This window comes from Benincasa hispida, chromosome 12, assembly GCF_009727055.1.
Source record: "Benincasa hispida cultivar B227 chromosome 12, ASM972705v1, whole genome shotgun sequence".
NCBI lineage: Eukaryota > Viridiplantae > Streptophyta > Magnoliopsida > Cucurbitales > Cucurbitaceae > Benincasa > Benincasa hispida.
The window spans coordinates 76,865,651-76,937,739 of record NC_052360.1 but is presented as its reverse complement, the minus strand read 5'-3'; the positions used below and the strand labels follow the sequence as shown (position 1 = coordinate 76,937,739).

Sequence of the window (72,089 nt, the reverse complement as noted above, 5' to 3'; positions counted from 1 at the left end):
CACTTATGACTCCGAGGCTAATGGGAATTCGCCATAACACCACTATTATCACATTAAGTGTGATGGGCTTAGACATGTCTGGAACAACTTCCAATCAGTCAGAAATTTCCTGAGCCAAACGGCCTCCTTAGCAGCTTCACAAGCTGCTACATACTTGACCTCCATGGTGGAGTCCATGATGCACCCCTGTTTGGTGCTTTGCCATACTATAGCCCTCCATTTAGAGTGAACATTGATCCTGAAGTGGATTTTCGAGAATCTCTATCAGTCTGAAAATCAGAGTCAGTGTATCATTTAAAAATCAAATCCTTAGAACCATATACAAGCATGTAGTCCCTCGTTCTCCGAAGATACTTGAGGATGTTCTTGACAACTATCCAGTGATCATATCCTGGATTAGACTAATATCTACTGACTATCCTCACTACATAGTAGATGTTAAGTTTAGTACATAACATCACATACATTAAACTGCCTACGGCAGATGCATAGGGGATTCGTCTCATTTCCTCAATCTCTTGAGTTGTCTTAGGAAACTATTCATTAGATAAGGTAACTCCGTGCCAAAATGGCAATATGTCCCTCTAGGAGTTCTGCCTCGAGTACTTAATCAACATCTTGTCAATGTACGATGTCTGAGATAGTGCTAGCATTTTGTTCTTACGATCCCAAAAGATCTGAATCCCAATAACAAATTAAGCCTCTCCCAAATCTTTCATTTGGAATTGGGTTTCTAGCCAGTTTTTAACTGTAGTCAGTAAGCCTATATCATTCCCAATAAGTAGGATATCATTTACATATAACACTAGGAAAACTACTAAACTATTGATGATTTTCTTGTAGACACGAGGCTTATCAACATTCTGATCAAAGCCATAAGATTTCATCGCAGTATCAAACCTTATGTTCCAAGATCGAGATGGTTGTTTCATGATAAATGAACCGGTTCAGCTTGCAAACCTTTTGCTCTTGACCTTCGACTATGAATGTTGGGAATGGTGTCCTAAATCTCCTGGTAGTCTCGTAGTTTGTAAACTTTGTAAACATATTGTTGTTAATAAAATAAGTGTTATTTTATAAGCATTTACTCAATCCAATAAATTAAGATCTGAGGTTATTTTATGTAACTTAAGCATGTATGTGGATACATACAAGTGGATCGTGCCTTAACTAATAACATAAATAGTCTGTAGTATATGGATAAAAGAGGGATACCTTATCCTGGTATCACTACGGATACGATCCACTTTGTAGATGTTACAAGTGTTGTAAAGTGCTACAAATGGTCTGATTCTGATCATTCATGTGCAGACATGCGAGTGGGGTAAACTATACAAAGAGTTTGTATAAGACCGGACCACGAAATGATTAGCTTCTTTATATAACGTCGTTGATAATGGAGACTTACATTTCACTAGGATGACCATAGGTGACATGATCTTAATCATGAGTGAGTTGAGAACTCATGCCTATGAGGGCAGTCCTTTGATTTGTATAAGTGAGAGTGGCCAGATTGCCTACTCATTAGGAATGATATAGGTTTTCTGGCTGATATTATGAAGTGGCTAGCCACCCAATTCCAAATGAAAGATTTAGGAGAGGCACAGTTTGTTCAAGGGATCCAGATCTTTTGGGATTGTAAGAACAAAAGGTTGGCCTTGTCTCAGGCATCGTACATTGACAAGATGTTGATCAGGTACTCGTGCAAAATTCCAAGAGGGATTTATTACCCTTCAGGCATGGAATTATTTTGTCTAAGGAACAATGTCCTAAGACACCTAAAGAGGTTGAGGAAATGAGACGGATTCCCTATACATCGGTTGTTGGTAGCTTCATGTATGCAATGTTATATACTAGACCTAACATTGCTATACAATAGGGATTGTCAATTGATATCATCCCAGTCCAGGATTAGATCACTAGACGGCGGTCAAAATGATTCTCAAGTATCTTCGGAGAACGAGAGACTATATGCTCGTGTATGGAGATAAAGATTTGATCCTTATAGGATACACATACTCTAAATTTCAGACTGATAGAGATTCTCAAAAATCGACATCAGGGTCAGTGTTCACTTTGAATGGAGAGGCTGCATTTTGGCGAAGCATCAAGCAAGGATGCATCGCAGACTCAACTATGGAAGCCAAATACGTAGCTGCTTGTGAAGCTGCTAAAGACAAAAAGGTTATTTGTCTTAGGAAGTTTCTTACCGATTTGGAAGTTGTTCCAAATATGTCTTTGCTGATCACACTCTATTGTAATAACAGAGGAGCTGTGGAAAATTCTAAGGAACCTCAAAGTCACCGAAGAGGCAAGCATATTGAACAGAAGTACCATTTGATCTGGGAGATTATGCATTGCGGTGATGTGATAGTCATGAAGATCTTGTCGGAGCACAACGTTGCTGATCCGTTTACAAAGGCTCTCACGACTAAAGTGTTTGAGGGTCATCTAGAGAGTCTGGGTCTACAGAACATGCAGCACCCTGTCTAGGGAAAGTGGGAGATGATACTGGGGTATAGAGTATGCCCTAATTTATAGTATATTGTATTGTTTTATGTATTGTACATTAGTCTCCCGAGGCATTAGGACAAGTAGAAGATTTTTGGAATTGGTGTCCTAATTCTCTTGGTGGTCTCGTAGTTTGTAAACATTTGTACACATATTGTTATTAATAAAATAAATTTTATTTTATAAGCATTTACTCAAATCCAATAAACTAAGATTCGTGGTTATTTCATGTAACTTAAACATGTATGTGAGACATACAAGTGGATCATGCCTTAAGTAATAACCTAAATGGTCTGGAGTAGATGGATAAAGGAGGGATACCTTATCCTGGTGAGACACTATGGATATGACCCGCTTTATAGATGTTACAAATGTTGTAAAGTGCTACAAATGGTTTGATCCTGACCATTCATGTGGAAACATGTGAGTGAGGGTATCCTATACAAAGAGTTTATATAAGACCGGACCACGAGATGATTAGTCTCTTTATATAACGCTGTTGATAATTGAGACTTACATCTCACTAGGATGACCATAGGTAACATAACCTTAATCCTGAGTGAGTTGGGAACTCTTGCTTCTGAAGGTGGTCCTTTAATTAGTATGGGTGAGAGTGGCCAGATTGCCAACTCAAAAGCCTACCTATTTGGGGATTCGTCTGATTGGGGAGCTGGAAAATCAGCTACACAAGACGGAATTCACTTCTTCCTCAAAGCAGGGGTAAGTAGATAAATTTCTCCCTTAAGGGCTGGTTCCGGGTCTTGAACATAGTGGCCACACCCTCTCTTTGGAAGAGAGGACTCAGTCATAGTAGAACTATGACTTATTGTTCATTAGAGAAATCAGTGGTACTTAAGGAGTTAGATGTAACTACAGGGGCAAAACGGTAAATTGGCCCAGTTGTACTTACAAGCGATTTGTGAAGGGTCATCGCACTGTTGACTAGTTATATTCCATGGACACAGAAATATATTTGTAGTGCGAAGAGTGCAGCTGTGTTTCTTTAGTGGAGTGACTAACAGTTAACAGATGGTGGATCTCGTGATTAAAGAGTTTAATCAGTTATTCACGTATTGGTTGAGCTTCAAGCTACAAGTCCATGGGATGCCCTTGGTAGCTCAATGGGTTCAAGTTCAGAATCAGATTTTGGGTTAATTTGAAGTGTTCAACTTAACAAGAGAAAATTCAATTATATGTGATATAATTGATATGATGTATTAGATACATATATTGGAGAAATTAATATAAATATGATTTATATTAAATACCATAAAATAGAAAAAGAACTATGGTTTATATGTTTCATATGATGAAATATTAAAACTATAGGTTATAAATATAATATGATAAGTTAGTTATTATATTTATTTATAACATCTTTATTTTGTGATAATTAATTATTCTTATTCTCTAATAATTGAATTGAGTGGGAGGTTATTGGAAGTTTAGTAACAATGAGATAAAAATATTTTGGTTTTCCAAAATTGGGAAGTGGTTGATTCACTCGGATTGATCTCACGAAAAAGGCTATCAAGTAAAAAGAGTTTTTACTAAGTGATAACATAGAGAGCTTACACGATCGAGCTACGACTTTACTATACGATAGTTGCTCGCTTAATCGTTGCTACACAATCCAGTAGCAAAGTCTATACGATAGGCTTCCGTTTACTCACGATCGAGTATTTCATCTATACGATAGACAACCTCATCGCCCACTTACTCAATCGTCTACCTCCTATCTTCCTCAATCTGAGATCATACCAAGCCCACAACTTTTGGATTCTCACACGAAGAATACCAAAGTAACACTTATGGTGTTCTTCTAATTCTATTCGAGAATCGAGTTGGACTCGATTGAGATCGAGGTGCATTCAAACGTTTGTTGAGATCGTGTTCTATTCGTTACGTTCGAATGCTTATTTGGACTCATGAGAAATTGATTGAGGGATACGTGAAGAAGAGTTCTTCAAAGGTTTGCATACTCTATCCCTTGTATCTTCATATCTTGTAGCATGTTGTAATTTATAATTATGCATTATCTGTTTGTTTCCATTTAGACTGCAATTGTTTGTGCTCATTCTCAATGGGATTTGGAACGTTCTGAAGGATCTCTTCATGAAGAGTTCCATGAGCGCGTTCGGATCACTCCAATTTCACAGTGATCGAAATACGTCAGATACATTCAAATGCACAGTTATGTAAACAAATAGTAATTAATGGGATGCTTTGAACAAGAAAAAATAAGGGAGAGAGTTCTCATACCAGTTGAAGACGGTCTTCAAACTTTGGAACTCAACATAGCGGATGACCTCTACCCAATCAACCAACGCCCAGCAGATGCGTCGACTATAGCAGCACGAACAACCGCAAAAACACGAACGTAGCGGGGACGACACCATCAGAAAAGATCCCCAGGTATTCTCGGAGTGAGAGCCCAAAGCAGTGGTCTTTGGTGAGTTTGGTAGAGGTAGGAGGAAGAATTGATCGTGTAGGCGATAAGCAAGTGGGAGGGAATATGAAGCTATCGTATAGCAAGATGGTTATCGCTTAGAAGAAAATATGCGATCGTGTAGATTTTACTGAACGATCATTTAGAAAATAGAAAGCAATCATTTAGCAAACACAACACACTATACGATCGTTTACGAAAGCTAACCGGTCCTTTAGAACTTAGTGTGCGATCGTTTAGGCACTAGGTAGGCGATCGTTTAGACGCTGAGCGACTATCGTATAGGCTCTCGATTTTAAACGATCGATTACGTTTTCACACCAACGCGCTCCTTCAATCTTTTTCCGAACTTCAAACTCTTCAAAATGAAATAAATTTCATTTTTATTCATCGGTTACAATAACGACGTTGTTTCCACTAACACACGTCCGAGCGAGATTTTGGGTTAATTATCATAACCAATTAAATTATTAATAAATATAATCATTTTATATTTTTACCCTATAGTTTGATATCACATATTTACTATAGTAATTTCTCCTCTACTTGATATAAATTATATTTATATCTAATTTCCTCCAAAATAATGTATCTCATACATTTAGCCAAATATATCACATATAATTAACCAGTCCAATTATATCATATATAATCGAACTTCCTCTTGTCAATTTGAACATTTCAAATTAATCCAAATACTGGTTCTCAACTTTATCCAAGCTACCCAGGGGACCTAATGGACCTGTGACTCGAAGCTCCAAAGGTTCGTGAATAGCTGACTAAACTCTTTAGCCACGAGATCCACCATCCGTTAACTGTCAGGCATTCCACTAAAGACCAACAGCTAAACTCTTCTTACCATAGATATATTTTTGTGTCCATTAGATATAACCAATCATGAGTACGGTAACCCTTCACAGATGCTCGTAAGTACAGCTAGGTCAAATTATCGTTTTGCCCCTGTAGTTACATCTCACTCCTTAAGTACCACTGATTCCTCTTGATGAGTGGAAAATGGAGAGTAAATATGTGTGCATCTTATGATATGTGTTGATCTCCATGCGTCGATGATCATGCGTTGAATTGAAGTATATGCGTTAATCGTGTATGCGATGATCATTCATTCCTATCACAAGTTTTCTTGCTCTCTCGTTAAGTATAACAAGATTGCAAGTTTCTCGGGGTGATCCAAGGTCGAACTCAAGGACTTGTAACTAAATGTTGTGAAGCAATGTGTTTGCGGTGATGAATAAAAGAATAAGGGAGTTATAAGACTATGCACTACTCCTACTCCCAACTAAACAGATTGAGCAATGGAAGTATGTCTATGAGAATTGGTAGAGATGCGGCAACTGTTAACGTGTAATAAGATGCATGGAAAAATAGATAAAATGGTGAAGGGGATAAATTCACCGCATCATTAACTTGATCGCAAGGGTAATCCCAGCTCGCCACACTAACGCGTCGCACACCTCTCGATGGTCAGCCACATGCTTATATTTCTATAACGCATGGTTGCGTTGAGCATAAGAATATTCTTATTTCTAGGAATACTGCTTACTTTGCTTAGTGAATTCCACTACTTACCTTCTCGGGTAGTTAGTCGCGGCTAATCAGCTCAAAGACAAGCATTGCAATAGCCTCGCACTAAGTAAAGAGGATTGACTTGCTATACTCGCACAACGTACACCTCTTGGTGGGTTGCTACATGGGTTCTATCTCTAGGCTACACGATTGACTATGTGACCGCCTTTGATAACTAAACGATGAAGATAAACGATGACAAAGAAGAAGATAATGAAGATGGTATCGAAAGAAATAAAGAGATGTATTGATTACAAAATGTAATAATGTTTTAAGCCAAAATGTAATACAATACAAAGATAAGAAAAGATATGGGAGGCTAGATGTACGCAATCTTTTGTTTCCATCATATGTATGTCAAGGCTGCCAGTGATGCCATAGATAGGTGGTGGAGTAGTCTCTCCCGAGATCTCTCCGGCAAAGCTCCGGTTATCACTCATAATGGGTTGAAGGAATGAAGAACTCTCAAAGAATGTCTTCTCACGCTTTCATCTATGATCACAAGGATATGCCTTAAGGCAAAAGCTTGGATACTTTGAATTTGGGCTCCAAGGCTCTATTTATAGAGCTCAATCGCCGAGAGCATTAATGGTCCTGCTCTGAATCTCTGCCACTAACGGCATGATGGTCCAGCTCTGAACCTCTACCACTAATGATGCGGTAGGTGAAATGTCAACATCATCTTTTCGGTACTCCTAGGGTATACATTCATGCATGCTTTTGCCGAAGTACCGGTGGATTCCACCAACCTTGCGATCACCCTTCTATCATGGTTATTACTTTGTGGCCGCAACATCCATACGATGAACATACACGATCACCCTTGCAATGGACTGGGATTTACTGCATGCGATCGATTCCTGCGATAACTACAAAAATAGACATTTTGACGTAGAATAACGCATAATATTGAGTTAGCAGAGATTTCCCATGCTGATCAACGCAAGCTCACTTTTCACATGAATTCTTGGTATAATCCCCGCATATTCTACTTGTTAGCCATCATAATTCTAAATAAAAGGCTACAATAACTTGTATTTCTACCAGTTATCACCTCTAATGAACAGTACAACATAGTCCAACTATGTGTGAACACCTCTTGGGCCAAGAGAAGGTGTGTGGTGCCACATCGTTCAAGCCCCGGAATCATACCTTAAGAGAGCTATCTATCTACTTACCCCTGCTTCGGGGAAGGAGTGAACTCCATCTTGTGTAGCTAAATTCCCAGCTCCCAAATCAGACGAATCCCTAAAATGGTAGGTTTGAATCGGCGACTTGGCCGCTCGCACCCATACAAATCAAAGGACTGCCCTCAATGGCAGGAGTTCCCAACTCACTCAGGATTGAGGTCATGTTACCTATGGTCATCCTAGTGAAGTCAAGTCTCTGTCATGAATGGTGTTATATAACGAGATGTTACCACTTCGTGATCAGGTCTTATATAAAATCTTTGTATTAGGACGCCCCCGCTCGCATGTCCCCAACACGAATGATCAGGATCAGACCATCTGTGACAAGTCACAACACTTGTGATCATTCCACAAAGCGAGCCGCATCCGTAGCGTTACCAGGATAAGGTTTCCCTCCTATATCCATATACTACAGACCATTTTGGTTATCACTCAAGATATGATCCACTTATATGTCACCACATACATGCTTGAGTAACATATATATATCCAAGGATTTTCTGTTTATTGGTTTATGGTAAATTAAATAAAACATGCATCTGAGCAAAATACAAGATGTGAAGTAAAATATCATATATTATACAATACAAGCATTCGTAAAACTGTTTATAAACTACAGGATACGAGACTTTAGGGCATCAACCCCAACAATCTCTCATTTGTCCTAAAGCGAAATGGGGTGTACAATAAACTAGGGCATAAAATCCCAGTACAAGAAAATCTCCCACTTATCCTAGTCCAGCCGCGGTCGATCCTGTAGACCCATGCTACGTAGATGACCCTCAAACACTGTAGTCGTGAGAGCCTTCGTAAACGGGTCAGCAACATTAAAATGGCCTGGGTTAGGCTGATACCTACTGACTATGCCCACAGTGTAACAGATGTCTGGACGAGTACAGAGCATCGCGTACATCAAACTACCAATGGTAGACACATATGGGACCTGTCTCATCTCCTCAACCTCTTAAGGCGTCTTAGGACACATGTCTTTAGACAAAGTGACTCCATGTTTGAATGGCAGTAGGCCCCTTTTGAAGTCCTGCATTGAGTACTTGAGCAACATCTTGTCAATGTAAGATGCCTGAGACAGTAGTAGCACTTTGTTCTTACAATCCCGAAAGATCTGTATACCTAGAACAAACTGAGCCTCTCCCAAATATTTCATTTGAAATTGGGTCACTAGCCAATTCTTAACTGCAGTCAGTAGACCTACATCATTTCAAATGAGTAGGATATCATCAACGTATAACACTAAGAAGACTACTGAAGCGTTGATGATCTTCTTATAGACACAAGGTTCATCAACATTTTGGTCAAAGCCATACGACTTAATCGCAGTATCAAATCGTATGTTCCAAGATCGAGACGGTTGTTTCAGTCTATAAATGGACCGATTCATTTTGCAAATCTTTTGCTCTTGACCTTGGGCTATGAATCCCTCGGGTTGCACCATATAAATGGTCTCCTCAAGATTTCCATTCAGAAAGGTCGTCTTGACGTCCATTTTCCAGATCTCATAATATAATAAGCTGTAATGGACAGAAGGATGTGGATCGACTTTAACATGGCAACAGGCGAGAAAGTCTTCTCATTGTCAACTCCCTCTACCTGAATATAACCCTTTGCCACAAGTCAAGCATTGAAGGTCTGTACCTTCCCATCAGCACCTCGTTTGCGCTTGTAGAACCATTTACAACCTATAGGTCGTACCCCATCATAATAATCTACAAGATCCTATACTAAGTTGAAGTACATCGACTCCATCTCGAGATCCATGGCCTTGACCTATTCATCCCAGTCAACATCCTCCATTTCCTTTCGATAAGACAACGGATCCTCAACGTCGCCATCTTCTACAATAGCAAGAATTTCAGTGAAACCCAGATAGTGAATGGGTGGGTTCGCAACCCTCCCACTATGTTGAGGTTCCCTCAACTCTTGAGGTGGAACCGACCTACTAGATGAAATCCCATGTCACACCCCACTCTAGACCACCATTCGAGCCTTAGGAAGGGCGTGACCGCATCAGTTATCAACCTTTTTGTTGACACTTACTGCCCAATAACTCTTGCGAAAATAACTCTGATACCAATGAACAAAATTCAACTTACAACTTATTAAGTAGGCCCATTTTATTACAACAACTTAACATTTATACAACTCCAAAACTTAATAACGAAGTTTACAAGAACAACTGTAAAACCCTCCGGAAGTGTAACTGTGGCACGTGGCAGACCTTCACCTTAGCAGCACCCTGAAACTCCTGACCTTTCTGATACCTGGGTAGAAAAAGAAAAACATTTGGAAAGCATGAGCTATAAAGTCCTAGTGAGTGACTAGAAAACTGATTTTTATCAAAAGAACTACCCCACACTTGGGTACTTTTGCTCAGATATCTTCTCAACTGTGTCCTTCAGTATCGAGCTACTCAAATACCTTCTCAATGTCCTTCGGTATCGAGTTTCAAGTAAAACTAGTCCTACAATGACTTTCTATAAAACTTAGAAAACATGTCTTTATCTGAAAGATCTTTCTTTAGCACATGGTTTCTTAAAACATTTTAAATATTTTAGTTTCTCACCTTGATCGTTTAGGAACCTCTCTCTCTAGAAGTTCCTTTGTCACCTCGCGCTCCCTTTTGAACCCTAAAATCCATATTCAATTTAAATCTCAGATTACTCATAGTTATAGGCTTTATCTAGAGACACTTCCTTCTACAAATATGCTCTAAAATGTCTCAGAAATCTTATCCTAAAATCTTAACTTAGAAATTCTCGTGGTTTGGCTGGAATCATCAAAAGATCAAGACTGGCCTAGCTTACCCGACAGCTCAACCCTTCTGTCTTTTCCTCGTTCTCCAGCCTGATTCCTTGGAGCTTCTTCTCCAGCAGCTCCACCATGAAAACTAGACTCTCATATCTTTCAGATGGCTTTGGAACACTCCAAACGCACGAGTAAATTGGGAGAAATCCTCGTCCCAATTTGATATTACTTTCTAGGCTTCACTGTCCAATGCGTCCTCTTTGAAATTCTATGATTAACGCATGGATTTTGGCCTCAACACAAGGTTTGCCCAACTCTCCCACTCTTTTTACTGTATTTTTGAATTGTGATCTGAAAAAGAAATCCTTGGCCCTATTTATAGGCGTCCAAACCTTCTCCAAATTCGACACCTCCTACTTGACTGCATGTCCAAGTGTTTCCTCCTCACACTAACAACACAATTCTTTGATCAACACAATCTAAGTGTCCTTGTCCTATGTAGCCAACGCATGAGCTTCCAATCTGATGCAACCTCAAATTCTTAAGGCTTAAGGCTTCCTCCCAAGAAGACACATGGTTTGATGACGTTTTCTAGGTGATCTCATCCTTTATATGCGTCCAACTCTTGGATGTTGAATGCATAGTCCATACTCAATGCATAGCCTATAATCAACGCATAGCAAGCCAGTTCACTACCATCGCAATCCAACTTAGCCATCGCAAGAGCCAGCCATCACCAATGCATAGGATGGTCGCTCATTCTCGATGCATGGCTTACTAGGTATCACCACAATGCTTCTCGGCATGGGCGCATGGCGCTTGGCATAGGCGTTGGCACCGACGCATGGGTGTCTGCATAGGCGCTGGCCATCGCTCGCTTGCTCGATCGCATGGGCGTGCTTGACGCATGGGCGTGCTCGATGCATTGATGCTCGCAGGACGCTTCGACGCATGGGCTATGCACTTGGCATGACCGCTCGAAGCATGGGCAGGGCGCTTGGCTGGCCGCTTCGACTTATTAGGCAAGGGCGCTTGGCTTCGACCGCTCGACGCATGGGCTGCCTTCCAACGCATCACTTCACTTCCTTCAGCCGCATTGGTCCCTTCCAATGTATCACTTCATTTCCTTCAGCTGCATGGATGCATACCATCCTTCCAACGCATCTTTCGCATCCAACGCATCCATTGAGTCTAATGTGTTGGTCTAACCTCCAAGGCATGTGTCACTCCTACTTCCAATTCTCCCTTTGCCCAAGTAATCTTTCCAAAATCTTATGGCCAATGCATAGCAATGCCTAGTTCAACACTTAGTCAATTTTCATCAACTAAAGCTTAATTCAAAGCTACTCAAAGAAAATCTATTCAACACTTAGAAATTTTCTTCACTTTAATATAGGATTTAACTTTCACCTAGTTAATCCCTTAATCACCTGCTTAAGTAGGAAAACTGGAAATCTAGGTTTCACATCCCATCAACAATTCTTGTTGATGTAGTAGGCTCTTCAACAACTCTTGTTGAAGTTTCAGTAGTTTCATTAGAAAGCTCACGCAACACGACTTGCTTCGGGGACTGTGCTCCCTTATATGATTCTTCTCCAGGAAAGTAGTGTTTGTTGAAACAAGCACCCTATTTTCTGTCGAATCATAAAAATAACCTCCTCGTGTACCTTTAGGTACCCTACAAAGAGGCATATCCTTAACCATGGTTCCAACTTCTTGGGATTAGCCTTAAGCATATGTGCAGGGTAACCCCAAATGCGGAAGTGACGTAAACTAGCTTTACACCCGTTCCACAACTCTAGAAGTGTTCTTGCCACACTCTTAGAGGGAACACACTTGAGTATGTATACCGCAGTCTCCACTGCAAAATCCTAAAATGAGTACGGTAAGAAAGTGTAACTGATCATCGAACGAACCATGCAACCATGTTACACTCATGCGACCGCAATTCATTTTCCAATGCAAATGCGATGACTCCTAATTTTAGGACTCATGCGATGAATGCGATAATTTCTATAGAGCTTATTCCTAAGTCTCTACTTCTTGCCTATGCGATGATGCAAGATGCACACAAGGACAAGGTGACCACATACAATCATAACCTATCTCTTGCGATGCGTTAATAGCAAACAGAACTTATTTCTAAGCTTCTATCTCTTGATTATGCATTTCTAATCTGATTCTCCCAAGCAGATTCTAATCTTACTTTTTCAAGCCTAGATTCTATCCTTAGACTACCCTCTCGAGTATCTCTAATGGACGAATGACGCATACATAATACAAGATAATTGCATAGAATGAAGATCTCAGGTTATGCTAGCTAAGTGCTTCTCAACCCATTCGACAGATTTAGTTACTCATGCGCAATGTACAGAGAGTGAACAGATATAAAGATGTGTTGGACAAAGAATTGAGCTATACAATGATGCACACACGAGATACAAGTCCATTGATATGCACTAACGACCTGACTTGACTCAATTCATGCAATACTACTTCTAGATATACGTTATTAATGGATGCTCTTGTAGTATGTTGTGCGTTTTCACAAGTTTCCTTACGTTGGAACCAAGTATAATTCCACCGCAAGTTTCTCGGTGTGATCCGAGATCGAACACATGGACTGTTTGAGTTTATTGTGTTATGTTTATGATACATGCGACCAGGTTTTTTAATTTAATAAAAGTATTTGTGTACAAGTATATAAAGTTGCGATAAAGTAAAGGAAAGCAGTAAAAATTGCGATAATAAAATAATATGTAGTAAACCTAAGCTAGGATGGTACAAGATACAGGTAGCATGATACAAAATACTAAGAGCAAGGCTGGCTGTGAAGATTATACACAGATCATATGATGTGATGGCAAGTCTTATGTACGAAGCAGAAAAAGAAAGATAACTAATATAAGCATCGCAAGTTCCTTAATTGCATTAAAGTTATAAGTACGGTTCCGTTTTTCCCTTAGCGTACACCTTTCAGTGATCAGCCGTGTTCCCACATGTCTGTGGTGAAACAGAGATGAACGTAATGAACGCAAGGTTGCTTCCATCTCTGGAAGTACTACTCGCTCTAGTTAACGCATTCTTTTGACCTTCTCTCGATAGATCAGATCTTCACTTCTACTCTCACAGGTGAAGATGTCGTCTAGCATGCCTTAGCTACACACAATCATCTCTTTAACACAGATCTAGTACTCATTTAATTCATATTGACTACCAGGGGATTAAGAATACTTCATGAAGAAAACAATAAACGGAGGAACTGAAATAGACAGAGAAGCGGTAATGAAAACGATCGAGACATTCAATATATCTATTTAACGTCTGATACATGGTATGTGAATGAAGAGATAAAGAAGATGAGATACAATGATGAAAAGAGATAGAAAAAAATACAAATAAGTGCCAACGTCTCGACACCGATTTGGATGGAGATTTGCTTGCCAGAATGGATGGATCATGTGGAAGGATGAGCTTCCCTCTCAGGCTTACTTAACCGGTAGCAAGGATCTGGGTATAGAGCTTCGCAGCAAGGATATGGCAGATTAACACTGAGACTCACCACTCGGCCTTGTCTCTTCTTCTTCTTGGATTTCTTCAGTTTAACACTTAGCTCAGCCTTTTTCTCAATATAATAGCAGCTATTAGCCCCGTATCAAGTAGCCTCTATTTCTGTGAATTCTATGGAGTTTTTATAGGTGAAGATCTTTGACTCCGGCCTTATGGTCCCCACTTGTTGTTAAGAAAATTCCGAAGATGGAGGGATATTATTTCTTCTGTTATGCAATCAGATCGTCAAATCTGCACAACCGTTAGGCATACACGTGGCACAATCCTCCGCATTTGGTTACTCATCTACATCTTTCGATCGAGGGTTTGCATGCGGTGTTGTTTTTATTACCGCATGCGGTTGAAAGTCAGCTCTGGATCGACTATCGCATTGCTCCGTCATTGCATTAATCATCTTTTCATTGTTGATTGATGGGCGCAATGTGACAGAGATGTGTTGGTTAGTTTGTCTTGAGCCTTAATCGCAAACGGTGACTTGGTTTCCTGCAAAACAAAGTAGAAATCTCATTTGCTTCCATCTTAATGATGTTAGTGGGTGTAATTGTGATAATTCAGAATTATTGTATTTCTAAGCTAATTTTCATACAATTGGCGCATATTTTTTCTCTTTCGGCCGCAATATCTAGATAAGGCAGTATAAATAACTTGTATTTCTACAAGTTATCAAGATGCAGTTTCCATTTCTATAAATAAGTTCAGAGTACAAAGTGACAATGGAAATAAGGGTAGAGAGCCTGGTAGCAATTCCTTGCTTCCCAAGGCTTTTACACTGTGTTATCTCTATTCTGCCCAAAAGATGTTCTTGCTTCCACAAGAGTCGGCCCTCTCTCTGGTTTCAACGCTCCTCGACACTCTTCCAAGTTCACCAGAATAATCTCTCGGTATAATCTCCCTTCACTCGCTTCTGCCTTCTATGTAAAAGAAAACTATGAACAAGGCTACTTCTATCTATCGAGAAAATTATCTAACTAAACGAACTCCTTCACTGAAGGTGGCCTTCGGTATTTATAGACTTCACGATGAGAAGCCTCTTCTCTCTTATGATTGCACTGATGGGATGGCATTAATTCTCTGTTTGATGCACCGAATATTTGTCACCGAAAAGTTGAGTGTACTTGCTACACTGGTCGTTAAGGGCTTGTCAACTTAATTCGAAATTGACCGTCATCAGCGTTCTGTCCCATCGTGATTTATTACGCTTTCACTCAGATGCGCCCACCATGATGCACCGGCTCTATGCGGCCACCTTCTTGAGCAGATATTCGCGAGCGCAAATGATCGTATAGCCTTGCATCAATGCAATCTCTTAATGCGCTTGGACGTTAATTTCTTGGGATCGCATTTTCACCTTGCGTCAACACATTTTCTGCACAAAATATATAAGTTAGTTGTTTTAATGCGATGGACGCATGCGATCGCAATGTTGTGAACTTAATGCTTTTGGACGCAATATTGTATATTTTTATTATCGCAATCCTGCATTGTTTTATAACTTTGCGTTGTAATAACATGCATTTCTGCCCATTATAAATGCCCCAAGTACCTCCCACTAAATGTTCTACCTAGGGTTCATTAACCTAGACAATCTGGCTATTGATTTTAGTCTAAGTCGTCTTTTTAAACTCTGCTCATAACAACGTTTGTCTATGAAATATGAACAAGTTCAAGTAGTCACATTTAAACACTTTAATGGATTGTCCTTAATTGCATGCATGCATCAAATCTATCTAATTCACTTTTCCAGGTAAGTTCCCAGGTAGGGGTGTTACGTTTCCGTCAACTTAAATACCTCAGCCTAGACAGAACCCGCCTTAGACAAAAGGTCCCTTGTAGATAGATTTGCTACACTTTAACCTTTTATTAGCCAATTTAATCCTATTAAACTGATTAAAAGATTAAAGCCTTAAGGTTGCTAATCATATTAGAACTGTGATCTTAGGTCTATGTGATCCAAGTTTTAAACACTTTAAAACCATGAATTAAACCTAACTGAGCATGCATGTCTTTGTTATAAAGAAACCTATGTGTTATGCTTCATGCAATGTCCGGTCATTACTATATATAACTTTTCTATAATGCGTAATAACCAAGAAAACATGCTATCATTCACCCTTATACTATAACAATTATAATATAAAGACGATGCATGTCAATGCTTTTTATGCATGCATAAATATAACTCTTATATTATATGATGCATGAGCATGCTCTTACATAATTAAATCATGCATCTCTAAATTATAACAATTACAATAAAGAGATTATGCATGACCATTGCATAACCTAAAGAGGTGGGATTTACTATATGTTCATACCATATGACATAAAAAAAATACATTTCATGTAATATATAAAGGATTAATGGAGTGGGATGAGCCTTTTAAAAAAAAAAACGGAATGAAATAACCCTATCTATTACATTTTTCATTGAGCAAACCGGTTCACAGGCGAACCAGGTCTTAAACCACCAGGAGGACTCCATCGTGTAGTAAACTTTGGCGCACTAAATGATAGAAGCAAAATTAAACGATCGCGTACACGACAACGAGGTTGAGAAGCCTGATCATCTATGTGATCACTTAACACGACGACAGGTAAACGATTTACCTTGGGTTACTAAGCGATCGTTTAGTCAGTTACTAAGCGATGAAGCTTGCTGACCTAAACAAACACCTAGTGCACGTGCGCATTAAATGATACGAGAGCATCCCATCGTCTACCGACCCGATACTCTATGATCGTGTACCCGATCGTCAATAAGATTCGATCAACCCTTGATCGCATGCCTCATTGTTCAACCGATGCAATCAACAGCAATCGCGTACCCCATCGTCTGCACGATGTGATCAACAGCAATCGCATACTTCATCGTCTGCATGACGCGATCAATCCTTGATCGCCACGTTCCTCGAAGAACCGCAACGCTTTCTCCGATTTTCTTCACGAACGACTCAAAACTTCAAAAGGAATTTGAATACAGACTCGATAACGATTATTAATGTCCAAAAATGCAGGGGCCTTTACAAACTACCACAAATGTAAAAGAATTAAATCAAACTGAGGCTAATCATCCATGAAAACATCCATTAATCCTGCACATCCACAGCAATTTAACGATTAAACACTGTAGAAATGTACTCACCAATAACGTAAATGTCATTTCGTTGCAACATATGAAATTGGAGTATCAGAACCTGGCTCTGATACCAATTGAAGGATCTCTTCACGAAGAGTTCCATGAGTGCATTCAGATCGCTCCAATTTCACAGTGACCAAAATACATCAGATACAATCAAACGCACAGTTATGCAAACAAATAGTAATTAACGACATGCTTTAAACAAGAAAAACAAGGGAGAGAGTTCTCATACTAGTTGAAGATGGTCTTCAAACTTTGGAACTCAATGCAACGGATGACTCTACTCGATCAACCAATGCCCAGCAGATGCTCCGACTACAGTAGCACGAACAACCGCAAAAACACGAACGCAGCGGGGACGACACCATCAGAAAAGAGCCCCAGGTATTCTCGAAGTGAGAACCCAAAGCAGTGGTCTTTGGTGAGTTTGGTAGGGAATATGAAGCTATCATATAGTAAGATGCTTATCGTTTAGAAAAAACTACACGATCGTGTAGATTTTACTGAACGATCGTTTAGAAAACAGAAGGCGGTCATTTACAAACACGACACACTATACGTTCGTTTAGGAAAGCTAACTGGTTGTTTAGTGTGTGATCGTTTAGGCACTAGGTAGGCGATCGTTTAGGCTTTGAGCGACTATCGTATAGGCTCTCAATTTTAAGCGATCGATTATGTTTTCACACCAACGTGCTCCTTCGATCTTTTTCCGAACTTCAAACTCTTCAAAATGAAACAAAATTCATTTTTATTCATCGGTTACAATAACCGACGTTGTTCCCACTAATGCACATCCGAGTGAGATTTTGGGTTAATTATCATATAATTAACCAATTAAATTTTAATAAATATAATCATTTTATATTTTACTCTATAGTTTGATATCATATATCTACTATAGTAATTTCTCCGCTACTTGATATAAATCATATTTATATCTAATATTCTTCAAAATAATATATCTCATACATTTAGCCAAATATATCACATATAATTAACCAGTCCAATTATATCATATATAATCGAACTTCCTCTTGTCAATTTGAACATTTCAAATTAACCCAAACACTGATTCTCGACTTTATCCAAGCTACCCAGGGGATCTAATGACCTGTGGCTCGAAGCTCCAATGGTCCGTGAATAGCTGACTAAACTATTTAGCCACGAGATCTACCATCCGTTAATTGTTAGGCATTCCACTAAAAACTAACGGCTGAACTCTTCTTACCACAGATATATTTTTATGTCCATCGGATATAACTAATAATGAGTATGATGACCCTTCACAGATGCTCGTAAGTACAGCTGGGCCAAATTATCATTTTGCCCCTGTAGTTACATCTCACTTCTTAAGTACCACTGATTCCTCCAATGAACAATACAACATAGTCCAACTATGTGTGAACACCTCTCGGGCCAAGAGAAGGTGTGTGGTGCCATATCGTTCAAGCCCTGAAATCAACCCTTAAGGGAGCTATCTATCTACTTACCCCCGCCTCAAGGAATGAGTGAATTCCATCTTGTGTAGTTGAGTTCCTAGCTCCCAAATCAGATGAATCCCCAAAATGGTAGGTTGGAATCGGTGACCTGGCCACTCGCACCCATACAAATCAAAGGATCGCCCTCAATGGCACGAGTTCCCAACTCATTCAGGATTGAGGTCATGTTACCTATGGTCATCCTAGTGAAGTGAAGTCTCTGTCATGAATGGTGTTATATAACGAGACGTTAGCACTTCGTGGTCAATTCTTATACAAACTCTTTGTATAGGACACCCCCACTCGCATGTACCTAACACGAATGATCGGGATCAGACCATCTGTGACAAATCACAACACTTGTGACTATTCTACAAAGCGGGCTATATCCGTAGNAGACCATCTGTGACAAATCACAACACTTGTGACTATTCTACAAAGCGGGCTATATCCGTAGCGTTACCAGGATAAGGTTTCCATCCTATATCCATTTACTACATACCATTTTGGTTATCACTCAAGACATGATCCACTTGTATGTCACCAAATACATGCTTGAGTTACATACAGATAACCAGGGATTTTCTGTTTATCGGTTTGTGGTAAAGCAAATAAAACATGCATCTGAGCAAAATACAAGATGTAAAGTAAAATATCATATATTATACAACAAAAGCGTTCATACAAACTGTTTACAAACTACAGGACACGAGACTTTCGGGCATCAACCCCAACACGTTCCACTTCCGCTGCTCACAAGATATCTATGTTTAGATTTCCTTCAATTGTTTGTGTTTGTGGCTAATTCTAAAAAATTGCAACTGCGTTCGAAAGTTTGCCTCTTTGTTGGCTACCCCAAAGAAACGAGGGGTGGATACTTCTTTGATATAAGTGAGAACAAAGTATTTGTGTCGACAAATTCCATCTTCTTGGAAGAAGACCACATAAGGGATCATAAACCACGAAGCTTGTTTTAAATGTGATTTCTAATGAGACTACTTAGAGTTCAACAAGAGTTGTTGAACAGACTGATAGATCAACAAGAGTTGTTGATATTGGTTCATCTAGTCAACCATCTCAAGAGTTGAGACTGCCTCGATGTAGTGAGAGGGTTGCGAACCCACCAGAACGCTACACAGGTTTGATTAAAGCCCAAAACATCATGTCTGGTGATGGGGGTTAAGGATACATTGTCTTATAAGCAAGCAATGGAAGATGTTGACAATGATGAATGGACTAAAGCCATGAATCAAGAAATGGAGTCTATGTACTTCAATTCCGTCTGCGAACTTGTGGATCAACCTGATGGGGTAAAATCTATAGGTTTTAAGTGAATCTACAAGAGAAAATGAGGAATAGATGGAAAGGTGCAGACCTTTAAGGCTAGACTCGTGTCAAAGGGTTATACCTAGGTTGAGAGAGTAGACTATGAGGAAACTTTCTCACCTATTGTCATGTTGAAGTCTATCAGGATTCTCATGTCCATAGCCACATTTTATGATTATAAGATATGGCAAATGGATGTCAAGATTACCTTTCTGAATGGTAATCTTGAGTAGACCATTTACATGGCTCAACTAGAGAGGTTCATTGTTCCAGATCAAGAGCAAAGAATTTGCAAGCTTAATAGGTCCATTTATGGGTTGAAACAAACATCTAGATCTTGGAACATTAGATTTGATTGTGCGATTGAATCATTTGGCTCTGATCAGAATGTTGATGAGCCTTGTGTTTATAAGAAAATCATCAACAACTCAGTAGATTTCCTAGTGCTATATGTGGATGATATCCTACTCATTGGGAACGATGTAGGTTTTCGGATTGACATTAAGAAGTGGCTAGCCACCCAATTCCAAATGAAAGATTTGGGAGAGGCACATTTTGTTCTAGGGATCCAGATCATTCGGGATCGTAAGAACAAAAGGTTGGCCTTGTCTCAGGCATCGTACATTGACAAGATGTTGATCAGGTACTCGATGCAAATTCCAAGAGGGGTTTATTACCCTTCAAGCATAGAATTATTTTGTCTAAGGAACAGTATCCTAAAACACCTCAAGAGGTTGAGGAAATGAGACAGATTTCCTATACATCTGGTTGTTCGTAGGCTCATGTATGCAATGTTATGTACTAGACCTGAAATTTGCTATGCAGTAGGGTTTGTCAGTCGATATCAGTCCAATCTAGGATTAAATCACTGGACGGCGGTCAAAATGATCCCGAAGTATCTTTGAAGAACGAGAGACTATATGCTCATGTATGGAGATAAGGATTTGATCCTTACAAGATACACAGACTCTGACTTTCAGACTGATAGAGCTTCTCGAAAATCGACATCAGGGTCAGTGTTCACTCTAAATGAAGGGATTGTAGTTTGGCGAAGCATCAAGCAAGGATGTATCGCGGACTCCACTATGGAAGTTGAATATGTAGTCGCTTGTGAAGCTACTAAAGAGGTTGTTTGCCTTAGGAACTTCTTACCAATTTGGAAGTTGTTCCAAATATGTCTTTGCCGATCACACTCTATTGTGATAACAGCGGGGCTGTGGCAAATTCTAAGGAACCTAGGAGTCACCGAAGAGGTAAGCATATCGAACGGAAGTATCGTTTGATCAGGGAGATTGTTCATCGCGATGATGTGATAGTCACGAAGATCGCATTGGAGCACAACGCTGCTGATCTATTTACAAAGGCTCTCACGGCTAAAGTGTTCGAGGGTCATCTAGAGAGCTTGGGTCTACGGGACATGCAACACCTTTCTAGGGCAAATGGGAGATGATACTGGGGTATGGAGTATGCCTCTTCATACACGGTCCACCTGTATGTCTCTTCATACATGTTTAAGTTACAAAGATAATCTTGGATGTTAGTTTATTGGTTTGTGGTTAATGCAATTAAAATATCATATATTTTATAGACAATGAATAAAATATCATATATTTTATTAAATATACAATGAGTTTGTTCAATAATATTTACAAACTATATGACCCTACGAGATCTAGGGCATCAACCCCAACAACAATAGCATACATTCATACATGCATTGAACCATATATTATAACAATTATAATATAAATAATGCATGAATATGCTATTAATGCATATATGCATATATTATAACATTTATATTATATGATGCATGAACATGCTATATCAAATAAATCATGTATTTACATATATTATAACACTTATAATATAAATGATGCATGAAATTAAATGCATAATCTATGGTGGGTTTTAATTCTATATGACATATAATATGAGATATATATAACAATAAAACATACATCACATGTATATTAAAACAATAGTTGATGGGCCGGGATTAGACATCTAAAAGGAATTTTAAAAAATGACTATTACAAAAATAATAGCCATCCAGTTTGGAACAGGTGAACTGGAACTTGAACCGCTCGAACCAGACCAAGAACCAGTCTAGATAAACCAAAAATGCTCAAATCGTACAACCCACGAGCCAAACCAGATCAGCAGAACATAGGCCATGGGCGAACCGGAGCTGAACAGCGTGAAACTTCCATCTCGGAGCGTCGTAACACTATGCCCTAGCATTGCGACGCTACGAAAATTTTCTTCTGTCCGCTGCATCGCAACGTCGCAACTCTAGGGCACAGAATTGCGAGCTACAGTACAGATACCTATTTATTGTTTCGAACTCGTTCGAAATTCCATCGTTTTTCACCTAGTTTTCTCTAGAATCGAACGAGAACACCATGAACGACTCAACAATAGAATACAAACTCGATTGCACAATAAAATGCCCCAAAACATGGGCCTTTACAGATTGAAATTCATAGAAGAAAGTCATAAATTCTAATGTCCGATCCCAAAAATATCCATCAATGCAATACCACATTCAACAACAATTCATCATATAAAAAAATCACAGATTGCGGAAACTAAAAGTCTCATTAGAAATCACATTTAAAACCTGAAAGCTCTGATACCGATTGACGGAACCCTTGTGAGAGATCCTTAAGCGAAAACGGATCTTCCCAACAATTTTACAGAGGAATAAACAATGATGCATTTACATATAAAAATACAGCATGCTAATTACAACAAAAAACAAATAGGGTTTGAAAACTCTTACCTTTGAAGACGTTCTTCAAACGAAATCCAAAAACCGAAAAGGACACGACCACAAGATGACCTCGGTATTCTTAGGTGAGAATCTAGGAGTTTGTGGTGCTCCGATGAATTTGGTGAGGGAAGGGAGATTGAATAATGAGAGAGAAGGAGAAGGGATGATGCAGAAAAAACACACACTGTGCTACTATAAGTAATCCAGGTAGAAGATGAATCCCCTCACTCTGGCATCCACCCACCAATGTGATGTGGAAAGAATTAAGGGGAGGGAAGTTATTTCCCTCCCTTTAATTTAATTTAAAATTAAATTAAATAATTTAATTTAATTTTAATAAATTAAAATCTTATTTGAGACTTGTTCATTATTTATATATAGGGAGAGAGAGTGAATCGGAAAATGAAAAATGTTTTACTGTTTTTNATATAATAACTAATTTATTATACATATATACATAACTATATGTTATATCATATATAACATATAACCTATAGTTTTTAATATTGTATCATATACAATATAATCTATAGTTTCTTCTATCTCACAAATTGGCTTTAATATAAATCACATTTATATTGAATTTAATAATATGAATCCAATTCACATAATAAATATTTGAATCATGTTCAAAATATTTATTTCCTCTCAAATAAACTTTATATTATAATGTATCAAATACATTATAACAATTATATCATATATAATTAATTTAACTTAATTATATCATATATAATTAATTTCCTCAATTAATTTGAATAATTCAAATTAATCCAAAAATTGATTCTCATTAATTCCTACTGAGCTACCGAGAGGACCTCATGGACCTGTAACTTGAACTTCCAATGGTACGTGAATAATGAATAAAACTCTTTATTAAACTATTCGCCATCCATTAACTGTAAGGCACTTCATTAAAGACCAACAATTGCACTCTTCGCACTACAGATATATTTCTGTGTCCATTGGAAATAACCAATCAGCAGTACAATGACCCTTGACAAAATGCTCGTAAGTACAGTTGAACCAAAATTACCGTTTTTCCCCTGTAGTTACATCTAACTCCTTAAGTACCATTGATCCCTCTAATGAACAATAGATCATAGTCCAACTATGAATAAACCCCTCTCGAGCCAGGAGAGGGTGTGGCACCACATTGTTCAAGCCTCGCAATCAGCCCTTAAGGGAGTAATTTATCTACTTGCCTCGACATTGGGGTAGAAGTGAATTCCTTCTTGTGTAGTTGTGTTCCCAGCTCTCCAATCAGACAAATCTTTAAAATGGTAGGCTTGGTTAGTCAGTGATCTGGCCACTCTCACCCATACAAATCAAAGGACCACCTTCATAGGCAGGAGTTCACAACTCATTCAAGATTCAGGTCATGTTACCTATGGTCATCCTGGTGAAATGTAAGTCTATATTATGAACGATGTTATATAATGAGACTAAACATTTCATGGTTCGGTCTTATACAAAATCTTTGATATAGAATATCCCCCGCACATGTCTCCACATGAATGATCAGGATCAGATCATTTATAGTACTCTACAACAATTGTAACATCTACAAAGTGGGCCATACTTGTAGTGTCACCAAGATAAGGTATCCAGTCTAATCCATCTACTACAGACCATTTAGGTTATCACTTAAACATGATCCACTCGTATGTCTCTACGTACGTGTTTAAACTACAATATAACCTTGGATGTTAGTTTATTGGTTTGTGGTTAATGGAACTAATTTTGAAATAAAACATCACATATTTTATTACATAAATAAAATGTTTGTATATTGCAATTACAAACTATATGACCCTACAAGATTTAGGGCACCAACCCCCATAGGTTCATGCTTTCTCTCAGTTTCAAGCCATGGTCAATACACAATTTCAAAAGACAATTCGCATTATTCAAATGGATGGATGAAGAGAATATAAACCAATTATTCATATATGTAATATGCTTGGTATTCAATATCAAATGTCATGTCCCTATACCTCAGCTCAGAACGAGCGTGTAGAGAGAAAACACAAACATATAGTTGAATGTGGTCTTACCCTACTCACTCAAGCATCCATGCCTCTTGGTTATTAGTGGTATGCTTTTCAACAAGTTGTTTTACTTATTAATGGTTTGCCTTCTGTTATTCTCCAGAATCAGTCGCCAATGGAAGTTCTTCTTGACAAGAAGATCGATGTGTCAGCTCTCTGAGTGTTTGGATGTGCCTACTATCAAAACTGTAGGCCTTATCAACTTCACAAATTTGGGCCTCACGATAAATGTTGTATTTTTCTTGGGTTGTCTCTTATTCATAAAGGGAGCCATTGTCTCATGGAATCCGGAAATATAGTTATTTCCAGGCATGTTATATATCTTGAAATGTTATTCCCCTTCAAAGAAGGCTTTAAAACACATTCGGCCCATTTGTCTCCCTCTTTGACCCAAGAGGTGGGTTCCTCGACTCTTACATGGTTTGGACCCAGACTCTCTTCATCACCTGATTTGGCTACTTTACCTTCTTTTAATCATGGCCTAGCTTTTGTTAGCCCAGTGTCTGCTTCACTCAATGATTTGTCTGATTATTCTAGCCCAATTGAGCCTAGTTCAGTCAACCACATCTCATCACCCATTCAGCCTGTTGACTTTACTCTCAACCCTAGCCCTACAATACATGATCTGCGCTCTACACCTTCTTCCTCGATACACCTTCCTTTGAAACCTTCTTCACCTCTTTCAAGCTCTAGTTCTGTGCCTTCTGTTCCTACAGTTTTTGTCCCATAATTTCCTCCACCAACAACCGTTAATAGTCATTCGATGATAACCTTAGGCAAAGCAGGCATCTTCTATCCAAAAGGTTGGACGTCATCTAGCACATCCGATTTGTCTCTTCATGAACCCACAAAGGTTAGCAAGGCATTAAACTTTCCCCTATGGTGTGATGCCATGGATGATGAAATTGGGGAACTTTGTCAAACCCAAACCTAGTCACTTCTTCCTCCTTCTCCTCAACTTAGTGTGGTAGGATGCAAATGGGTTTTCCGATTGAAACAAAATTTTGATGGGTCAGTTCAGTTGCCAAAGAGTTTCATCAAAGCCCTGGTGTGGACTTTTTTGAAATGTTAAATCCAGTTGTGAAACCGGCAACTATTCATATTGTGTTATTCCTTACTGTTACAAATAGGTGGGTCCTACGGTAGATTGATTTCAATAATGTCTTCTTGAATTGTACACTAAAAGAGAATGTTTACATGCATCACCCTAGGGTTGGAAATGGGGTCGAGGCGTGGCGGGGGGTGTTGGGATTGGTGTTCTAATTCTCCCGGAGTCTCGTTATTTGTAATATACACATTGTTATGAATAAAATAAAAGTTATTTCATTTTGGCATTTACTCATATCCAATAAACAAAGCTCCATGGTTATCGTATGTAAACTTAAGCGTGTATATAAGATATAAAAGTGGATCATGCCTTAAATGATAACCTAAATACGTCTGTAGTATAAGGATTAAGGTGGGATACCTGATACTGGTGACACTACGGATACGGCCCATTTTGTAGAGGTTTGCAAGTGTTGTAAACTACTACATATGATAGATCCTGACCATTCATGTGAAGACATGCAAGCAGGGGTGTCCTATACAAAGAGTTTATATAAGACTGGACCACGAGATGATTCGTCTCTATATATAGCACCATTGATCTGGAGACTTACATCTCACTTAAATGACCATTGGTGACATGACCTCAATTCTGAGTGTTATGGGAACTCCTGCCTTTGAGAGTGGTCCTTTGATTAGTATGGGTGAGAGTAGCCAGATTGCCAACTCAACATGCCTACCTTTTTAGGGACTTGTCTGATCTGGGAGCTGGGAACTCAATTACACAAGATGGAATTCACTCCTTCCCCGAAGCAGAAGTAGATAGATTGCTTTCTTAAGAGCTGATTCCGGGGCTTGAACATAATGGCCACAGCTTCTCTTTGGAAGAGAGGGCTTGGTCATACTAGGACTATGACTTATGTTCATTAGAGGAATCAATAGTATTTAAGGAGTTAGATATAACTATAGAGGCATAACGGTTATTGGCTGAGCTATACTTACGAGCGATCTGTGAAGGGTTGTTGCACTGACGATTGGTTAAGATGGACACATAATATATCTGTAGTAAGGAGAGTTGAGTTGTCGGTCTTTAATGGAGTGTTTGGCAGTTAAGGATGGTGGATCTCGTGATTAAAGAGTTTAGTTAGTTATTCACGTACCGTTGGAGCTTCGAGCTACAAGTCCATAAGGTCCCCTTGTTAGCTCAATGGATTCAAGTTAAGAATCAGTTCTTGGTGTTGGTTTGAAATGTTCAAATTGATAAGAGGTATTTCGATTATATTTGATATTGATCGATGTGGTGTATGAGATACATCAAGTGGAGTGTTAATGTAAATGAGATTTACATAAAGGACCATGGAATAGAAAAAGAGTTATGGTTTATCTTTTTGTAAGAGAAGAACTATATCTAGCTAATAAATTTACTGAAAATTAAATATCTAATCTTGTATTATTAGCAAGATATATAAGTACATCAATTGCACTAAGATATGGTACTTCAGGACTAAGAAGTTCTTCATTATCTTCTCGAGATCGAAATATATCTTTCTTTATATCTGATAAATGGACTTTCATTGGAATATTTAATGGATGTGCTTTGTCTATATAAAATCTTTTAAAAAATTTTCCTGTATAAGTTGATTGATGAATAAATATTTCATATGCTAAATGTTCAATTTGCAAACCAAGACAAAATCTTGTTTTTCCGAGATCTTTCATCTCAAATTCTTTCTTAAGATATTCTATTGCCTTTGAAAGCTCTTCAAGAGTACCAATTATATTCAAATCATCAACATATACAGTTATAATAGCAAATTTTGATTGTGATTTCCTTATAAAAACATACAGACATATTGGATTATTTTGATATCCTTCTTTCAATAAATATCCACTCAGGCGATTGTGCCACATCCGTTCTGATTGTTTCAATCCATATAGTGATCTCTATAATTTTATTGAATATCATTCCCGAGAATTTGATGTATATGTTTCAGGTACCTTAAATCCTTCTGAGATTCTCATATAAATATCATTATCAAGAGATCCTATATAAATATGTTGCGATACATCCATAAGATGCATATCCAGACTTTTATACATAGTCAAGCCAATTAAATATCTTAGTGTAATTGCATCCACCACTAGAGAATATGTTTTCTTATAATCAATACCAGGTCTTTGTGAAAAACCTTGTGCAACTAGTCTTGCTTTATATCTTGTGACCTCATTATTTTCATTTCTTTTCCTCATAAATATCTATTTGTATCCCACAGGTTTAACACCTTTTGGTATGCGGACTACTGGTCCAAAAACCTGACTTTTTGAAAGTGAGTTTAATTCTGCCTCAATTGTTTCTTTCCACTAAAGCCAATATTCTCTACGTCGACATTCTTCAACAAATTTTGGGTCAGGATCCTCATTTTCAAATATAATATCAAGAGCAATATTATATGCAAAAATGTTGTCAATAATTACATTAGTACGATTTCATCTTTTTCCTGACATGACTTAGTTTATTGAAATCTCATTATTATTTTTAGGTATTTCACCTTCCTCACTAGTCATGTCGAGGATTTCTTCATGGATATTTACATCATCAACCAAGTCTTTTTCACTATTAATTATTTTTTCTTTTTGAGAATTTTTATCTTTGGAACCCACTGGTCTACCACGCTTCTAGCGTGTTCCAGACTCATTAGTGACAACTTGTGTTGGGATATCAATTTTTTATGGAACATTTGCAGTTGGTATATGTGACTTAGTTACTTTTTTGCATCTATAAATGCATCTGGTAATTGATTTGCTATATTTTACAAATGAATTATTTTCTAGACTTCAAGTTCATATTGATCTGTATGAGGATCTAAATGAGACAATAACGATGCATTCCATGTAATTTCTTTTTCCAACTTCTTAATTCCTCCCCCTAATGTTGAAAAATTTGTCTCATTAAAATGACAATCAGCAAATCGTGCAGTAAATACATCATCCTCAGGGGTTCAAGATATTTAATAATTGATGGAGAATCATATCCAGCATATATTCCTAACTCCTTTGAGGATCCATCTTAGTGTTTTATGGTGGAGCAATTGGAACATATACTGCACACCCAAAAATTCTCAGATGGGAAATATTTGGCTCATGGCCATAAGCTAATTGTAATGGCGAGTACTTATAATAAGCTACTGGCCTAATGCGTACAAGTGACGTTGCATGAAAAATAGCATGTCCCCATACAGATAAAGAAAACTTAGCTCCCATAAGTAATGATCTTACAATTAATTGCAAACATTTTATAAATGATTCTGCTAAACCATTTTATGTATGAATATGACCTACAGGATGTTCAACACTTATCCTAAATGACATACAATAATTATCAAAGGCTTGGGATGTAAATTCACCAGCATTATCAAGACAAATGGTCTTAATTGTATAATCAGGAAATTGTGCTCTTAACTTAATTATTTGAGCAAGTAATCTTGCAAATGTAAGATTTCAACTTGATAATAAGCACACTTGTGACCATCTGCTAAGCGCATCTATTAATATCATAAAATATCTAAATGGTTCACTTAGTGGGTTAATGGGTTCACATATATCACCATGAATTCGTTCTAAAAATACAGGTGATTCAGTCCCCACTTTAGTTTGTGATGGTCTAAATATCAATTTTCCTTGAGAGCAAGCATCACATGATAATTCATTAGATTGAAGAATCTTCAGGTTCTTCAATGGGTGTCCATTTGAATTCTCAATAATTCTCCTCATCATTATAGATGGATGACCCAATCGGTCATGCCAAATTGTAAATATGTCTGGATTCATGAACTTCAAGTTCATTGTTGCATATGTTTCAATTACTCGTATATGAGCATAATACAATTCAAAAGATAAAGCAGGCAACTCTTCTAATATACCGTTTTCATTTGAGACGGTGGATATGATATATGGATATTCCACACTGTTCTTACTATCAGTCTTAATATGATAACCATTTTGCAACGTATATCTTTAAAACTTAGAAGATTTCTCTTTGATTGATTAGAGAACAATGCATTGTCAATTGTAAATTTTGTTCCTCTAGGAAAAATAATATTTGCTTTTCCAAAACCTTCAATCAAGTTTGCAGAACCTGATATTGTATTTACTTCTTTTCAGCATTGTCAATTTGGAAAATTATTTTTTATTTATAAATATTGTGTGTGTAGTTGCATTGACTACCAGACATAGATCTTCTTTGCTCATTTTTTAATCACCTAACATATGAAAATGATCCATGTTTCTTCATTAAAAGAAAATAACTACAATAAGAAAAACAACATTTAAAATATACAAAAGTTACCAAAAAAAAATTTGAAGATAGGTAAGAGAAAATAATAACATTAAGTCCAGATATTCTCAAATCAAAAGAAACACTTGATGTTCCTTCAACTGTATCAATCTTCTCTTCAGGAGATTCAAAGAAGTCTACCACATCCAAATTTGTCATATGAGATGGATCAAATATATCACTATCCTGGTATGCAAAATTTGCTTCCACATTCTTCTCTTTTTCCTTCAGGGAGGCTTGATAGAGGTCAACTAAGTGTTTTGACGTACGACAAGTATGTGACCAATGCCCAGTCATTCCGCATTAGAAGCATTTATTTTCAACACTTTTTGAGCTCTTATCTTGTGGAGTTTTTCCTTTGTGGTCATCATTTTGTGTGGTTCTTTTGAAATTTGAATGATTAAAACAACCACCATGAAAATAATAATTATTTCTTCCTCTACCACAGTCACAACTTCGACCATGATTATTATTAAAATTCACAGCATTCACTTTAGGGAATGGTGTCATTTTGGTTGGTCGAGATTCATGATATTTTTATCAATAACTCGTTATTTTGTTCAGCCACGAGAAGACATGAAATTAACTCATAAGACTATTTAAAACCTCTCTCTCAATATTGTTGTTGCAGGAGCATATTCGAGACATGAAATGTATAAAATGTCTTTTCTAATATATCGGCATCAATAATTTTTTTCTCCACATAACAACAATTTTGAATTGATTTTAAATAATGCAGAATTGTAATCACTTACTAATTTGAAATCTTGTAGCCTCAAGTGCATCCACTCATAACAAGTTTTAGGAAGAATAACTTTTTTTGATGATCATATCTCTCTTTCAAATTTTTTCACAAGACACGGGGATCTTTTATTGTAAAATACCCCATTTTCAATCCCTCGTGGATATGATGGCGAAGGAAAATCATAGTTTTTACTTTTTTCTGACTGGATGTCGTATTTTCTTCTTTAATAGTCTCCCCAAGATTTATAGCATCCAAGTGGATTTTGGCATCAAGTACCCATGACAAATAATTATTGATAAGGTGGGTTTTAAATCTATATGTCATATATTATGGCATATAAACAAACATACATCTCATGTACATTAGAAAAAAGTTGATGAACTGGGATAATTAGCCTCAAATCCTGAAGAATAAAGCTAACGGAAACAGCACACCCCTACCTAGAAACCTACCTGGAAAGGTGAATTAGATAGATTTGCTGCAAGCATGCAACAGTTGATCAAAGAGTTGGTTAAAGTATTTAATAGATTATGATCAAAAGTTGTTTAACTTTCCAAAGTAAGAGTTACTTTTGGGCAAACCTAAACAGTCACTTAGTTAAAATAATTAGCCGTATTTTTTCAAAGTAAACTAAACCTTAGGTTTTAAAATACTCACTAGGAGGAAAAGATATAAATGATATGTCAATTCCACTCACATTTCTCCCTGAATATTCACACTGTGAGATTCATTCTTGGCCTTGTGGTGCCCTAGAAGCATCCCCCTTCGGATGGTGTTTGCATGGGTCAATATCAAGGTGAACAGAGAGAGCATTTATAGTAAGTGGGTGAAGGATGTGTGTCAACATGTTATGCAGTCTCCTTCAATTGTTTGCACAGTGAGATCTTCTTGCACGGCCTCGTGGCGCCTAGGAGTGTCCCCCTTTGGATGGTTTGTGTGGTTGGTCAATATCAAAGTGAACTCCATAAATGGATACCTCGCTTTAGTTTTTTCCCTAATTGGATTTTTTCCCTTCAGATTGGCTGCTTGGGGCGAAACTCTAGGATCTAAAATAAAGGGTCACACTTACGAAAAATTGTCGAGCAAGTTAATGATTTTTTTATCAAATCAATGATGGTTAATCGTTATAGGAACAAGAGTCGTTTTGATGTAATGATTGGTTAAGAGTATCTCAATTCAGAGGAGGGATAAATTAACTACCCTTTGATGGCTTTTGTCCTAAACCATTGAAGCATCATTGTAAAACTAGATGTCACACGAGGTTCATTTAGATTTTGCTAAACCATATTGGATTTGTTTCAAAGAGTATTTGCTAAAATCTAACGTAGATCAATGTGTTTGTTTTTCCAGCAACATGTCACTGTACAATTTTCGTTAGTTTCCTTTTCTAATTTGACCGATTACATACACTGGAAAGAGTCTATTAAAACGTATTTCGTGGTAAACGATCTCAAGTTTGTCATGGTTGAGGAGTGTCCTCAAGTCTTCACCCCTGATGCACCATGAAATGTTTGTAATGCATATAAGGTGTGAATGAAGGCTAATTCGTTGGCCCGACTTCACATTTTGGCTAGCATACCTGATGCATTGGCCAAAAGGGTTGAGAACATGGTCATTACACGTGGGATCATGAACTCATAACAAGAATTGTTTGAATGCCAGTTCTCACTTTTTTAGCAAAATGGGATTGATAACAAAGAAACCAGTAATAACAGTTCCAAAAATAATCTCCAGTCTTTCTTGAATGTCAAGGGACTAAAAGAGAAAGCAATTGTTGCTGACTCTGATGAAGTTCATCGAGGAGAATTGTTCTCTAAAATAGAACTTGGAGCTTATATAGGTTATGATACTGATCCCACTAATCTCCAAAAGAGGAAGAAGTCTAAAGACGATAAATGTGATTTATTTATCTTGGAAACGTGTTTGGTAGAGAATGATGATTCTACCTGGATACTTGATTCAGGTGCTACTAACCACGTAAGTTCTTCCTATCAAGGATTTAGTTCTTGAAAAACGTTGGAAGCTAGAGAGTTAAATCTTCAAGTCGATACTGGTGAGGTTGTTTCAGCTGTTGCTATAGGCAAGCTAAAGTTATTTTTGGACAAGAAACGTTATTTGTTACTGGATAATGTTTATGTAGTTCCTCATATCAAGGAAACTTAATTTCAGTTTCTTGTCTGATTGAACAAGGTTATTCCATCTCCTTTCCTAAGAATAAAGTGTTTATTTTTAAGAATGGTATGGAGTTTGGTTTTGATTCAATGGAAAATAACTTGTATGTACTAAGGTCGTTACTCATAAAAGCCTTGCTTAATACTGTCATAACAGCAACAACTATAAAAAGACCAAAGGTGTTTTCTAAGGAAAACGCTCATCTTTGGCATCTAAGGTTAGGTCACATCAATCTCAATAGGATTAAGAAGTTGGTGAAATGTGGACTTCTAAATGGTTTAGAAGAAAAATCTTTGCTGATATGTGAATCATGCCTTGAAGGCAAGATGACTAAACGACCTTTTACTGGAAAATGTTATAGAGTCAAGAAAACCTTGGAGCTTATACATTCAGACCTCTGTGATTCGATGAGTGTTAGAGCTCGAGGTGGTTATGAATATTTCATCTCTTTCATAGATGATTATTCAAGATATGAGTATCTATACCTAATACAACATAAGTCTGACGCTCTTGAAAAGTTCAAGGAGTATAAGGCTGAAGTTGAAAATTTGTTAGGTAAGAAGATAAAAACACTACGATCTAATCGTGATGGAGAGTATACAGACTTAGAATTCCATAACTATATGATAGCATATGGAATCACGTCCCAATTCTCAGCCCTAGGTACACCACCACAGAATGGTGTATTAGAAAGGAGAAACAGAACCCTGTTGGACATGGTTCGGTCTATGATGAGTTATGCTCATCTTCCAGACTCGTTTTGGGAATTTGTAGTGGAGACTGCAGTTTATATTTTGAACAATATTCCCTCAAAAAATGTTTCTGAAACATTTTTTGAGTTAATAAGAGGTCATAAAGATAGTTTACGCCACTTTAGGATTTGGAAATGTCTGGCCCACGTACTTGTGGCTAACCCTAAAAAGTTGGAACCTCGTTCAAAAGGTTACCTATTTGTAGGCTACCCCAAAGAAACGAGGGGTAGATACTTCTATGATCTAAGTGAGAACAAGGTGTTTGTATCGATAAATGATATCTTCTTGGAACAAGACCACATATGGGATCATAAGCCACAAAGTAAGCTTGTTTTAAATGAGATTTCTAATATGAGATTTCTAATGAGAATACTGAGAGTTCAACAAGAGTTGTTTAACAAACTGATAGATCAATAAGAGTTTTTTATGTCGGTTCATCTAGTCAACCATCTCAAGAGTTGAGATTGCCTCGACGTAGTGGGAGGGTTGGGAACCCACTAGATCGACTTAATGAGAGAGTTGGGAACCCATCAAATCACTACATGGGTTTGACTGAAGTCCAAAACATCATATCTGATGATGGAGTTGAGGATCCATTGTCTTATAACCAAGCAATGGAGGATGTTGACAAAGATGAGTGGATTAAAGCCATGAATCAGGAAATGGAGTCTATGTACTTCAATTCTGTCTAAGAACTTGTGGATCAGCCTGATGGGGTAAAACCTATAGGGTGTAAGTGGATCTATAAGAGAAAAAGAGGTGTAGATGGAAATGTGCAGACTTTTAAGGCTAGACTTATGGCGAAGGGTTATACCCAGGTCAAGGGAGTAGTCTATGAGGAAACTTTCTCACATGTTGTCATGTTGAATTCTATCAAAATTCTCTTGTCCATAGCCACATTTTATGATTATGAGATACGAAAAAAAGACGTCAAGACTACCTTTTTGAATGGTAATCTTGAAAAGACCATCTACATGGTTCAACCAAAGGGGTTCATTGTTCCAGATCAAGAGCAAAAGGTTTGCAACCTTAATAGGTCCATTTATGGACTGAAACAAGCATCTAGATATTGGAACATTCAATTTAATAGTGCAATCAAATCATTTGGCTTTGATCAGAATGTTGATGAGCCTTATGTTTACAAGAAAATCATCAACAGCTCAGTAGCTTTCCTTGTGCTGTATGTGGATGATATCCTACTCATTGGGAATGATGTAGGTTTTGTGATTAACATTAAGAAATGGCTAGCCACCCAAATCCAAATGAAAGATTTGGGAAAGGCACAGTTTGTTCCAGGGATCCAAATCATTCGGAATCGTAAGAACAAAAGGTTTGCCTTGTCTCAGGCATCGTACATTGACAAGATGTTGATCAAATACTCGATACAGAATTCCAAGAAAGGTTTATTACCTTTCAAACATGAAATTGTTTTGTCTAAGGAACAGTGTCCTAAACCACCTCAACGGGTTAAGGAAATGAGATGGATTCCCTATGCATCAGTTATTGGTAGTCTTATGTATGCAATTTTATATACTAGACTTGACATTTGCTATGCAGTAGGGATTGTCAGTCGATATCAGTCCAATCCAGGATTCGTTCACTGGACGGCGGTCAAAACGATCCTCAAGTATCTTAGAAAAATGATGGACTATATGCTCGTGTATGGAGATAAGAATTTGATTCTTACAAGATACACAAACTCTGACTTTCAGACTGATAGAGATTCTCGAAAATCGACATCAAGGTCACTATTCACTTTGAATGGAAGGGCTGTAGTTTGGCAAAGCATCAAGCAAGGATACATCGCGGACTCCACTATAGAAGCCGAATACATAACCGCTTGTGAAGCTACTAAAGAGGCTGTTTGGCTTAAGAAGTTCCTTACCAATTTGGAAGTTGTTCCAAATATGTCTTTGTCGATCACTCTCTATTGTGATAATAGCGGGGTTGTGGCACATTCTAAGGAACCTCGGAGTCACCAAAGAGGCAAGCACATAGAACGGAAGTATCATTTGATCAGGGAGATTGTGCATCGCGGTGATGTGATAGTCACAAAGACCACGTCAGAGCACAATGTTGCTAATTCGTTTACAAAGGCTCTCACAGCTCAAGTGTTCAAGGGTCATCTAGAGAGTCTAGGTCTACAGAACATGCGGTACCTTGTCTAGAGCAAGTGGGAGATGATACTAGAGTATAAAGTATGTCCTAGTTTATTGTATATTGTATTGTTTCTGTATTGTACATTAGTCTTCTGAGTCATTAGGACAAATGGGAGATTGATGGGATTGGTGTCCTAATTCTCCTGGTATTTCTTTTAAGAAGCATGCTTGTAAGTACAATTGATACCAATTGAGAATGAACACAAACAATTACAGTCTAAACAAAAACGATTATGCATAAATAGTAAATTACAAGCATGCTTCTTAAAAGAACAAACAAGGGATAGAGTATGCAAACCTTTGAAGAACCTTTCTTTAAGTATCTCTCGATCGTTCAGCAACTCAATCAGAACACGATCTCAACAAACAGAAAAGCTAACAACACGAACTGGTGAATCCTTGATCACTAATGAGTCCAACTCGATCCTCGAACTGAACAGGAACACCACCATAAGTGTTACCTTGGTATTCTCGGTGTGAGAATCCAGAAGTTGTGGGCTCTGTATGATTTTGGATTGAGGAAAGCAGGAGGTAGAAGATCAAGTAAGTGGGAGATGAAGCCTATCGCATTAACTAGATACTCGATCGTTTAGAAAGACGAAGCCTATCGTATAGACTTTACTACTCGATCCGAGTAACTATCGTATGGTAAACTCGTAACTCCTGATCGTATAGGCTGTGAAACACTATCGTTTTGTAAAACACTTTTACACGATAGTTTCATTTTGTGAAACGATGCAATAATGAATCATCATCTTGACTTGGAAAACAATTTTCCTTTTATCTCACAGTTACCATAAAACTTCAATAACCTCCCACTCAATTCGGCTATTAAAGAAAAAGAATAATTAATTGTCATATAATTAATATGTTATAAATAAACATAATAACCAACTTATCATATTATATTTATAACTCATAGTTTTAATATTTCTTCATATGAAACATATAAACCATAGTTCTTTTTCTATTTTATGGTATATAGTATAAATCATATTTATATTAATTCCTCCAATGATAATGTATCAACTACATCATATCAATTATATCACATATAATTGAATTTCCTCTTGTTAATTTGAACATTTCAAATTAACCCAAAATCTGATTCTCAACTTGAACCCATTAAGCTATCAAGGGGACCTCATGGATCTGTAGCTTGAAGCTCCAACGGTACGTGAATAACTAATTAAACTCTTTAATCACTAGATCCACCATCCATTAACTGTTGGTCACCCCACTAAAGACCGACAGTTGCACTCTTCACACTACAGATATATTTCTATATCCATATGACCAATCAATAGTGCGATGACCCTTCACAAATCGCTCATAAGTACAACTGAGCCAATTCACCGTTTTGCCCCGTGTAGTTACATCTAACTCCTTAAGTACCACTGATTCTTCTAATGAACAATAAGTCATAGTTCTATTATGACTAAGTCCTCTCGGGGCAGGAGAAGGTGTGGTCACTATGTTCAAGACCCGGAATAAGCCTTTAAGGGAGCAATTTATCTACTTACCCCTGCTTCAGGGAATGAGTGAATTTCGTCTTGTGTAACTAAGTTCCCAGCCCCTAATCAGATGAATCTCTAAATGGTAAACTTGTTGAGTTGGCAATCTAGCCACTCTCACCCATACAAATCAAAGGACCGCCTCATAGATAGGATTTTCCAACTCATTCAGGATTAAGTCATGTCACCTATTATCATTTTAGTGAAATGTAAGTCTCAATTATCAACGTTGTTATATAAAGAGACTAATCATTTCGTAGTCCGGTCTTATACAAACTTTTTGTATAAAATACCTCTGCTTGCATGTCTCCACATGAATGGCAGGACCAGACCATTTGTAGCACTTTACAACACTTGTAACATCTACAAAGCGGATGTATCCGTAGTGTCATCAAGATAAGGTATCCCTCCTTTATCCATCTACTACAGACCATTTAGGTTATTACTTAAGCATGATCCACTTGTATGTCTCCACATACATGCTTAAATTACATGAAATAATCACGGATCTTAGTTTATTGGATTGAGTAAATGCTTATAAAATTAATGCTTATAAAATAACATTATTTTATTAATAACAATATGTTACAAACTACTAGACTACCGGGAGTATTAGGACACTAATCCCAAATAATTATTGTCATTAATATCAAGGGCGAAAAATTCTAATTTTGTGAGATTTATCATGGCAGCATTATCATAAAATATTCTACTTATGTTAAAAATTTAATAAAATATTGAATATATTAAAATAATATTAAATTTATTAATTATAGTAAAGAGGAAAAAACGACAGGAGCTCGTATTGATAATGTGTTATGAAATTGGAGCATAATGGGAACACGAATATGAGAAAATATAAGATAATAATAATTATTTAATTATAATAATATTAAATATATAAAATTAGTATAAAATAAAATAACTAAAAACATAAAATAACTATAATTATAAAATTGGATAATATGTAAATTAGTGAAATTTTGAAGTGTTCTCACTAATACATGTGTGATTTTATGATCCATCAAATGTAAAGTGACAAGTAGGATGTGGATTTACATAAACACCAAGCATGAATAATTACAAGGTACATGTACAATATGAAGGGTGACACATGGCTTTGGGATACTAAGCAATGGGCATCTATTTATAATTATAATATTCACAATACTATACATTTTTAATAGAACAACTAATCTCTCGATATTTCTACACTAGTATAATATTATTTATTTTCAATTTAAACAACCTCACACAAAATTTACTCTTAAATTCCACCCAGAAATAAGAAAAAAAAAAGCCTTGGACTTCCATTAGTGAAGAAGTTAGTCCTCCCTACAAAATAATGCATGATTACATTCTCAAAAGAAAATGAAGGTCTCATTTGATAATCATTTTATTTTTTATTTTTATTTTTAAAAATTAAGCCTATTGACACTATTTTCACCTCTAAATTTCTCCCTTTGTTATCTATTTTTCACCAATGGTTTAAAAAGTCGAGCCAAAATTTTAAGAACTAAAAAAAGTAACTTTCAAAAAATTGTTTTTGTTTTTGGAATTTGGTTATGTATTTAAAAAAGATGCAAATTATTGTAAAAAAAATGTGGATGAAATAATTTTTAAAAACAAAAATAAAAAATCAAATGATTACCAAACAGGACCTAAATGAATAACTTTAAGCTTTCAATTAACAAATTTCATGGGCTTCATACGAGTGAAGGTGTTACATTCATATTTTTGAACAACTCTTATCTATTGCCTGATTTTTTTTATGACCTTCGCTATTTTTAACTAATGCAAGATCAAAGATGAAAATATTCGTTGACATGTCAATATATTTATTAGTATATCCATAAATCGAAGAGTTCGATATGGATATTAAATATCTATTAATATCTCTAACGTCTTTTATAAATACTTGTTAAACATAAAGAAAAAATATTATCTATTTAGTGAAATATGAATATAAATACTAATAACAATACTTGTGACTTAGTTTGAATAAATTTTATTTGTGACTAACATGAATATTTGTCGATATCGATATTATCGATATGTGTCCGTAATATTGAAATCTCTAAAGATATTCACGGTTTAATTCGGTTCGGTTTGAACAAATTTTAAAAAATTTATTATATAAAATTGAACCTAACCACTTGTTCTTTTCAAATAGAACCAAATCGAATCGCATAATTTCGGTGCGGTGGATTTGGTTTCACGATTCTGCTTTATTTGTATTTTTTTTCATATTTTCTAAATATGAAAATTAAAATGCCCACACTATGATTGCCATACTAAAAATAGCACATCAATCATCATTATAATCACATTAAAAGAGTTTTACCAAATTTGGGTTTTCTCTAAAACATGCAACAAATTGAAGTCTCTCTCTTTCTTTTCTAAAGTAAAAGCAGAGGGAAGACGCCTCTCTCTTCCTTTCTCAAAGTAAAAGTAGAAAGATGAAAAAGAATGAAGGTGAGTGAAGCAAAATTATTTCAAAGAAGACACAATGGATTATAAAAATGAATGTTTTTTTTTCATATTTTTGCGGTCAAGCTCATTGATATCAAGCTTAGCAAACTGAAATTTGAGAAATTAGTCTTCTATTCCTGGCTGAAATTTGAGAAATTTGAGCTCAGTAAGTCTTTTTATACCGTCAATACTCAACAAAAGAGTGAGAGACGATCGAAACTCATATGAAAACGCTAAGTGTTCCTTGGCTGGACGGAGACAAACTGACGGAGGAGGGGAGGACTCCGACGATCTCCAATCTGACGGCTAACATTCCTTGGTTGGGCGGAGGGAGTGAGAGATGATTGGGATTTGAAGAAAAGGGGAAAGGGAGTGTGGGTAGTGACAAGTGTAAAGTAAAGAAGTTCGGTTCTGTTTGATTTCATTTCGATTTTCAATTTTGAAATCGTACCAGACCGCTAAAATCGATTTGAAAATTATATTAAATTGAACCAAATCACATTAATTCAGTTTTGATTCAATTTCCTAATCTATTCAATTTACACAGTTTGAATGATCGTCCTAGAAATCTTAATATCGATACCAACATCAATATTTTAATCTATGGGTGAGATTATTCACACACCCTCCAACGATTTTATAAGTGATTGCAACAATAACAAACAAAATAAAAATTAATTATGACGTCACCAACTTGTGACGGTTTATAATATGGTACGGATAAAAAACACCTACCATCTATTGAAACATTAATGTGATTCAACAATAAGGGAAGTACAATAAATTATGTCCATACTACAATAATTGCTCTCCAAGGTTTAGCTTGAATACTAAATTTAATTTTAAAAGATCTCACTAAATGAAGTGTTGGACTTCACACAATAATTTAAAATCATAACAAATTATAGATAGAAATGAGTTTCGAACAAAACGTTCTAGTTTAAGATGAGCACATGAATAAATGAAGATCACATTTGATGAGTGGTATACATGAATAAACCAAAATCACATCTGAATGAGTAAGATTTTAAAAATAAAAATACTTAAAAGAATTGATAACTATTATCTATATCAACAAAATGTACCTTTATTTTTTATGACTTATCACTCAAATAATTTATGTTCAACCATTCTTTTACCATTATTCAAGGGTTGGGGGAAATAATGTTTATGTGCTAGTTTTAAAACTTTAATTGAACCATTATTAATTACCAAAAACTGATTAAATTATGTTTGTTCAGATTCACAAAGTTTTAGATGAAACTCCTAAAAACATAGTTCTTCTAAGTTACTCGACAGTCGAAACTTTAAAACTACAAGTTTAAGAACTTACTTTATCAATTTATTTCAGGATAATACATTTTGATAATAGAGTAGGAGGCTTTAAATATCTCACCTTAAAAAAAGTACATTTCAATAATGCACAGTTTGGCATCTGTAATAATTTCCTAACTAGTTTTGTTAGGAGTGAATTTGGACTCGGGTAAAAATAGATTAAAGTCGAGGCAACTCGGGTCAAAGGTGAACTAAACTAAGGTTTCAATCAGCATAAAGACATTACACAACTAGGGCTTTGGGTAAAGTTGGCAACTAGCTAAAAAGACCATGGACTTAATGAATCAAGTTCAACCCATCTCATCCTAATCTCATGTGAAAAAGTACAACTCTAGTTCGTTTTCATTATAATCTTGGTGTTATTTCCTTTTATCCAATATTATCTTGGTTTTAAGTATTTGTATTATATTAAATGTTAAAAGTTTCTTAAATTGGAGATTTTTGTATTGCCCCTATATAATTAGTACTATTTTAATTTTGTTATTAATAATCGAGTTGAAATTACAATTAAATATTGTTTACATAACTAAAGTATATTAGTTACAGATATTGAAAGTCAATTAGGAATAAATTGCAATAAGAGAATTATAAATTTCAAAGTAAATTAGAACGGTGTAAAAGTTTGTACTTATATTTTAAAAGACAAACATCATATTAATAAATAGTTCTCTTTTTAGACAACAAAAGCAACTCAAACGTAAACAGGTACCACAAAGTTGGAACCAAGAAAGAGAGAAAATTCCCATAAGATACATCATAGATCAAGATGCATCTCATAACACACATCACAACACCATACTTAACTCACACAAATACGAGCACAAACAAGTAACATGCTATAACATTGCTATTTTGTTCATATTGGTAAAATAGTAATTATTATCATATGGATCTAAAATCCGTGATAACTAGCAATCATAAATATTACTATTTTGTTAACTTGAACACAGCTTAAAAAATAACAAATAAATCGTATGCTCATCTAAAGGTTAAAAGTTTGAATCCTCATCCTCCTCACATATGCTAAAGTCATATATATAGATGGACACATACAATTAGAAAGGGTCTATGCAATCCTTACCAAAACAAAATGTTGAAGGATACAAACTGCTAGAGAAATGAAACAAGGACCAAAGAACTAGAGTAGAAGGCTCCAAATATTACAAGAGCATGATGAAATAAAATATTGAAGATTTCCACAATACAACTATCTGGAGGAACAAAAACCACATCCATCAAGCTACCACCTTGAAGGAAAAAGAACATCTAGGATCCAGTTGAGAACTTTACATGTATAAATTTACAATTCTATTTTTAAGGTTAAAGATCTTGATGGGAAAAACACCTGGTTTGACCCATTCACCTTGTAAGAGAATTTCCCAGTGGAACAAAAAGGCTGCATGAAATGTGATTTGATACCAAACAATATGAGTAGGTATCAAAAAGGACAAACCTGGAGAATCCCAAGTAGGTTCCCAATTGAGGTGCTTGAACGTGTTTTACTAGGCTGTTGAATTGTTCTGCAGATAACAAGTGCAGGTATTATTTAAGTTTCAACTTTGAATTGTATGCTTTGTTGACAACTTTGCCTAAAACAAGATATAAGGCCCTAACTTTGGTTCATGGTAGCTAAATAATATAACTTGGTTACACACTTTAGCTGTTGGGTTTTAATTTGTGTAAGAATAAAAGCAGTGAACTTATTCTTTGATGGGAGAACATCTCACAGAATGGTATTTCTTGACAAAGTGGCCAACTCGAGAACATATTGATGACCCTCAATTTACCTACGTTATCTCCCTGAATAACTAAATAAGTAACTCATAGTAGGGCAGCAGCCACTGAGTTCAGAATGGATCATGCGGTCAGCCTAAGTTGCATACAAAAGTCAAACTCACAAGGACAATATGATGCATATGGTAACAAAATTCACTGTCAATAGAAGAAGAAAACATCAAAATTACAACATGATGAAGTTACATGAGCAGCACGACAATGGAGCGTGCGTAGTTGAATTTGCAGTAGGTAGGCTTTGGTATGTGAACACCAATAATACTACCAACTAAACAAGGCTAAGATGTGAAGAACTCATCAAGGCATGGTCACAGAATATTATCCACAATAGGAAAACTAAAGCACTTGTAGAGGACAATGTTCTACCTTAGATTGCAGGACCTTTTGACTATCAATGAAGTACTGGTTTGGATGATTAATCCCAGCATCACACGACGAGCCATAGATCGATTCAAATGTCAAGGTACATGCCAACTAAAGATACATGAGACAACTATTAACATTATTCCCAACTGACATAACATAAAAATTAAAAGCCAGTAAATTGAGAACCTGGTAGTGTCTATTTTGCACTTTGTCCATTATCTCGTCCATTGTCCGGTTATTTACTCCCATTTTACCAAGAGCTGCTCTTAAGTTATCTTCACTGTTAAAGAAATTGATATGTCAAACAATGAGAAAAACAAATCTGAAAGTAGTGTAACTTCTACGTTGTAATTAAGAAACTGATAATCAAGAATAATGAAACAAAGTGAAGCAGAAAATGGCAAAAACATCATCCAGACAGTAGATACATGAAGATTTACTTGCTCTTGCATCATTGAATCGTTTGTATTGACACCATCCCTCACTAAAAGATAGCTAGCTTTTTCAACACAGCCACAGTTAATTAATGCACATTCATTTGGAGCGACTTAATTACCAACTTAAATTCTATACTTTCTATCCTGCCATATCACTGGATATCTGGTTTTACTTATTATCAAGATGTTAGACCTGAAACCTTGCTACCTTTTCTTAGTGCTTCCTTGAGATAAAAACTAGCTCAAGGTGGGCTACAAGTTGAAAAGAACTAATTAGGAATGTTCAAGCCTACAAAACTCCTACATAATTAGCATGAAAATTAACCCTCTCTTCCTACCTACTCGATATTTTTTTCTTCCTTCTCTGCATGTGCCTCTGACTTGTGTTTTTTAAAACTTAAGGCACAATAAAGTGCAATAGTATTCTTGGGATTAAGCACAATGTGCAAAAAAAGCGTGGACATTTTTTTGTGAGGTGATATATAAAAGTACTACATAATAAAGAAAAAGTGGTTTACGTGAAAAAAAATGCATTTAGCGTTAGTAAAATTGATTTTTTTAGTTAATAAAGAAGAAAAAATCCTAATTGCTACTAATTTTGAAAAATAATACAAAAAGCCCCAAGGCTCAATTTTGAAAAATAATGAAAAAAGCCCCAAGGCTCAAGGCTTTGAGCCTTGGGGCTTCACAAAAGATGCACGCCTTATATTGTGAGCCTCACCTTTTCAAGGTGAGGTGCAAGACCTACGCCTAGCGTCTAAGTGCATGCCCAGGAGGGCTTTTAAAACACTGCTTCTAGTATAATCCTTACTAATAGAATCATGCACCAAAATCCCAAACTACCTTTAGCATGCCTAATTAACTTAGTTTCCTGACAGGCCTTGTTGTTGCTCTAAACCTCTATTCGTCATCTTCTACTATTTCAAATTAAAGGTCTATTAATTTATCATAAAACAACTTGTGAATACAAAACACGGGTTCCTTTCTGTGCAACATATATACAAATATATTGGTTAAATCTCTACAGCCTAAAATTCAAGATATCAGCAAATTGTTTCAAGAAGCGTACCTGAAATGTCTATAGGGACATCCATGATGATCTCCAACACTAGGTGATGATGAGATTATTTTTTGACAGGAATAAGGCGAATAATCCTAGTAAAGATAGGAAATAGATCATAATTCTATATAGAAATTGCCTGTACGCAGGAGGTTCCTCAATGGCTCTTCCAACATACAAAAGCAAAAATAACATAATCGGACGATGATATAAATAAATCACAGTACTGAAGTACATAGTTATGTATGTGGACAACTTTCTGTCAAAGAATTTTTAATCCACAAAAAGGCAAAATAGGGGAACATTAATGGAAGAGATTATATTAAAAACTTAAATCTGACATCTGTTATTATCATAATGCATTACTAGTAAATATTTTGACAAGCTTAGGTCATGCAAACAACATAATAGATCTGATGTGAGGCATAGATAAGAAATGGAAGTCAAATAAAGTAGAAGAGAAAGATGGAAGAATTATAGATACAAATCAAGAGAGAACCCAAAATTATATAAATCATGAGAGACCAAATCAAACATAACAAGAGGAAATAATTGAATAATGTCCTAGAGAAACAGGTCATTAAAAATGTCAAAAAAGATACAAAAATATTTGAAGTTTTCTAAAACAAAAATCTATATATGTAGACCCTACTAATTCTGCATCTTAATATTTTCCTGTTTCAAAAACAAGTCTGCCTCTTAAAGACTTTTCAAAGGTTGTCTCTTACCACTCTCTTGCCTTCTTTTCCATAATTATGCCTGATACCGTATGCATATTCTTTGTCAAACCTCTCGGCACCAACCTACAATATAAGGATAAAGCAATAGCTACGAATGAGTGTGAATATGATCAGTGAGGACAGGGCTAAGAAGAAATAAAGTATAATATTAAGTGACAAGAAAAGCTGACTAAGTCCTATTGCACCTCCCAGTGCTCTTAATCTAACTTATTTTGTAATCATAGTCCAATTATAATTAATTTTAGTTGAGAGTATTCATGTAAACTCCTATGAAGAAACTTTGAAATCTTGTATCAATAGATATTTATGAAAGAAAATTAGGATATAAATTTACTTCTTATATAATTGAAGTGCAACATAATTATAACTTTAACGAAAAGAAACACAATTGATAAAAATAAATAAATAAACAATCATGACTGGTCATCATGTTCCAATATATAGCTTATCAAGGAAAAAAAACAAAGAAAATATTTAATATTCATCTTTGAACGAGTAAAGGAGAAAAAGAAAAACCATCATGCTCCTGTACTGCCATATCTACGGATGTTTATTCCATTGCAGAACACTTAAAAGAGTAATGTTATGCTTACTCTCTGGGAGAACTCAGCTCTCCAGAAAGCCAGGGCATCATCAAGCTTCAAGCCAACACCCTGCATGTGAAGAGTTGAAGAGTGAAGATTGAAAGGCTTCATACCAATAATGAGAGGAGCGTTGCACATAAATACTTCTATCAACAATACCAACCATACTTCAATCAACTACATATTATTTATTCATAATGGTTGATTCTCCTCACGATACAAATATCATTGATCATCTAAATTAAACAGCATTTACTGCTTAAACCTTCAAACCAGTCGATAACTTTTTTTTGTGGGTGTTCCTATGGTTTTGATCCTAGAAATACAGCTTTTCTGTAATCTCGGTAGCTTTTAGTTTAGGTACAAAAAGTGATTCTCCTGCTTTGATATCTTTTCCTAGAAAGGAACGCTAGTTTTGTATCAAATGATAACAAAAGTAGCTGATATCATCATTATTCATTCATTAAGAAAATCTTAACCGATCAATAAAAGGGGATAGAGGAACATGTGCACAATTTCATATTTATAAGAGCAATTCAGCTCTTCATTTAGAAAGACGAGACAATTCAGCATTTGTCTATTTATATATATTTAGTGAATGAAAGATAATTATTCAATTCACTCGAACCTTTAGTGATTATAATACCAAACAGAAGAAAAAGTGAAAAGTACTTCAAAATGTAAATAACTACATTGTACAACCTTAAGAAAGAGACCTAATTGCATCCTCCCTCCATGCTTCAAATGATGATCTTCTTTCAGCTGGGCGTGAGTAAAATAAAGAAATAAAAATTGATCAATATATTCAATATTATGTACCAAAAACAAGAAGAAATAGCAGAAAGGAAGAGAGAGAGAGAGAGAGAGAGAGAGAGAGAGAGAAAGAGAGAGTAACTCCAGATTAACTAGGCCAAGTTTTAGGGCCAGTCTTCTAACCTTTTCAAATAGGTGCCGCATGCAAAGAGGAAATGAACTTTTAGCTATTTGGTCAAGGTCTTTTATTGATATATCAGCATACTCTCTTGGCTGGAGAGATATTAAGCGACAAAGAACCAGATCAGATTACATCATGTGATAAAGTAGCCACTTTAATTAAATAAACTACCTGTGAGTAGTCAGGACCCAGGTAGCTCGTGCAAAGGGCTTCTACTATCTATACAGCATTTAAAATACGTCAAGCACCACAAATATAATAGTTCTTTACAATACACTACACATGGTTCACTATGAATAATACTCACTGGGGTCAACCGATCTTTCTCTTGTTCTCTTATCGTAGATGTCCACTTCCTGGCAACAAAATTTATTAGCTTTTAGACATTTAAAAAATAAAATTTTCATCATGTACTTGCTTGGATCTTTCGAAGTTTCATAATATAAATAAAAATTTTGAGAAAATGAAATTATCCTACGTCGTCCATCCCTATTTTCTTATCTTTCTGTAATAAGAAAAAGTGTTCCATTCATAAATGCTGCAATTATTTATGAGCTGGCAATTGATGGAAATTTTAATTTAACGTGATCCAATTCAAGCTCTCTTTAACAACCTGTTTGTCAGACTTAGGGCCTTTGATAGGTAGCTGCGGAATTGTGTTGCAACAAGGGAAACCACCTAAGAATTATATGGAGGAAATTAGAAATAACTATTTTAAGACCAAGTGCATAGAAAATTGAATATGGATATATATGCATTTATTTTTAAGAAAAAAAGTTCATTGATGAAATGAAAATAAATATCTACACGTATTTGTAAGCATAATATTAACCTGATAAATAGCAATATATGCATATCCTTTATGGAGAAATACTCTTCGGCCAGCCACAAGTCCTGGAACTTCTTCCCATGGAACCTTCATAAGATTAGGTAGGAAAAAGATTAGAAAAGAAGAACATTCAACAAGCTGGATTTTCTTTTCATTTCTTTTTTCTTCTTTTTGTAGGGACACAAAATACTCAATCACGATCACTTGGAAGTTCAAAAAACCAAGCATCCACATCAGCAGGAACAAAAGACATCCAACTTACCCAGACATGGGATACAAGAAATTCAGGTGCAATATTGCAAACAGAACAATTTAAGAAAAATTTAGAGACAGCACTCCAATAAAAGGCAACAGAAGGAATTAAGATCCCATAGTTCCGTAACAGGCTCATCTACAACAAAGAAGATTCTTCTGTAGGCTCCATGGAACTTTATTGTGTGCAGTGTGCACTCATTCCCTCTCAACAAAAAAAATAGACTATCCAAAGACTTCAAACTTCCATAGGACATTTAACAGTCCATACAGATCTACAAAATCAAAGCGAGCAACCATCTACATAGTTCATAGATCAAGAAAAGGGTCCCATTACTTCTTTTTCTTAGGAAAAGGGTCGTGTTACCAAATTGGATCCACCATTCATCCATGTATGAATGCATGCATGTCATAGCATGTGTATGTTATCCTATCCAAATGACACCAACGTTTTCAAGTAGTCATCAGTGGTAAAATAATCCATCCATCAGGGCCTTTTTCCTTTTTCCAAACAGATGACAGAAGTCACAGAACTAAAGAAAACAATCCATCTATCTACAAAACTTTTCTTTTTCCTTGAGTTACAATAGATACAATGGTCAAAATTTAGTGTCGGATATCAATTTTCGACCCAGAGAAAACAGTGGATCTTAATATTATCTAAAGATGGACAGTTTCATCTCTACAATTCATATGGACATCAACTGAATTACCGATTCCTACAGTCCACTTCCTGAACTAAAATAAAATAATTTTAATATCACATTGAGATAGCAGCCGCGATGTATATTAGGAGAAATCCCTAACTAAACAGAAGACAAACCTTATAGTATATAGCATCACCTGCAAAAACAGAAAATAGGACATAAGCATAAGTAAGGACAACAATACAAGGAAGCATCCTCATGAAAATAAACTTACACACTTTACAGTCCACAAAACCATGATAGCAAACACACTGTAAAGATACAAGGATGCCCACCCAAAAAGAAAAAGAACTTGATGATTAACTTGAACTTTTGAGTTTAGCGATGATTTAAGTTAGTAAGATAATTAAAAGTTTTGCTACTAAAGTGATATAAAAAGTACATATATAGTTGACAGATGCGACTAAATCTACAGCATTTGACACAGGAGACAGGGAAGAAGTAGAAACATGTGGGTGAAAAATGAAAATGACAGAATTGGAAGATGGGAATCGAGTGGGACAATATCCAACTGGCTGATTTACCCAGTCAATTCTTTTTTTTATTATTATTATTAAACAGAAAACAAAACTTTTCATTCATATAATAAAACGATACCAAACTCAAAAAAGTACAAAAGATTACAAAAGAACACAAATTATAAAAGAAAGATTAAAAAAAAAAAACATTCCCATTTATCCATAATCAATTATTGCTTTCAATGCAGCACAATGAGGACAAAACCAAGAAAATCTGAGACTTAAACTAATCAAACAATACCTAAAGAAACTACAAATTAACTCCTACATATTACATATTACAAGAGAACATCAAAATTTCTTATCTATCTAAAAGTAGAGTGGTTTGCAATCTTATTTTAAAAACTAAAACTACATATGTTATGTTTATCTATTAGGTTAAGGTACATAACCACTAAACCCAAAATCTTAAGCTAATACATAGAGGTTTGCAATCTTATTTTAAAAACTACATATGTTATGTTTATCTATTAGGTTAAGGTACATAACCACTAAACCCAAAATCTTAAGCTAATACATAGAGGTTTTTCAATATACCCTCAAAAATTATCTCACAAGATGAATTGAACGGGACTGAAGATTAAAAGTGAAACCTGTGATTCTTACCACTTGGTACAGGCTGATCAATCAACCGAGCAACTTGAACCAATTTGTCCTTTACAGCCTAAAAGAAGGAAAATGTCGAAGTTATTTGAAAGAAGACTCATGAACAAGAAGGAGAGGCCTACCGCATTTCACAAGCTAAGAAGGTTGTATCATTTTGATCAATGTGATAGCTTGGGACTATAAAATATTTGATATTATCACCAACGAAATTTAAATATCTAAACTACCTCAAATTCTGCATAACTGATTGCTTTGTATGAGAGACCAAGCTCCGCAAAGACCTGCTTCTGCAAATGAAGAAAAAAAAATGTACACTGAGCCATAGCCCATCGCTAAATTGGACAATTGAACGAGCATGAAGAGAGCACTAAAGAATGGATAAAATAACTACCTGAGATTCAGGACTTTGAGAAAGAAAACGATGTCGGAATAGCATAGTTTCCATAGAAAGAAACCATTTTCTCAAGTCCTCCCTGAAACCAAGCCAAAATAATGATAAACAAAAGCTAAGCCAAAAAAAACAAAAGAAAGAGAGAAGAAGAAGAAGAAGGGGGTAAGCTTACGTTCTGCAGTATACAAGGCGCAGAACAAAGTGAGATATAATATCCTTGTTCACAACCTCAGATGCCTGTGGATGTTTCATATGGGTTTTCAACAATTCTCTAACCTGTACAGTGTAAAAATAACAATATAAAGAAACAAACAAACAAACAAACAAGAGTTGGAAAAATACTAGTGTTTAAAAAGTGATAAAAATAAAATAAAAATCAAACATCACCAGTTTCTCCATTTCTTCAGATTTCTTTCCTCTGGATAACCCATCAGAAATCCCTTTAAGAACTGCACTCAGACAACGATGGCGGGTAAAGACTACGGTTCAGAATTCTTCTAGAAAAGCATTTGATGAAGATAACACCACTTATGGCATATAACATCAACTCATGAATATCCACCAATTCGTCCAAATATAAAGCCACCAACCTCCCTCAATTCAAATCTCTAACTAACAAAAACAATTCAAACTCCCATCATTTCCCCACCCCCAAAATTATATTGCTTCGTTTAGCAATGCTATAATCAGGCAAATCTTACTCCATCGAAATCGCTCAAAATCATAAATTTCCACCAACCCAATAAACAGCAATCGAAATTTAAGAAGATGATGAGCATAAGATTAGAAAAAGAAAAGCGAGGCAGAGAGAAATGTGGAACCTCGAAGACGATCTATGGCATAAAGCTCGAAATCTTCAAGCCTGACTTCAAGAGGAGGAGCAGAGCGGTAGATGGGAAGAGTGGTAGTGGAAGTGGTTGTGATGGAAGATTTTCTCTGAGAACGATGGGGTTCCATGGCAGTCTCTACTGATTTTTGCCACTGAAGCTGTGAATTGATGGAGTCTAAAACGCGCCATAGAAAACTAAACCAATAATCGTGGGTTCCGCCTGAACCGGGATGGACCCATGGCTTGGTTGGTTCAACACTAGATAACCGAACCGATCTTCAGATTTTGAACCGAACGGCTGGTTCGGTGTCGTCACTCGAGATCACTAACCGATGGTACAATACAAGCTAGCATTGAGAAATAGAAAAGAAAGGAGAAGGTGAGGAAGGTTTGCATTTTCTAAACTAAAATATATATTTGTGTTTAGTAGTTTGTTTATGCTAAATCTTTTATTTTTATATTTATTGAATTAAATGAATCTGCTTAATTTCTATATCATGTATTTCTCTTTTAAAACACTTTCAGATGGCTTGTAGATTACGCAATCTTGCAACGAAAAGCATAATTAATATTTTAGTATTTGAATCTTGCAATGACAAATAATTAAATGTGAAATAAAAGTTCCTTTTAGAGAAAAGGACATTGTTTTATTAATAAGTAGTATGTTTTTTAGTTTAATATTTATACAAGTTGGATTCAATTAGGTTTGATTTATTAATTTTTTAAACTGAAAATTAAACCAAATCAAACCAAAATATTCGGTTTTTTCACTTTTAAAGTCCAGATTTCTTTCTAACCGACCAAGCCGGTCGGGTTTTTCCGGTTCAGTAGGAGTTTTAGCACCTGGAAATGGCGGGAATTGGAAAAGGCGGGAAACGATTCCTTTGCCAGATGGGCTTTGGATATTTGGGCTCTTAAATGGGCCGAAAGTCTCTCTTGAGTGGAAGAAAACGATTAAATTACGTAATAGTCCCTAATTTTCCACGTTTGTGATAAATAAGTGTTCAAATTTTAAAATGTATTTAATAAGTTGATAAAACTTTTATTTTATGTGTTGATTAGGTCTTATTATTTTAAAAATATAAAATAGGACTCTCGACTTAATAGATTTGGCTATATTCAACCTCTTTTAAAAAATCAATTTACCTAGAATTGACGTCAGATTTTCAATTATTGTTTAATAGGTTTGATAGATTTTAAAAATGTAAAATAGTTCAATGATAGACACAAAATTGATAAAGAGAACATGACTTAGATGACATAGTATGTGTTATGAACCAACAGATTTGCGATTCGAACTCTCTACCCCTATTATACTAAAAAAATGAAATTAAAAGCTCAAGATTAATCATAGCAATTTATCATATGCAAATTTAAAACTTCAAATAATTTTTTTAATAAAATTTAAAGACTTATTATATTTTTCAAAGTTTAGAAACATTTTAGCTACAAATTTGAAAACTCGTAATATTTTAATTGAGTGATCTATATGACAATTCTTAAAAATTATGAACCAAATTGGTACAAACATGAAAGTTAATGACTGGACTTATAATTTAACCTTTTCATAAATCATGACCATCTTTTTAGTGTCAAAAAATTTTAAGAATAAGCTTATCTACTCATGATTTTGTACTATGTAATATTTTTCTTAAAATAATTTAAAAGCCAAACAAACTGTTTGTTTTAAGTTATTATTAAGAATCAATTGACTAAGAATTCAATAATTTATAAATATTGTGTAAAAATTTACAACTAGCAAACTTGGTTGTTTTTCAAAACATACCCAACTTGAGAGCAAAGCTCAACTAATAGATGTGTTATATCTGCTAAATTTTGAATATGAACTTGCTCTAAAAAAATTTAAAATTATCAAATAGTTGGGCGTATGGTTTAGTTTTAATTGTGTTTGTTTTAAATTATCTTTTTTTAAAAAAAAAATTATTCTAGTAACCAAACTTATATGCTAAAAAATAATTGTTAATAACATGTAGTAAACACAATTGACAATATAAAAATTTGTCCATCATTTTAGGTTCAGGGACCAATTAAACAGAATTTTTGTAGTTAAAGAACAAGACAACTCAAAATGTTAATATGGAATAAATACATATACATTTGAGACAAGAAACTGATTCGTTATTTTAAGCATATGTTAGACAAACATTTATTTATTGATCACAAAACTAATAGATAAAACCTTATCAAATGGATTCCTAACCATGGTACTGAGAACTTTCAGTTTAATACAGCATTCTTTTCTACATGAATTTGCAGATTATGAACATGTCATGATCCGGTTCAAAATCTCTCTTTAAAGCACAAGGACACAGTTGCACAACCTACAGAACTTTGTTTAAGGTCATTGTCCTAATTCAAAATAACGAGGAAAATAATTTGACGGGGCAAAATACCAAGGGGAAAAAAGGCCAAAGGATAAAAAATCAAAACTCCACGGACCAAAACCAAGAACAAGCAAAGAACCCCAAAGATTAAGAAGGGGGAAAAGGCTTCAGAATCCATCAATAACATTACAATTTATAACATTTTATTATCTAAGACAGTAAAAAAAATAGAATAACCACCTTGAAACCTAAAACAAAAAGAAAAAGAAGAAAAGAAAATGAAGAAAAAGAAAGGAGCTTTGTAATCATAACTACAAAATTCTGTACCCACCAGAAACTATACGAAACCTTCTTCATCTGGGTTAGGCACTGCTAGCTTTAGATATATAACAAGTCCTCAGAGTACCCGCGGCCGGTCAGGTTGATTGATAATTCTACAAAAAGAAGGGTTACTCAAGATTGAACACTTGAGCGAGACTGTCGGAATACTGCACTCATTGCACTCCTCGTTCTGGTAAGAAATCCAAGTCCAGAAAGACCAGAATTCCCGGCCTCACTTTTGGCGGGATCGGATGTACCAGTCCCATTCGACATTGTATCAAGGCTACTGCTTGATGGAGCAGATGGAGCGGATGAAGCAGTTGAATCTGTAGCTCCTATTAACTGCCAAGCATACCAATAAGTGTTAGAATTGAACAGATGTATTAATGCTATGAAATGAATTCAGAATATAGGACAACCATCAAGCCAGGGTCTGAGACGGTATTTTGAAGGGATCGCCGTTGAACTTGTGCCTGAGATTGAATCATAGCGTAAGTGTAACAGTTTTGGTAAGTTATGATTGTATTTTTGACACAAGCCAAACTCATAGTGTGCTTCTCTGTTCCATAAATCATGAGGAAAAGCTCGAGCAATTCAAATTCGAAGCATGTAAAAGCTAACATTAATTATTGCAAGTCAAACAATTCGTAAACAAATTTGCACATGAGAAAATTGGTGTATTTCTTTTTAATATTTAGATAGCTTACGTGTACAGATTTGAAGGGACAATCAATCGTCTAACATTGTCATATTTGGTTATCAAAAGACTTGTAATCTTAAATAACTTAGGCATGCAGCCAACATGATATGAATTCATTTCCCGAAATCTTGCCAGTTTTTTTTTTCACGTTTTCAAAGAATGCAGTCATCTATTCAAGGGTAAAATTAACTAACCTGGTTAGAAGAAGCATTTGACTCGGAGGGAGACAGCGCTTCTGGTGAAAAACCAATCGGCAACGACCGATTTTGCTGATGAAAAACAGAAAAATGCAACAATCAGAAAGTGCTATTTACGCCTATCTAGTATCAAATCTCTCACCATTCTGATATTATTTCTGTGAAAGCATGATCAAACAGATAAATGCTCATAATTTACCTTGGGCGACGGTGTTGTTGGAGGGAGTTCAGGAGCTTGCCTGGAGGAACTAGAAGGAATTGCCTGCAAAGTTCACAGTTATATGCAAAAGGTGTGTGAATGTATGTATTTAAAGATTCACATTTCTAGATCTCAATGATGTAAATTTTCCAGACAACGACTAATGATCGAACCATGATCTGAACCAATACAGATCAGATTAATGGAGCAAGACACAAAGACACTTCAGAAAATAATGAATATCAGACAAGAATATCACTTCACTGGAGTTCTACAAGATGAAAAACAATTGTAACTAATAACAAATTTCACAGTGAGAATTCTACATTTGCGTGACAAGAAATGCAAGATACCACGTAAGAAGGTCCACTCCCCTCAAATTAAAGAAAAAAAGAAAGAAGAAGAAAAAGAAACAGCAAGGGATTTGATGCATGCCTGAGTACGCTCCACAGTCCTTCGATTCTCCATGTTCCAAGCATAATTACACAATTTCTTAAGGCCTTCAATTGTTCGGTCCTAAGCAGAGAATCAAAATCCAAAACAATCATTATTAAACACCACCAACTGCCTAGGCTATACGTCCTGGAAACAACAGTAAAACGATAGAACATCAAATGAAATATTGCAATGAAAACAAAACAAAAAAGAAGGTTCACCTGCTTTCCTTCAAAACTCCAAAGTTTATTTTCCTATAGCATACAAAGAACAGGTCAATCTTGAATTCAAACTTGAAAGATAAATAACAAAGAAGGAATAATAAAAGGTAAAGTTAAATTATCGATAAGTAGTTACCAAAGTCTGGACTGCATGATGAACGGATTTAATATCCCTGCCAAAAGTATCCGATCTACCTCGTAGTTCTGATACCTTTCATGGACAAAAAGAAAATATAATGTTCAGTCAATGATCTTTAACCCTTCTATCTTTAGAAAAACAATACCTTTTCTTTTGTATCAGCAGTGACATCCAAAGATTCATCCAAACTTTTGTCAACGTGGTCCATTTTTGAAGATAAATTCCGTTTTGTAGCCTGGACAATCACATAACAAGTCACAAAGCCATTGATTCACTGGAAATAATCAAAATGTTTCTAATAAACTCTACAATAATTCAGAGTTCAGCAATTTAAATGAGATTTCAAAAAATCTTGCAAGCCCAAGAATTAAGTAAAAAATGCTGTTGTGGATAAAAAGTACATTCAGGCAGAAGATATTACCGAAATGGATGAGTAAACATTCTCGAGCTGCCTAGCAACAGAACTGCAAGCATCAGATAGACTACGCTTTGTAGCAAACATCATATCAGGAAGTTTCCATCCCTGAAAAAAAATTGTACTGTGCCTTATATATGCAAAAGGTTCTAAAGAGGCAAACAATCCCAACTTGCAACACAGCACGTCCAAAGGGCCATAGAATCAAGAGAGAGGAAATCGTAGGCTAGTCCATACTACCACTAAAATATTCCATTTTTTGTCTGATTAAAAATATTGAGTCTTGGTGTTATAAATATATGAAAATGATCAATTACACCAGTTTCAACTTGAGTTTGGAAGTAATACAACATGTTATCACCGGAATTTTTTAATAAGAATATCAAACAAATTTTTACTGGAATATCTTTTTTTTTGTAAAAGAAACAACTTTTTACGGGAATATCACGGTACACAAACGAATCACACAATTACCTTCATCCAAACGATCCCATATCCTACTACAACCACGAGAATTATTACGCCATATTTCCTACCCCCTGAGTGCAAAAAAATTACAAAGGTTAAAAGATAATAGCAAGGTAAGAAAAAGTTAATGTTTATAGAGAAGAAATATGAAACAAAAGAAAACGTTGCATTTCCTGAGACATGAAATCTCATTGTGAATTAAAAGCCACTAATCAAACATAAATTAGAAATTCATATAACATTACAAAACAGTCACATAGTTTAATTATACACAGAAAGCACTCATTAATATTATTGTTATTATTATTCTGCAAAGAAAGCTAGTGAGAAATATTCAAGTATTCAAACTTAAGTTGGATATTCTATTTTTGCAATGCCCTTTTGCTGCTGGTTTCTGGAATATTGAATTGAAGGCCTTTGGATGGTTGATATCATGTCCCACTATTTTGATCTTCTGGTTTCTATAATGATGGGTCATCCTTTTGGTGGTACCAAGAAGACGATTTGGTTGGCCCTACTGCGTGCTTTCTTTTGGACTTTGTGGGGAGAAAGAAATGGACAGCTTTTTCGAGAATCTTTTTGGCAGATTTACCCTTTCAAACATTATAGCTTATCTATTTTAGTTATCAATTGGCAATTTCTTCTGTAATCACCTTTAGGTGTTTAGGGTGTACCCCTGATTTCATTTATCAATGAAATGTTTCTTTTACTATAAAAGAAAGTTATTGAGAAAAATGAATATTATTATTTATTACATAGAGGCACCAGCAATTATGTAATAAACTAAATAACCTAAACAATGGACATGCTAAGATATTCTGAAAACATGCCTTACATTAAATCAGAAGCATTGAAAACAAATCAGAGAGAAGTAACAGATTGCCAGCATCATGCAAAATTTAGGTTAGCAATCTCTTGCCATATTAAAATAGAAATATAGCATCTAGACTTTCTAATAGAGAACTGAAACTTTATTCAAGTAATAAGAAGGTAAAGAATGCAGCTCATCCCAAAACGCAACAGGACGAATATAAAGAAAAACCAAAACCTTCCAAATGGACAAATGTATATACCAACTCTTCACGGCATCTTTTGCCCTTTAGTTTCATGTTTCTCATCCAAAAAAAACCAAATTAAAAGTAACCCTTCGACTGTTTCTACTTTTTCTTTATTAAAGAAAAGGAAATTTTCTTCAAAAGAAGGAAAGATGAGGCAACCCCAAAGATTTACAAAAAAGAATTCCAGTTGGCGTAGATCGCTGATCACATGTTGTAATTTTTATTTTTTATTTTTTGAAAACGAAAGCATGTTGTGGTTTCTGGGGTCCTCCCCTTATTTCATTCATCAATGAAATGTTTCTTTCCAAAAAAAGAAAAGGAAAGCATGTTGTAATAATTATCCCAGAAATGTTTCAAGGGGAATTTCTAATTTGAAAAGTTGGATACAGTTGTTTCTTGTATATTTTTTTTGTCAAAAAGGAACTTTAAAACAAGAATTTTAAGAGAACAAAAATCATTTGATCATGAAAGAACCAAGAAGCAATCTTAAATATAGGTAAAGAAGACCTCTCTCGCCAGTAGTCACAATTGTCATTTGACGATTTGATGCTAACATTTGCAGTTCTTCACGTAAGCTTTTTACCTGTAAGTGAGATGATGGTAATTAACCAACTGCCATTCTAGAAACAACAAGAACAGTACAAACATCATATGGCGACATGCAAAATGAAATTGTCATGGAAAAGATAATCAAGTTAGCATGTTACAACAACGGGAAAAAAATATTACAAAAGAAGGTGGATCTTAATTGGCACATTTACTCAAACTAAAAGAAAATAAAGTAAAATTTCTAACAAGACCAACTATTGAAGTTGCAAAAAACAACAAGACTATCATATTAGTCATAAAACTTTAGAAAAGGAATGAAAAACCTATGAAAGTAAACCATTTGGTTCTCGCAAATGCAGCCTTCTAGTTGAGTTATCAACAACCAATGGTTTCTTCCTTTTTTGAAATGGTTTTGGGACTTGAGATTAATAGGGGAAATGTTCTATTTTATTCCTTAACTTTTTTCATTCTAAGCTAAGTGCTTGGGCCTATTTGGTTGGGTGCGAGGTTGGTTAGCTTCCATCCTCATATCTTGGGCTTTCATTGGGATGTAACCCAAGAAGCAAAATGTTTTGGAATCTGGTGGTGGATAAGATTCGGAAATGGTTGTCTTCTGGGAGAAAGACCTCAAGAGGGAGATGTTGAGTGGGCTTCCTAGTTATTTCTTATCTCTCTTTACGAGTCTGATCTTTGTGTGCAAGTGTAATTGAAGAGTGAGGAGGAATTTCTTGAGGGAAGAGGCAGATGAGGGGGGAGGGTCACATTTGGTTAAGTGGGAAATGGTGGTGAAGCTGGGGGAATTGGACGACCTAGAGACTGGGAGCTTTAGTTCGCGTAATGAGATTTTGTTTTGTTAGCCAAATGGTTGTGGCAATTCTTCATGGAGCTTGACACTTTGTGGCACAAAGTTATGATCCACACCCTTTTGAGGGTTGCACATGGTGGTGCAACAGGGCCTAATAAAAATCTCTCAAAAGTGATTGCTTTTGGCTTCCCATCTTTTACCTCAACCATTAAATGATTCGTTGGGGAGTCCTTGGTTGTCTACTTCTAGAAGACTGGTGCGTGAGTGAAAATTGAAAAACCTCTTTGTGAGTCACTTAAATAATGCATGAAGCATTTATAAATTTATTATTTTCATCTTTTACCTCATTTATTAAATGCTTTGTTGGGAAGGGCTCCAATATGCATTTTTGGAAGACTGGTGGGTGAATGATAAACCTCTTTGCGAGTCACTTTAATGGTGCATGAAGCATTTATATATTAATTATTCCCAAGGCTAAGCTCTATTCGATTGTAATTGCCTCTGGGTTCATGATTTTTCTTTTTCTTTCTCTGTTTTCACTCCCTTTGGGGGTTTGTATCCCTTAAACATTTATTCCTTTTCATTATGTTGTTTATTGTAAAAATAAAATAATAATAATAACTCTTTCCTACTAATAGAATCTTATAATCCACTATGGCCTCATTGGCAATGAGAACTTGATCTAAGATCTATCTACCCACAGAAAAAGCCCTTTGCAATTCAAAAATTGTCCTGAGACCTTACTATATCTATCAGCCAACACTTTGGCACTGACCTTATACACACTAGTCACAAGCCTATAACCTATAGGTCTAAAGCCCAAACCTCCGTAGCCTATTCCTTCTTTAGAATAAGGCAAAGAAAAGTTTCATTTTGATACAATCCCAATTATCATGGAAAAAAGCTATTAAATTTTTCAAAAAATTTAATTTTATATATATATATATATATATATCATTGCGATCTGGCCTTGTTTCTGTCAAACCCAAAAACCAAGAAGGGCAGGGGATGGACCTAGCTGAGTCTCTCTATTCAGAATTCTTTATGCAAACCTTTCCAACTTCCATTGATAAGAAATATGTCTAATTTATGAGGCTTGGTCCTTCATTTTGTCTCAGTTAGATATAATGCTCTGCTTCCCCAGATATCTAGGTTTGTGCTTCAGGAATTCCTTGAGGTGTTGCTTAAAGGCAAAGCTAAAATTCTACAAAATTGTGCAGTTTGAGCTACTCTCTGGTTTTCCAAAGAGAAATCAACAGATATTTTAATATGACTTGACTTCGGTGGATTCTTATTGCTACAATGTACAACAAATATCTTCTTGGTCATCCCAAGGATTTCTTTTGTATTTGACAACAGCAAACACGTCAACATTAGCAGAGCGCAAAAAATAGAAAGCAACAATTTGGTAATAAGCATGTAAACCTCATACTTTGTGTTCTTGCATCAATAATGCCAAAAACTCATAAGAAAAGTTATAACTTGAGCACATAGTAAAATGAAGGGGAAAAGGCTGCTGAAAGAAACTTAAAAAAATAGACTAGAAATGGCAATCTCAAATTTTATGGAAATTGTTAATGGTAAGAGAGAATAGTTGGAACCTTTCCTTCATTGAGAACCGTAGCTAGTCACAATTGTTTGAAACAATTAACAATTAAATCACTTTGTTCAAGATCATCAGTTCAAGAACACACCTGAGCCATTAAAGAATCATTCCGTGGTTTGCTTTTTGTAGTGCCAGAGTCATCTTGACGAATACGCTTTAGAGCAATCTGTGAATAGAAGACAGCAAAAATTTAAGACCACAAAAATTCACGGGAATGACAAACAATTTGGAAAAGTGAGGGGAAAATGTACTGGCAGACAATATGTAGACAGATGAATAAATAAACAAAAACAAAAAACAAAAGATACAACGTCTGCAATTTAAGAAGGTTCATTTCATAGAGAATACAAACAAAGGTCAAGAACAAAACATCAATATGCAATCACAGAGCATCAAATTAACCGAGATAAATAGGAGGAAAAACCCATCCCATCACTATTGATCCTAATATTTAAGCTGCTAGGTTGCATTAATCCAGTAATTTAAATTATTACTCAATCATTCTCCAGTCAAGAACAGCAGAGTCTCAATAACCCTCCCATGAGCCATAACTAGAATCCACATCTACTTTGAGTACAAGGCATGTCATGTCCTTTGGTTATGAAATGGAAAACAATGCAAGTGCATGGTTTTGAGCTGAAAACAGTTTCTTAACAGCAGGTAAATTATTTAAGATCCTAAGTTTAAATGAAGGTAAGAATCCGAAAAAATCGACCAAACTGTCCGTTCTTTGTTGGTTTAACAATATTAGAAAACTGGCGGTTGATTAGTTGGAAGGTTTACAAAGAGGCATCTCCAACCAAACAACCGCTATGTATAATATTTAAAAATAATAAACAGAAAAGACTGTGTTTTTTTATCAAGTCCAAATGAGACTAATGCATAACAAAAAAAAAAAAGGGAGAAAAGAACACCTTCTATCAAAGGAGAAGAAATATATGTGAAACCATTTTAATAGTTGTGCATTTATACAGAGGGGAAATAAGAAATCTGCCAAAACAAAACCTATAACAAAAAGCTCAAGTTAGCAGCCAGTGACTTGAAAATGTGTTTTGACTGGATACTAATTCCTGTTCTTCTTTTTTTAATTTCTTTTTTTTTNATAAAAACTAGGTACCAATGCCAATTGAATTTCCGCATCTAAGTCTCAATTCATTATGTTTGCTTGTCCCTAGATGAGCTATGTTCTTCTTTAAATATAGCTTTTGTAAAATATTTTGGTAAGCATGTCAATCAAAGTAATCAGATGCCAACAATAATATATGTGTTCAGATTTGTTTACTTTACTCGAGTCTAAAGCACTAGTTCAGTTTCTAAGATGCTCTAGAGGATTCTACTGGTTTCCACTCTATTTTATTTTTATCACTCTGCTTCAGCATCCTTACCCCCCAGAGAGAAGAAAAAAACTCAACTGCAAAATTCACATTTTTCAACCATTCGTGCTAGAAATAAGAAGAAAGTTTTCATACAGAAGATTACCTTAAAGGCACCTGAGGCAAAATCCGATACATATGGTAGCCGTCCCTCTTTTGCCAGAACAGAGCCAACAATACCTGAAATAATCCATGCGTGATTTGCACCAATTTTCTCTATGACTCGGGTAAAACTGACGAACTAGCATTGCAAACAATACAATTAACAATGCATTTTCAAAAAGTAACCGTCAAATGGCATGATGATTTAGTGCAAGTACGACAGAAATCCAAGACGTCTCCCACTCGCAATGTTTTCAGCATCTGAAACTCAAGCTCGTACTTCCTTGAAACTCAACCAGACAAACAGATTGGCAATTCATGGTATGCAGACTCGACTACAGCACACGAAAGCTTTAACTATAAAGTCAAGTAAGACACCGATGCTAAACTCAAACAAACAGTGGTTCCACTCGTATTAGGGTTAAAAAAAAAAATCGACATTGGAAAATTAAACAAGCACGAGTTCACTATATACGTCGATCATATTGGAAGATCCTCGAGCTAACACATAACCTCAATGCTAAGATTCCGGCACAGAAGACAACCAATCGCCACAATCAAACCACACAATCAGACCAAGTATCGACCTTCCCACACAACTGAAACTATAGTTTTTATTCATCAAACTTCCCTGCCCCGAACCACGATCAAGCAAGCAATAAATTACAGCGTGTCACATTCAGTAACCAGAAAAAATAAAATACTAAGTTTACTGTGTATGAACCAGCTCCAACGAGAATGGTGATCTTCCCAAAAGGAATCGCCATGGAAGTGGCAACGATGTGTGAATGAGAATGGTGCTGCGGTGACTACGCGGTGCAGTGGAGGTTGAGCATCGGAACGTTCGTGAAAATGGAAGCTCGCCCAGTGGAGTCACGGCGGATTGTGGTCGGTGGACGACGAGGAGCCTCCGGTGGCAAAATTTCACCCAAACTGCAAGTTTGCAACGTAGCAACCCTATTCGCCAAGAAGGAAATTAGTGAGACCTCGCAAAAATCAAATTGTGCTAATTGGTAATTTACGATATTCCCCCTTTACATTTCTTTACTTTTTAAACATTTTTATTTCATTCTGTTTTATTTATTCATCATCCTTTTTATTTTGATTTTTTTAAGATAAAGGGATGATACCAAAATTATTTGTTATTTCAAGTTCATAGTTGTTCTTGACTTAAATATGAAACGGCTTTTTAAAATTTTGTCTAATTAATTCACGAGTTATAATGTTATTCACGTTAACTCTGTCGCATCACTCTTTATATGGAGTTAGTTTGAAGAAGATTTATAGTGTGGATGATAAAACCTCGTATAATCATATTTTTGGGTTAGATTTATTCTTTATTCTCCTAATTTGGTTGTTCGTAAGTTATTGAATTGGACTATTCTTAATGTTCAAAGAGAGTGGATTGATAGTTCCCTCGTTGGCTTACGTTATTTTTTGTGATGCACCGAGTTGTAGTTTTAGTCCTTGGATTTTTTTTTTCTCGTTTTTTAATTTCTTTATTAAAAAATATTGTTTTTTTAGATACTTGTGTTTTTCAAAGGTGCATTTGATTTGCTAATACATAAATTTGGAAACAATGATTTTGATCAATGATTGGTTTTAGATTTAAATTTTAAATTATAATTTAAATGGTTTTGAAATTTTAAGTGATAATATATCTTTAATCACAGAACTATTTAAAAAATCATCATGGGTCCTGGTAAACCAGGAACATTCTTTTGATAAAACGCTACGAGATTATGGGTTCCACCTATGTAAGATATAATATCGGGCAAGTTTTTATGAACGTGTTTTATATTGTAAATTGTATAATTATTATTTTTATAATATCATATCGTAATATGTTGTATTATACATATTACTCGTTAATTTCTTCCCTGGTATGTTATTGTATCACGAACAACTTGTTCATATGAATATTACTTAATATATTGTAGATGATTGTCTTATCCCACGGTGTATGACAATGTAAATGATATGTTTATAGTGGAGTGACCCAAAATTTAAAATGAAAAGTAATTTATTAACGAGCAAGGAGACTGGACACCAACAGACTATTTGTGGTTGGATTAGTAATTAGTTGACCATTCGAACAAGGCTATCGCGATTCGTTGGTGTTTGTGGAACTATATGAATACCTAACGCGTTGGTGGGTGTAAAGCTTTTGTGGAGTCCCTCTCTCATTATGAGTTAGAAATCAAATGTCAACACTGTTTAAAACTCTAATATGAAAATAAGTGATTTGGGTTGGGTAGTATGTGACTCTTTATGATCTTCAATATGCTTGATTTCAAGAAAACATTTTATGAGTACCCCGTCAAGATAAGTTCAAACTATTTGTGAATGGCTCCAACTTTTACTCTCCCTCTCTTGGGGCTCCCCATCGACCACCGTCTATTGTTATGCACAAAAGGTGGTGGATTCAATCAACAAGGTTCTATGTGATTGTATTAGAGGTGAAAAACTCATTGGACGAGATCAACAGTTTGACTGGTTTGCTGGGTATCTTGTCGTTCACTTCCTGTCTTCCCAAGATCAATATGTTGTACAAAATCACATACGTTATTGTTGGTTCCTCGAGACTTTTGAGATTCTGATTTTTATGGCTAGTTGGTGAATACAGTTCACGTCGATTGTTTTCGTTCGAGTCTTCCTATTCGATGGCCTTATGAAATCTCTGTTTAACAAAAAAAAAAAAAAAAAAAGGGTCCAACCAGCAATAGTTATTATTTATTTTCAAATCTTCCACCCTACTGCACTAAAAAAAACCACAATTTATTTTAATTATTTATTACTATTATTATTTTGAAAAAAGAAGACCGCTTCCTATCTCTCGCAAACCCTCGTGAAAAGAGGGCGTCACAAACCCTCGCTTTCTCACTCTCTTGCTGTTTCCTACCCAACCTCCCTCAATCTTCCTCAGTCTCCCGATCTTGCACTGGGCCAGACGGGTTAAGCCGTGGGTTTGTTCACTTGGAGGTTGTTTTCGTGGGGTTGCCGTGCTAGCCGCCGTCCACCGTTCGTCGTGGAAGTCGTGCGTAGCAGAAATTTTTTAAAAATATATTGGCCCGAAACCAAAAACCGAACTGACCAGGAGTTGATTGTTTTTTTTTTTTTTTTTCTTTTATTTGTTGTAGATGTCAGAAAAAAAGCCTATCATTGGCCTCTCTTGGGAGCCAAAGCTGCCAGCCTCTTCATCGGGGATCAGAACTAAAGCTTGTGACAAATCAAATACTCAAGCAGAAAACGGTCTTGTTTGGAAAACCAATTCAGAGCTTGTAGATGGGTTGTTTGTTCCACCAAACAACCCAAAAAAGCTGAACAAGTTATTGAGAAAGCAAGTTCGCGACACGGCTGGGAGGAATTGGTATATGCTCTTTTCTATAAATTTCAGCAGTTTTGCTATTGATTCCTGGGAAAAAAAAAAACAAAGGCTTTTTTCTCCTTTCCCACGGTTCTAATGTCATTTGAATGCTGATTAACCATAGTAGTCGATGTTCTAAATTCTGTAACCTACAAGCTTGTTATTGTAACTAGGTTTGACATGCCAGCACAAACCATGACCCCTGAAGTGGAAAAAGATTTGCGCTTGTTGAAGGTGAGAATGTCTCTGATGTACTATCCATTTTACTCTTCATCAGTTTTCTATTCCACACATATAGATAGCAAGCTGGTAACTTTGACCTCGTGTCGAGAGTTATAATCATGCTACAGAGCTCCTCTGCCGTGAGATGGGTTTATTTTGTGTGTTTTATGTAAATATATCGGGTTCTAAACCTTCAAGAATTAATGTTATTCTAGAGCGAGGACAATGAATATATATGATTGTTATGATGCATGTAACGACTAATTAGAGTGTCATGTTTCTACATATTTGATTTCTTAGGATTGTATAGGGAAATTATAATACATTTTGAGGCCACATGAAAGACATATGTATTCGGCGCCCCTAACCTCTAGAGGGCTTTTCTTGTAGTTCTTTCTTTTATTACTTACCATACCATTCTTCTTCTATGGAGTTCATTTTCTCGTTTATTTGGAAGGTGAAAATCTAAAAAGATGAAGTTCTTTATCTGTCTCCCAAGTTATTCATGGAAGAATTAATAACTTTGATAGGCTCTCGAGGAAGATGCCTTCTATACTTGGGCCTTTTGATAGACATGTCATTAGGGGCATATTAGCACTTAGTTAAAGAAGTTGTTAGGGTATTTGGTTATAAGTTGAGAGGATGAAGAAGGGGAAAGTTGCACATATTTTGGAGAGTGAATTAGAGCTTTAGAGAGATCTCTAGGGAGGGTTCAAGTACCTTGAATTACTTGGCTTTCTTGTAAGCTTTCATCCTTTACATTAACATTCCAAGATGGTTTGATCTTATAATGCTCCCTACCAAATTGGTATAGAGTTCTTTGGTTATGGCCATGAAGTTTGAGTGATTAAATAGTGAAGGGTGTATGTGAAGGGTCGAAGGAGTTGATAGATTGATGGCAAGAGAACATAAAGTCGTTATTCCAATCTTTTCAAGATAAACTCAAATGATTGAAGGGGGAAATTGAATTAGCAAAGGAATAAAAGCAAGAATCAAGTGTCGTATCTAGCCAAGGCAAAGTGAAAGGGGAATCAATCAAGCAAAGAAGAAATAAGAGCTGGTTGAAGAGGAAAGTCCTCATATAGAAGTGGAAAAAAGAAAAAGAAAAAGGGTAAGTATTTGTTAAGGAAGAATGAGGTTGTACGAAAGCGAAGAAAACATGCAGAGAGGATGTATGACTCACTTAAAGACAGGGTGATTGGAAAAACATCGAGGATGAAGGATTGAGAAAGTCAGTCGATAATTTGCTAATATTTGAAAACCTAACAAAGGGTGCAAAATACGTCCAAGGCGAAAGAGGCAAAGTATATGAGGGAGATATGTCAGCAAGGAGAATCATTGGACAAATACGTCCAAAGGGAGATCATTGACGACTATTGTTTTGAAGGTTGGGGATGAAAACCTGAAAGAGACGTTGGCGCCAACGTTGTGAAGACTAAAGTGGCAATGGAGGGATCGGGGGTGTACAACAAAGAAGAAAAGAAAAATAAAAAAGAAAGGTACCTAATAGGCCGTCACAAGGTGTGTTTGAGAGGCGGGTAATGATAGGAATGTTATTAAGGGTATTCTAGCAATTAGTTAAAGAAGTTGTTAGTAACCATCGTGGATGGGCCTAGTGGTAAACATGGGGGCATGATCTTCAAAAAGGGCTAAGAGGTTGTGGGTTCAATTCATGGTGGCTACCTACCTAGAATTTAATATCCTATTAATTTCCTTGATATCCAAATTTTGTAAGGTCAGGTGGTTGTTCTGTGAGATTAGTCGATGTGCGTGTATGCTAGCCCGGACACTAAAAAAAAAAGTAAGAAAAGTTGTTGGTGTATTTGGTTATAAAGAGAGAGGATGAAGAAAGGGGAAGTTAGCATTGTTTTGGTGAGTGAATTAGGGCTTGAGAGAGATCTCAAGAGGCGAGGGTCTAAGTACCTCAAATTTTCTTAGGCCCCTGTTTGGTAACTATTTCGTTTTCTTGTTTTTGATTTTTTAAATTAAGCTTATTTTATCTCATCTTCTTACTCTGGTTTGCATCTTTCTTAAGTATAAGAGTTGAATTCTTAGCCAAATTCAGAAAACAAAAACAAGTTTTTTTAGTTTTTTAAATTTGACTTGATTTTTGGAAACATGGGAAAAAAACAGGTAACAAAGTAAAAAAATTGTAGGTGGTAGGGGTGTTTGTAGGCTTAATTTTCAAAAACTGAAAATAAAAAATCAAATAGTTACCAAACAGGGCCTTAGCTATCTTGTAAGTTTTCATCTTTTATGTTTTAATATAGTTTGATATTGTACTAGTTCCTACCACCTTATGCTGCATCGGCAAGGGAAGATTTGAATAATTTATTTTGGAGTTGTGATTATTGTTTCAGTATGGAATTACTTTTTTTGGTGTGTTTGAGGTTTCAGTGATACAATCAAGAAGTTTCTCCTCCATTTGCCGTTTTGGGGTAGGAAATTTTTTTAGGGCAAGCTGGTGTGTGCGCTTTATTGTGGGGTTTATGAGTGGAGAGAATAATAGGATTTTTAAAGGGGTTGATCCCTTCTGAAATTTAATGTCTCTTTGCTATTGGTGACAAATTCCTTTTGCAATTATTTGCTAGGTCTTATTTTATTTGATTGGAGTTCTTTTCTACAGAATTGCAGTTTCTTTTCTTTTTTAGATAATAATAATAATAATAATAACTTTTATTATTGTTAATGTTGTTGTATGCTCTTATATTCTTTCATTTTTTTCTTGTTAAAAGTTGTTGAACCTTTGTTTCGTGGGGCTCTTAAACCTGATGTTGGACATTGGAGTGCATATGGACTAGCTTGTGTAGGTTTTTTTCCCTCACCATTGCATTTGTAATCTTGAATTTGTGGAAGAAAGAGAGATATTCAACTGGTGGATAATATTTATATTTACAATTGTAATTGATTTCAGTGGTCCATCTATCTATTTACGTGTCTATTATCATCTATTCCCCACTGAAGAAAATTTGTTTGATCGACTTCTGCATCTCTATTTCTTTTGATGATTATAGCTGAGGAGTGTCATTGATCCCAAGAGACACTACAAGAAGGGTGATTCAAAATCAAAAACACTTCCCAAATATTTCCAGGCAAGCTTTTAATATTTCACAAGTATTTTACTAATTTTATACATGGGCAAAAGTAAAATTTTCTAATTAGACGTAATTCACAGTGTCCATCTGCTTTAGACCTATATAATGTTGTAAGTATTTATCAGGTGGGAACTGTGGTTGAGTCTTCTTTGGACTTCTTCTCGGGTAGATTAACAAAGAAGGAAAGGAAAGCAACGCTTGCAGACGAACTGCTATCCGACCAGGCCCTCACTCAGTACAGGTTTGATCTTTATCACGTTCTCTTGCTATTGCAAAATGTTCCAGTGAAGGAAAAGAAATGTGGAAGTATATGGCTACCCATTTTGAATTCTACAAATTATTCATTCCTAAGCTATGGCTGCGTCCTAAGAATCACTTGCATGGGGGACGCCATTTTTTATGCACGTGAAGAAGTTAAACTTAGATCTGTAAAATGTAAAGCGTATTCTAATGCAACATTGGTAAAGCATGTGCGCAATTTAAGAAGCGACTATATACAATCTTGATCCGACTTTTATCTTATCATTTTTGTATCTATCAATAAAGATTGTAGTGATAATGTCTCCTTAACCAGTCCTTTCATTGACCTTCACTTCATAATTTCGAAGATTCTTTTGTTTCAAGTCAGAATGTAACAATTCTGGTGCATTATCTCAAGCATTTTGTTGTGCTTATGTTCTTTCAAAAACCTCTTGCAGAAAACGCAAAGTTCAAGAAATTGAAGAGCAGAATCGACCTGCTGGCAATGATAAATGGAAAATAAGGGGTCGTCATTCTCGAAAACGAGCAAAGGATAGGAGGAACTAGTTAAGTTCCCTCAAATTTTTGACGTGTAAGCCAGATAAATACAGCAGGATCAAAAACCAAGTTAGGTGGGGGCTGTGACCCAGTGTGATACAGAAGTATGTGAATTCATGATTAGTACTGCCGGCTCAACATGATTTATGGGCTAGATAAAGTCCTCCAAATGTTCCTCCCCCTATTGAATTGATGATCTGTAATAGGAGTAGAAATGTTCTTCAGGTTTTTTATTCAACCTGTAACTGAGAAATTATGCTTATCTGTCTCTAAGTGTAACATATTCTTGGAGAAAAAAGGTTTGGAAGAAAGTGCTTTTTGGGGAACGGACGTGCTGTCCATAAACCATGTAGAACTACGAACATAGCTCATTACTGACGTTTTGTTTTTAAAAGTGAATTTTATAGAGTTGAGAAGACAAAAGTTAAATGGTAACAGTTTGATAATCAGATGGTTTGATTGGTGATGACTCTTGATTTCAAGAGTTATTCGGTCCAACTTTACTAAGGTTTAGTCGTCATTGTTGGGTAGATTTGCTTGATAACGATTAAAAGGAAGAGAAAGTTGTAGATTTGTTACGATTGTTGTTTATCATTTTTAACTCAACTATGTTTTGTTTTGTTTTTTTTAAGGAAAAAATATCTTTTGGTCATTGAGATTTTTAGAATATGTGCATTTAATCCCTAATGTTTCAAATTGGCCAATTCGATCGGTGAGTTTTTAGGGAGATAGGCTTAAAAGGTTATTCAACCAACAAAATGTATTTTTTAATATTTATTGCCTCTCTCTTCTTTCTCTCGTCTCTGTTGTTCTCCCTCCCCTCATCTTCGTTTTATCAAAATCCTAGAGTAATAGTTGGACAGTCCAATTATCTCCTAACTCTAAATTTGCCATTCAAAACATTGCTGTATTTTATGCATTATAAGAATTGCTTCAAGAGCTTCATAACTTATCTAATAGGGCTCAAATCTCTTGGTAGACAATGGGAGAAGTAGTGTAGACAGGCAATGGGGATTCGAAGCTTGGGAGTTTAGAGGAAAAGGAAATAGTAGTGAGGTTCAGATTCTGGAGAATTGAGCCCCGAAAACAGAGAATTAGGCTCCAAAGTAGAAAAGATGAAGTTAGAATTAGGCTCCAAAGTAAAAGAGATGAAGTCAGAGAGAAGGGAGTGTGGCCATAACCTATTTGTTGCAACTAGAGGTGGTAAATATTAAAAAATACATTTTTTTCAAATTATCTTGCCATATCATCTATTTACTCAATTTTATGAACACTCGGAGACCAAGTGGTCAATTTGAAACATTATGAATTAAATGCACCTATTTTAAAAAGTTCGGGATCAAAAAGATTTTTTTTTTCTTTTTTAAAATTAAATTAAAAGTTTTAGTGTGAGGGAATTGTCGTTCAAATGGTTTAAAATATTGGATTGAAATGAGATTTGATCTACTTTTTAATTTTTAAAATTGATCCATTTGCTTACGTCATATTCGCGTGTAGACGTTATGCATATAGGTTGGGCCACTCGCTCATTATCTCGTCAGTTTTGGTGTTTGGTGTTCATTATAATTGCTTCAATTACTATTGTTGACTTTGTATTGGCCAAGTGGGTAAAACATATAATCACGAGTTTATGGTGGAAGAGTTAAGTTGTGATGAAAATAATAGAAACGATATAAAAAGTGGGTTCAGTCATGGAAACATCAATTACAAAAAGAAAAACGATAAAAAACGATTTGTTTTTCCTAACTCTCAACATGACTTATTTATTGTGGTTCAATTTTTAGTCTTCATTGTTACATCAGTTTATTGCTCAACAGTCACTACAATTTCTATGATTGGCTGCCATATGTAGATTGCATAATAGTTGGCGGCAGTTCACCGAATTGTCAACGGTTCAAAATCATTTTAATTATGTTTAAAATCATTTTGAAATTTTTCTGTAATCATGTAAAATTGTTTAATTTTATATTTTTTAATGTAATTTTCATATCATCAAAATTGATTTTAAACGAACACATGTTTCAAAATAATTTTAAAAATAACATAAGTGATTTTAATCATTTTAGAATCACATCTAAACATGCCTTAAATTTGATCATGTTATGAAATTTAGAGTTTTTCTCTTGATATTACATGTCTGGACAATGTGAACCTGCATTTCATACTCATTAAGAAAGAGACTTTGTATTTATTAGTTTGTACATTTTTCAATATCCTAGGGCTTCAATATAAAATTTCATAAATTTAAGGAAGATGATGGA

At 35.6% G+C, this 72,089-nt stretch overlaps 3 protein-coding genes across 5 annotated transcripts; 1 reads left to right on the top strand and 2 right to left on the bottom strand.

Annotated features, from left to right (window-relative positions):
* Positions 1 to 42,421: 42,421 nt before the first annotated feature.
* LOC120092565 (probable DNA primase large subunit) lies at positions 42,422 to 51,585 on the bottom strand. The gene is made up of 19 exons (XM_039050686.1): positions 51,406 to 51,585; positions 50,972 to 51,033; positions 50,757 to 50,860; positions 50,585 to 50,666; positions 50,421 to 50,480; positions 50,194 to 50,251; positions 49,186 to 49,205; positions 48,114 to 48,197; positions 47,895 to 47,959; positions 47,589 to 47,637; positions 47,453 to 47,500; positions 47,284 to 47,373; positions 47,050 to 47,109; positions 46,357 to 46,416; positions 45,752 to 45,826; positions 45,033 to 45,118; positions 43,713 to 43,806; positions 43,527 to 43,634; positions 42,422 to 42,886 (listed from the first exon to the last, which is right to left on the bottom strand). Exons 1-19 carry the CDS (start codon positions 51,539 to 51,541, stop codon positions 42,869 to 42,871), a joined length of 1,359 nt encoding a protein of 452 aa, XP_038906614.1. The 5' UTR covers positions 51,542 to 51,585; the 3' UTR covers positions 42,422 to 42,868.
* A 2,251-nt stretch (positions 51,586 to 53,836) lies between these two features.
* LOC120067951 lies at positions 53,837 to 63,369 on the bottom strand. Of its 2 annotated transcripts, none has more exons than XM_039019600.1 (14): positions 62,533 to 63,369; positions 62,351 to 62,424; positions 60,960 to 61,037; positions 58,419 to 58,494; positions 56,860 to 56,924; positions 56,392 to 56,493; positions 56,116 to 56,205; positions 55,968 to 56,042; positions 55,832 to 55,864; positions 55,611 to 55,691; positions 55,176 to 55,238; positions 54,974 to 55,048; positions 54,499 to 54,552; positions 53,837 to 54,421 (listed from the first exon to the last, which is right to left on the bottom strand). In XM_039019600.1, the coding sequence occupies exons 1-14, from the start codon at positions 62,543 to 62,545 to the stop codon at positions 54,212 to 54,214; spliced, it is 1,089 nt and encodes a 362-aa protein (XP_038875528.1). In that variant the 5' UTR covers positions 62,546 to 63,369; the 3' UTR covers positions 53,837 to 54,211. The 2 variants fall into 2 exon arrangements, with proteins under 2 accessions (XP_038875528.1, XP_038875527.1); XM_039019599.1 differs by having other exon boundaries at positions 63,071 to 63,369.
* Positions 63,370 to 64,809: 1,440 nt separating this feature from the next.
* Positions 64,810 to 70,263, top strand: LOC120068399 (rRNA-processing protein fcf2). 2 transcript variants are annotated; one of them, XM_039020154.1, is made up of 6 exons: positions 64,810 to 65,328; positions 65,487 to 65,716; positions 65,887 to 65,947; positions 68,950 to 69,027; positions 69,156 to 69,271; positions 69,729 to 70,263. In XM_039020154.1, the coding sequence occupies exons 2-6, from the start codon at positions 65,487 to 65,489 to the stop codon at positions 69,835 to 69,837; spliced, it is 594 nt and encodes a 197-aa protein (XP_038876082.1). In that variant the 5' UTR covers positions 64,810 to 65,328; the 3' UTR covers positions 69,838 to 70,263. The 2 variants fall into 2 exon arrangements, with proteins under 2 accessions (XP_038876082.1, XP_038876081.1); XM_039020153.1 differs by having other exon boundaries at positions 65,057 to 65,383.
* Positions 70,264 to 72,089: the final 1,826 nt, after the last annotated feature.

Bases quoted from the DNA above. Each gene is read 5' to 3' on its own strand.
- LOC120092565 (XM_039050686.1), bottom strand. From the start codon at position 51,541: ATGGAACCCCATCGTTCTCAGAGAAAATCTTCCATCACAACCACTTCC. The intron at 50,481-50,584 runs GTAGTTATTTTA...CTTCATTTGCAG, and splicing joins CTCAAAGTCCTGAATCTCAG to AAGCAGGTCTTTGCGGAGCT. The intron at 47,501-47,588 runs GTGAGTATTATT...AATGCTGTATAG, and splicing joins AGAAAGATCGGTTGACCCCA to ATAGTAGAAGCCCTTTGCAC.
- LOC120068399 (XM_039020154.1), top strand. From the start codon at position 65,487: ATGTCAGAAAAAAAGCCTATCATTGGCCTCTCTTGGGAGCCAAAGCTG. The intron at 65,948-68,949 runs GTGAGAATGTCT...TGATGATTATAG, and splicing joins AAGATTTGCGCTTGTTGAAG to CTGAGGAGTGTCATTGATCC. The intron at 69,028-69,155 runs GCAAGCTTTTAA...AGTATTTATCAG, and splicing joins CACTTCCCAAATATTTCCAG to GTGGGAACTGTGGTTGAGTC.
- LOC120067951 (XM_039019599.1), bottom strand. From the start codon at position 63,113: ATGGCGATTCCTTTTGGGAAGATCACCATTCTCGTTGGAGCTG. The intron at 62,425-63,070 runs GTTCATACACAG...GGATTATTTCAG, and splicing joins CACCATTCTCGTTGGAGCTG to GTATTGTTGGCTCTGTTCTG. The intron at 54,422-54,498 runs GTTGTCCTATAT...TATGCTTGGCAG, and splicing joins TCTCAGACCCTGGCTTGATG to TTAATAGGAGCTACAGATTC.